Genomic DNA, 72089 nt, shown 5'->3' with positions numbered 1-72089 from the left:
CATATATGAGTGAGCATGGAGCATATACTTTATCTATTGCACGAGCATTTGAATGTGGCCACTAAAATTGTTGCATTGCATGAGCATTATAGCACGCAGTGCGGAGAATCTCCGTTGGGATATCCCCCAAAACCAGTGGGCATAAGTTGGACTGGGGTTTACACTCTTTCTGTGACAACTGGGGAGTGCGTCCATTGGTGACGACCATGGGAAAAGGTTTATGTATATATAAGTATTTGGCTATAGCCAAGGACCAATGGTCCCCAGAGTTATTATAGTTTCTGTGGATGCAGGTTTCAGTCACGGGCCTGGTATGTATTATGATTATTATGTGGGCCGAGAGGCCATGTATTTGTTACAGGCTTTAATGTACATGTAGCATGGTATATGTAATATCCCGAAATGTTAGAGACGTTAATAATTATTAAATTTCAGTATTTGTGGTCCGTAATGAAAATTTGAGGATTTAAGGTACTTAAATAATAGTAAAAAAAATAATACGAATAATAATAATAAATGTGTAAATTAAATTAACTTAACTTAAATTAATAAACTAATATGTATATATATATTCATAATAATAATAGAAGAATAAATTAAATTAAATTAAATTGATTAATTTGTGTATTTGTGTGGCTGTGCGCTCATGCTTGGTGGCCAAGTGTGTAACAGTGGCCACTTGATGTCAAATTAAAACAGAGAAGAAACAGAGGAAGAGAGAATGAGAGCTCGCGAGAGAGCTGGGGGCCGAGAGATCAGGTGAGGAAGAGAGAGAGCTCGGCCGAGAGGAAGGGAGAGATTGAGAGGGAGAGAGAGAGAGAGAGAGAGAGAGAGATAGAAGGAGAGAGAGACGAGTTGCAGGGCGGCCATGGAAGCTGGCCGAGAGCTCGGCCATGGCAGCTGAGCAAGCAGCGGCGGCGGTGGCGAAGCAGGGCAGCGGGCCAGCAGGCGCGCGGTTACGCGCAGAGGCAGCAACAGAGGCCGGCGCTGGGGCGCGCAGGCGTGGGCGCCATGGAGAAGAAGGAGGCAGCGGCCACACGGGAAGAAGAAGAAGAAGAAGAAGAAGAAGAAGAAGAAGAAGAAGAAGAAAGGAAATGAAAGGAAGGGAGAAGAAGAATGGCGCGCAAGAGTAATGGGCGCGGGAAGAAGAAGAAGAAGAAGAAGAAGAAGAAGAAGAAGAAGAAGAAGGAGGAGGAGGAGGAGGAGGAGGAGGAGGAGGAGGAGGAGGAGGAGGAGAAAAGAAAAGAAAGGAAAGAAAATAAAGGAAAAGGAAGAAAATAAGGAAAAATAAAGGAATTTTGGGATTTTTCGGCATGAAAAGTGATCAGGTATGTGGGTAAAAATTAATAGAAGAGTGATATGATTAAATTATAAATTTTACGTGATTAGAATTAATTAATTTAAGTCTCGGTTGTGTTATTTGCTAGGAAATGTTTTAATTCACATCGGGAACTCAAGAGAGGCCGAAAGCAGTTGGTTTCAGGCAAGCTCCTAACCCTCTTATCGCGTTATTTATTTCCCGTGAAAGTTTTCGAGGTTTCTTGAATTTTAATCCCTCCCTCACCTTGACTCGATGCGACGCATTAATAATAATATTCCACGTGGTAACCACCCTATGATTTATATTTTAATAATGAGTTTGTTGTTAATGGAATAATTTGAGTAAGGATGTCATGGTGTCTTTCATTTTAATCGTTACGGAGCTTCGTATCGCTCCACTTCCCTTGGGAATGATGCCGGACCCATTGGGGTTAGGTTCTTAGAAGAGTCAGTATGATTTATGAGGATATGTTAAAGAGTTTAATTGGAAAAGTAAGTAGTTCATTTCCATGTTTATAAGAGATGAGAAAGAGAACGGTATTATGATGTTCATGAGATTATGTACATGAAGAGTTATGGAGAAATGTTGTGTAATGTTTAGAAGATATAAAGCTAATAGTGTCAGTAAGTGTGTCTTAAGGGTATGGGTACAAAGCCACTGACTGTCGACTGTGGGTCGTGGCAGTTGATGGCTGGATGTATAGGCGCCAGTCATCAGTTGTTACGATAAGCGCTAGACGGCCAGAAGAGCTGGTATTCTAGATTCTCGCCTTGGTTTGTGCATATCATGATGTGTGTGCTACAGGGGGCTGGGTTGCATTCACGTGGGGACATGCTTTGTGTGTGATGGGATGTGTGAGCATTTGCATGACCCGGTTGGTCTAAGAGCCAACTTGGGTACTCTAGGCGAGCATATGCATTTAGAGCATGCCGCATATGTGTTTTCCTATGTGGGCGTAGCAAGGCCTGATGCTTGGTTTATGGGGGCCTTGTCATCACGTTTATGCTACAAAGGCCATTGCATTTCTTATGTGTTCAATTGCATAGTTTTATTGTTACTGTTATTCTAGATAGGAGTATCGTGCCAGGTGTCGGGAGTACCGACTCATGTGAGCTTCAGCTCGGCTTAGATATTAGCTCGGGGTTGGCCGAGGGAAGACCAAGATCGCGGAAGTATATGATTATGTGATGTATGACAGGAAGAACATATGAGGGTATGATGGGTATCAGGAAGAGCATGTAACGAGTATCGGGAAAAGGCCAAATGTTGAATGTCATGAAAAGGCTGGTCTAAGAGAATGATGATATGGTAGCCTATGTTAGGATGCAACAGGTTTGTATGCGGGACTTGGGTGTCAATGTGTGGCTTATGTGGGCCCCTGGTCCCTTATGTGCAGTTAACTTTATGTTATGCATGTAGAAGTAAGGTACATATAGCTCATGACATGGCGTGATTGCATTGGGATGAATTGCATGGGGTGTCATGGGAAGAGTCATATCCTAAGCCTTCAGCCTTTCTTTCTAGAGCTTGTTGAGTCTCGCAACTCATGTTGTTTTCCATCATTCCAGGTCAGCATATCCCGAGATCGTTGGTGTGTACAGTAGAGTAAGTGTAGTTCGTCGAATCAGGATAGCAAGTGCAGAGCTCTCCCGAACCTAGGTCCTGGGTGTTATTGTGAGATGTTTTAAAATTTTGAGTTAGATGTATGTTATGTAAGCCCAAGTGGGCCCAAGTGATGAATGGTTTTATAAAAATGATTATGAGATGTTAAATGATAAAAATAATATGATTTTAATAAGGATTGTATGTGAATTGTAGTTATATTATTGTTCGGTATCATTTTAGTAATAACCCTCTCACGGATCCTCTTTGTGCACGGGGAGGCTCCGGGAGGCGGGCCGTTACAGTATAACTTGCATTGGGTGTGTGTGTGATAGTGTATTGGCTTGGCATTTCAAAACCTAAGCAGAATGTTTCGAAATAGCTAAAATAGGGTCATATATTTCGAAACATGTCATGCAGGTTTTGAAATATAAGGTGGTGTTCTCTTTATATTTCAGTTTTGTATTTTGAGTTTTGAATTTATTTAGAGTTTTGTGTTTTGAGTGTTTGTTTTGAAATTTTTGAAAATGCGTTCTTTTTGTCATTCTGAAAAACTATTTTTCAAAACAAAAAACTAGAAAATACGTTTACTTTGAAATTTTAAAAATGGTTTCTTTTTTGTTATTATAATATTTTATTTAATAAATTTAATTTAAAATAAATTATAAACATTTATTAGTAAATTATAAATTTAATTCAAAATATTTTAAATTATAAAATAAAAATTAATAAAATAAAAAAATTAATAATCTTAAAAATATCATTAAAAAAATTAATACAAACAAAACATATCACATATTCAATTTAATATTTAAATAAAATAAAAAAAACAAATAAATAACAGAAAATAAAAAAAAAACCAAATAAGAGAAAACCCATCTTCGTTCTTCTTCCATTTAGGGTTATGCGCAACCCATCTTCCGTCGCCGCTGCCTTTTCCTTTCACCACCGACTGCCTCTGTTTCTCCTCCTCATCATCATCAATCGCCCCATCTCCTTCCTCACCCATTATCGCGGCGGCTGACTTGTAGGTTGTTCATGTGGCAAGAGGAAAAGGGAGTGTTGCAAGCTTGAAGTTGGGAAACTCATGGTGGTTATTTGTTAGTTTTATGGCTTGTTGAAGCCTAGGCATTTCTTGTAATTTATTTGGTTGGCAATGGCTTGTTAAACCTTGAGACCATGGGTGTATTTTATTTTGGATGTATATTTGATGTTTATTTTGGGTGTTGGGAAAATAATTTTTTGTTGGAAATGTGAAGATTTTGGGGATTATTTATTTAAGTTATTTTTTGAAAATTTTGGGTTAGAAAGCCCAAGAGAAAAAGAAAAGAAAAGAAAAAGGGTGGAAGGCTGGTGACAACAGCCAGGGCCATAGTAGGTAGCAGGCGCACGGGCGCCTGGGCACAGGGGCTTGCGGCCCTCGACTAGCGATGCAACCATCGCACAGCAGGGCCCCATGCGCGCCAGCAGGCCTCGCCACCCAATTTTTTTAAAACTTTTTGGATAATTTGGAACTTTTGGGCATTTATGGATTAAGTTTGGGACCCGGAGAAATTCCAAAATAAAAAGGGATTTTTAGATTTTTTGGAGAAAATGCCAAATTTTTGAAAATTTAAATTATATGAATTTTTCCTCAAATTTTGGGAAAACCAATGGGTTGTTTGGAATTTTGAAATATATGGAGCCCGGTGAAATTCTTGGGAAGAAGAAGAAATAAATTAATAAAATGATGATTCGGCAAACTTAATGGAAATTAATTAGCCATGTGTGGTATGGTTAAAGCCCAAATCTGCTAGTCGATCTTGGGATTGAGGGAAGTGAAGGACGAAACCTAGTTCCCACCTAGGGATTTTCATGTCAAAACATAGTTTGCCCTTCACAAATGGCTGGGCAGGTGAGCAGTTCAGATGATTGTTCGCGAGTGGCACCAGTAAATGGGTGCAGGATGTCACACTAGCGGTAAAGGTAAAACTTTTTGGCGAAGGTAAAACCTTATAGCGAGGCCTTGTAACGAAGGCAAAACCTTAGGTGAGACCTAGCGGCGAAAGAAAAAGCTTGTGGCGAGACCTTGTGTAAAAGGCAAAACCTTGCGGCAAAAGAGCTAGTACCAAAACCTTGTGGCAAAAGAGCTAGTGGCGAAGCCACGTGGCAAAGGAGCTTGTGGCGAAATCCTTGCGGCGAGCATCCTAATGGAAAACTCCCTTGAGGCAACTTCTCTTACGGTAACCTAACTTCACCCGACAACGAGCTTGAGTGGACCCCATATCACAAATTTTAATTGTTGTATTTTTTGCAACAACAATTTAGCTATGTCTGTGGGAAACACAATAAAAAAGCCAATCTTAACATAAGATGCCAAGAAGGACACGATCAGCCAATTTGGAAAACCCACCTCACCACACCCAAAGGAGTGCTCGAACCAGGACAGGTGCCACAAGAAGCCCCAGTCAAGTGCACCCTACAGTACCATAATTTTCAGAAGATAACCCTGACAACAAAATGCGTTCAGAAAACTTTCTTGTGCTCGAAGGCGACTAGACAATTGGACTGAGGGGCATGGAGCGTTCAGAATAGGGAGAAGTACACGTAATTGGATTGAGAAGACATGCGATAAGTCGAGGGAAACAAGTCCCCTATGCAGCACCCGCTAGTCAAGAATAACCCTCCTTTGGAAAGTCTTTAATTCCAAACGAAAACCTTATGGTGACTTCAGAGATAGCTCCACCCACAGTCTTACTCTTAGATTATGAACTATTGCAGAAGAATTTTGAGGAGTTGAAACAATAAAATGATGAACTTAGGATGAACAATGAGGAGAATATGAGAAGACTATAGGGAGTCATTGCTTTGTTACGAGAACTAATGCCAGACATTCACATTCCCCACATTGGATGAACCGATATGAGAGGAGAACACCGGAGATCCCAAGAAAACCCTCAAATGACCACTCGACAAGGGATAAGAATTAGAACTCCAGGGATGAATAGCCAAGTCCCAGAAATAACAGACTCGAGAAGGAAACATGACATGAGGGTAAGGAAAGCTCCCATGTATAAAGAGACAGCAGAAAAGCCTACTCAAGAGTTCCTTATGACCCATCTCTTTTCCAAAACGAAGTAGAACAGGAAACACTCAAAGCGTCTAACATCAAACGTCTCATAGAAAAGGCGCTAGAGTAGAAGTAGGTAATGATGGTGTGAAGGGTAACTCCCCCGAAGGGGGTTCCTCTATCTAAGGAACTCCAAAGCTAACCAGTACAACCAAGGTTTGAACTGTCGCAACTTTCGGTATACTCGAGAAAGGAGGACCCCGAGAAGCACTTACAACACTTTGTCACAGTGGCTGTGTTACATGGACGGAATGAGGTCACTAGGTGCAGGGCTTTGCAGCTCTCCCTAGCAGGACAGGCTCAGCAGTGGTTCATTGAATTACTAGCAGGGTATATACGATCGTTTGAACAGTTGAAGAAAGAATTCCTAAATTCATTCTCTGTCTATCTCCCAAAGAAGAAGAGTGTTATATATCTAATGAGCTTGCAACATGAGCTGAGTGAATCCCTAAAGCAGTATATCGAACGATTCAGGGCCAAGATGCAGGAAGTAAGGGATCTCCCAATCGGATTGGTGGCGTCAACCCTACTAAACAGAACTACACACGCCCTGCTTAGAAGATCCTTAGGCTTCTCCAAGCCAAATTCTGTGACTAAATTTTTCGACCGAGTAGAACAATTTATCGTCCAAATGAAAATTTTAGACGCAAGGGAAGGTAATAAAAGAGGAAGGCAAACCTAGCCTGAATTACGAAGGACCCTACGAAATTCAAAAGATGTTAGGCCCCAACATGTGCACACTACAGATGCTACAAGGCGAGAAGATAGGAAAAGCTTGGAACACCGTACACCCCAAGAGGAACTTCCCAGCTTCATCAATCATTAACCCCAAGGAGGGGGATGAAGCGCGAGACATAGAGCCGAGCCTGTCACCAGAAGCATTACTCGACCCGACTAGGGACCATGATTGTCTTTAATTTTCCAGTGTAATAAAATCCCCCAGTAAATAAAAGAATATACCCTCTGTATTCCTGTGGAGTAGGTAAAACTATAAGCTAAACCACGTAAAATCTCCATAGGCCCAGATTATTTATATGTGTCATAGAATGTGATGCAGGTACGGCGGCTCAGACACAGCCCGCTCCCGAAGGTTAAGTTGCCTAGTGGCAATCTAGTGTCGATGACCATGAGCTAGCCTGGGATCACCAGAACATCTGATGCCTATGCTCGTAGACTCACCCAGATCCCTCGTTTGAGTTCGGTGTTATACCCCTTTTAGCTAGACCTAACTCCTTGGTTAATCTAGCGCCAAGGTCTCCCGGCAAACTGGTAGGAATCCTGCGGGGGACCACTAGCCAAATCCAGATTCCCTGAGGTAGATTGGCTCTAGGAAGGCAGAAAAGAGGCGAAGCAGCCACATAACAACTCTATGATGAGCTCGCTCCCAAAAGTCAAGTTGCCTAGTGGCAATCTGGTGCCGATGACCACGAGCTGGCCTGGGATCACCAGAACATCTGATGCCTATGCCCGCAGACTCACCCAGATCCCTCGTTTGAGTTCGGTGCTATGCCTTTTTGGCTAAACCCAACTCCTTGGTTGATCTGGCGCCCAGGTCTCCTAGAAAACTTGGATTTTTGATAGGAATCCTGCGCCGGACCACTAGCTAAACCCAGATCTCCTGAGGTAGATTGGCCCAAGGAAGGCATGAAAAGAGAATAACCCTATGACAGTTCTACCATGATCCCGCTTATGAGAGTTGAGTCACCTAATGGAAATCTGGTGCTGATGACCACGAGTTGGTGACGAGACTCAACTCTTAGAACACTTGGTGACGAGACTCCACTCTCAGGACACTTGGTGACGAGACTCAACCCTTAGAACACTTGGTGATGAGACTCAACTCTCAGGACACTTGGTGATGAGACTCAACTGTTAGTGGATGATGACTTTTTCTTGTTTCCCACAAATGGTGCCAAATTGTTATTGTCAAACTACAATGAAATATTACCCAAGAGGGGGGTGAATTGAGTGTTTTGACTATTTTTACAAATAATGAAAATATCTTGAGAAATAAATGATGCAGTAAAGATATTTGAAGAAAAATATTTTCTTAAACTACAAACCAATGTAACAGCAGATAAATCAAGCATGAATGCATACACAACATATAGAGTTTTTCCTAGAAGATAATTTGATAAAACTTTTAAGCATTTGATAATGTTGTGCCATAGAATTCCCGAGCATCCACCTAAGGGTGTTTCGGTCATTTTGGCGCCTAAGGGTATTTTGATCATTAGTTGCCTAGAGGTATTTTAGTCATTTGGCCTAGGTGAGTGAATCCCAAAAGTGGTCCCAAGCCTGAGTTTCAATCTCTAGAAAAAGCCGTGGTCGAACGGCGAAGAAATTATCTAAATCGAAGTTCAAATGAGTAATATAGAATTTAAAGGGCCAAAGTGTAATTAGGCCAAACTTAGGGGAGGGGTGAATGTGTAATAGAGGAAAAACCCAAGGAGTATAAAAGGAGAAGAAGCCCCATTGTTCATCTCCTCCTCCTCTCCCGTTCTCTTTCTCTCGAACTCTCTGTAAATCTCTCTCCGAGAGAGATTTCCCTCTTTCATAGAGGATTCTTCCTTTCTCGGAAGACTAAGCTCTCTCGGAGAGTTTTGTGTTCTCTTGGCAGTGATGGTCGCCTCTCGGTGAGCCCAAGCTCTCTCAGAAAGCATTGTACTCTCTCTACAACGCTTCCCCCCAGCTGCTCTCTTCGCAAGCCATACCATCTCTCCCGGCAAGGTAATTTTTCCCGGCTACGACCTTCTGAAAAGCTTCGCTCCGCTACAACCTCTTCCCCTCGGCCACTCTCTCTACAAGCCACAGTGTCCCTCTCGACCATGGAAACATCTCCCATCTCCGCGATTCCTCTCGATAATGACTTCTCTCTCTCTCTTGACGAGGCTAGCTCTCGGGAAGCCGCCTCTTAGAGGCGGCCTGTTGCTCTCGGGAAGCTGCCTCTCGGAGGCGACAAGCTGCTCTCAGGAAGGCTCCTCCCCGAGAGGCTCATCTCTCTCTCTTGCTCCCTCTGTTTCTTCCCTATAAATATAGTGTATTTATATATGTAGATATAGTATGTGAGCTCATACGCTCACGTAAGGGCCGAGGGTGTGGAGTGGGAGGGGGTTATGTAATTTGTAAGGTGCATATATGTTTGTATATGTGGACATGTGGCTTTGGCCAGGGGCATGGTCGCAAGACAATGTATATGATGTTAGATGATGTATATAATATTTATATTATCTCACATGTGGCATGCCTATAGAATGTAATATGATATGTTTATGTACATGGAATGCGATGTGTCCCTTAAGAAATAGTGATCAAGTAAGTCTCACCCCGAGACACCTTTCACCAATCCCGGAGCTGTGCCCGGGCAAGTTCTTTAGGGATCGAGACCCTGCTTCGGTAGCCCGCCTAAGGCCCACCTTCTCCCGGAGAGCCCCCTAAGCTATTCAGCTCTCCGGGAGGGATTCCTCTTACTCCCGTCTGAATGCCACTAGCGTGTAGACGCATCCCCGGTTCCTTGTAACCGCACCGAGATTGACCCTCTCTCATCGGAAAAGGTATAACTGTTCCCTATTTAAGAATAACATGCTTTACTTGTCTATCTCTCTTCTCTTCTATCAGTACTGACTTAAGCATCGGAGGGCATACGCAGGTGAGGAATCCCCGTGTGCCATCTAACTTGTGCCTATGAGTGCAGATATGTCCCAAGCACTTAAGAGATCAGTCCTGGGTGATGTCTAAGGTGCCTTCAGAGGTCTGTCTATGACCCTGGTTAATAGATCGAGGACCAAAGCTACCTGATGCCTATCTCTACCAGCAGACTCCATGCCAACTGTCAACCTTGCTCTGCCTCGGCTCTAACTTTTCCTCTCTATAAATTCTATTGTAGTGGTTTTTTCTGGCCACTATAATTGGCACCGTCTGTGGGAAATGGACAAGAAGCTAAAATCTATGGGGAAGACAGCCAAGTCTGCCATCGTCAGGTATCAGTCAGGCAATACAAGGAGAGCCAACACACCCCGCCTGTGAGGCTGGGGGGCTTGCTCGTCAACTGAGTTCCTTAGTATGAAGCTATCAAAGATCAAGCGTGGGCTTCTAGAAACCTTCAGTTGCCCCAGGACGAAGTCTTCCAGTGATCGCGATCATCCCATAGTCATTGATCGGGCGTTAGCAACTATTTTTCTTAGTAAATGCGGGGAATCAAGGAAAGACCAAAATGCATTCAGAGCATAACAAGATTATTAAAAGGAGCTCATCTATATTGCAACCAAGAGAATCATGATCGTTTCTTTCGAGCCGTCATAGCTTATATTGGCACATTGAGGGTCTTTAAGAAGCCCGAACCGGTGTCATTTTAGTATTCCCCTACAAGTATGCAGCTAAGGGCGAGATACTCGAGAAGCTCAAGAGGGCATGAAAAATCGTCAGCTAAAGACCGACATGTCAAAGGTACGACTCCAAGAAAGAATAAGGAATCGGTTTAAGATCTGCGATGTATAATTGTCGGTTGCTAGACCGCCATGGGCAGTTTAGTATAGGATATTTGAAGGGAGAAGCTTGTCTCCTGATTTAGAGGTATGAAGAGATGATTCAACTCTATGAGCAGACCTTGGTCTAGGCCAAAGAGAATCTCTCTATGGAAGTTGGTGATAACAACAAAGTTGATTCTGAGCCCAAATAAGATAAATCTGCCATAAGGCTTGAAAGAAAAATAAGATCGCTACGGGGCAAGTAATGTAGTTCAAAATTTTTTAAACCTTACCTTGATCTCAGCGATTAGATCAATATCGAAATTAAATCATTCACATACAAATAAAATAAATCTAACATTTAGATTTTCCAGTTGTTCACGGATTCGAGTCATCCAAGCGCCCGACCTCTAACTCATGATACACGGCAAGCGTCCGTTGGCAAGGAGAGCGGAATATGAGTGCTAGCTCCTTCTCCTTTTTGTGGCTTGTGTATGGATAGAAAAGAATGCCCACGTTTCAAATCAATGCCAAAAAGAAACGGGGAAGAGTGAATGACATTCGTTTTTCAACTCTTGAAAAACCACACAACCATTAAATCATTTCTTTGGGTAACCCATAAAAGGGTATTTATAGAGAAACCTTATAGGGTTTCTTAAACCCTAATGGATTGGACTAGTCCATTAATCCTAGTTTAACTAGAATCTTAAGTGGATTTATTCTAGTCCAACTAGAAATATAATTAAGTGGCTCAAATCTATTTATAAAATATTTAGCCCAAATCTAATTCAAGCCCAAATATTTATTATTTAATATTTGATCTAAATCTAATTTAGCCCAAATATAATATTTAATATTTAACCCAAATCTAATTTAGCCCAAATATAATATTTAATTTAATATTTGGCCCAAATACTTTATTTAGTCCAAATATTAATTTAATCCTAAATATATTTTATTTCTTATTTGTCACTCCAACAAATAGAAAATTATTAAATTAGAGACTCCTTCCTAATTTAATTAATTGTCATTTTAGGAAACTATTTCCTTTATGACGACCCCTCGTCATATCGAGGTCATTACGTCTTTTTGTTCCGTTTCCGTGAGAACCTACGACAGCATAACTTTTTGCCAAAGTGTCCCACTTAACTACACATCCGCTCTCCTGGTTTAAGCCAGGGACCGTACCTATTGTATATGACTCATTAAGCTTCCGAATATGTTGGCAATTTGTCGGTACGAATACATAAGACAAGATTGACCTCTAGTAAGGCATCATGCCTACCCAATTATTCAGAAGGATTCATAATACACAAATAACCTTTCACGAGCATGGTTACCGTATAATTCGATCTTCTCGTCAATGTATCTTATGTGATCTCAAGTCTAGCAATGTGTTGCTTGATTATGATCACATGAGTTTTTCTTCGGTCATTCGGATATCTTCACTTAATAGAAAGTGAATCAATAACTGCTTATTGATCTCTTTCACCATGACTATGGATTTAAAGTGAATATCCATCGAATGCGCTTTAGATACATCATCCTCTATCAAGGGATAGACGAGTCCCATCTTGGTTATGCACCCATCTCCATAAGCCTTACGATATGCCCAACGATCGCCCACATGTAGCCTTTATCTAGGCCCATCGAAACGATGTCAAAGCATACCGGTCTTCTTATGAGATGATCGTGACAACCTCAGGTCCAAGGATTAGTTACACCCATCTCGTATGAGAATACCATCAACATATAACCAAAATGGATTCTCATGGCGAGTCATGTCCAGTGAAACGTTCTCCAACATTAGTCACCTATGTACTTGTCTAGGCATCCCCATGCCTATGGGTGTGAGACCCCATTACTATCAGATAGTGAAAACATATCACATATAAGTCTTACCACAATTATCAATGTCCATTCTTGACATTGCTACGACTTGGGACGTTTAATGATGTCTAGAAATTGTGATGCATCATCTCATATTTTTATAGATTAATCACAGTATACATCATATGGACTTCTATCTAATTTCATTCAGTTATTACAATAATAACAAGAAACTAATAGAATGACTTCTTGTGAATTTGAACAACTCCTTATTCAAATAATAAACATGATTACAATTGTCAATGTACAACATGCCCAATCTGATTGGGTCTAGAGCACCTACACTAACAATCTCCCACTTACACTAGAGCCAATCATTCATGTATCTTATACCTGATGATCGAACATGACTTTCATGTTTCTCCTGGGACAAACCTTTAGTCAAGAGATTTACGACGTTGTCATCCATCGATACTTTCTCTCTATATGTCACCTCAGCTAATAATCCCCATTATCATATAGTGATGCCGCAATACAAGTTTGATCCATTGATGAGACCGGGGTTCCTTCGTTTACGCGATGGCTCCATTGTTGTCCTAATAACTGTTATTGGATCAACAATGTTGGACACCACTTTAAGTTCATCAATGAACTTACGAATCCATACAACCTCCTAAGCTATTTCAGAGGCTGCTATGTATTCAGCTTCAGTTGTTGAATCTGCCACTATCTCTTGTTGAAACTTTTCCAACTCATGGCCCCGCCATTTAGGCAGAATATGAATCTTGACTGTACGTTATTTAAAATCATCATGGTCGAATTAAAAACTGGCATCCGTGAACCCCTTCACGGTATGCTCTCCTTCTCCATATATAATAACATTTCTTTAATCCTTCTCAAGTACTTAAGGATGTTCTTCACTGCAATCCAGTGTTTCTCACTTGGATCAGCCTGATATCTACTACATATGCTCAAAGCATATGTGATATCAGGCCTCGTACATGACATGGCATACATGATCGAGCCAATAGCTAAGGCATATGGTGCTCGACTCATCCTATCTCTCTCATCTTCTGTCTTCGGACACATAGCCTTGGAGAGATGTATTCCATGTGACTTGGGAAGACTTCTCCTCCTAGAATCTTCCATGCTAAACCTCTTTAGCACGTTGTCAATATACGCCCTTTGGGAGACTGCTAGCAACCTCTTGGATTTATCTCTATAGATCTTTATTCCAAGAATATAGGCTGCTTCTCCCAAATCTTTCATGGAGAGAATATTTTGAAAGCCATCTTTTAACTAATTGCAACATGGAAACACCATTCCCTATGAGCAATATATTATCCACATATAGGACTAAAAGGACCGTCACGCTCCCACTAACCTTCTTGTAAACACATGGATCAACTTTCCTTTTGTGAAAAATCAAACCTTTTGATCTTTTCATCAAAACATTGATTCCAACTCTGGGATTCTTGCTTTAGTCCATAAATGAACCCTTGCAACTTGCAAATCTTATTTGCATGTTTATAGGTAACAAAACCGTCAGGCTGTGTCATATACACATCCTCGACCAGGTTTCCTTTAAGGAAAGTTGTTTTGTCATCCATTTTTCATAACCCATAGTCAATGTCAGACATTGCCTTATCATAGGTAGTAGGCTCATCGTTCACAGCTAGAAGCACATCTCCATGTGCTGAGATGAGAAATCCATATCTCTCTTGCTCGCGATGAACCCTCGTCAACCTACGAGGTTCTTATGTAAAAGGTTGGGGAATTGACACAACATCTTGTGTCTGATCTTCCTTAGGTTCTTGGAGGGGAGTATTTGTTTGTGGTTCATCTCAAATCTCTTCGAGCTTAACATTCCTCCCACTAGCCACAACATCTAAGAATTCATTTTCAAGGAATACCACATGCTTGGCAACAAAACACCTTTTGTTCATATGGGTGGTAAAAGTAATATCCATTTATTTCTTCTGGATATCCCTCAAACAAAACATCTTGTTGATTTGGGTTCTAACTTATTACTGTCAACACGCTTGACATAAGTTTCACAACCCCAAATCTTAAGGAAAGACAAATTCCCCTTATTTCCCTTCCATATCTTATATGGAGTCTGAGTAACTGATTTACTCAGAATCGTATTCAAAACAAAGATCGCGGTGAGGAGTGCGTATCCCCGAAATGAAATAGGGAGTTTAATACGACTCATCATGGACCAGACCATGTCCAACAAGGTCATATCCCTCTTTTCAGACACATCATTCATCTCTGGTGTTCCAAGTGGAGTCCATTGTGAGAGAATCTTATTCTACTTCAAATGATCTAAAAACTCATTGTTCAAGTATTCGCCACCTCAATCTGATCGAAGTACTTTGATGCTTTTTACAGTTTGTTTCTCTACTTCAAATCTGAATTCTTTGAACTTTTCAAAAGCCTCAGATTTGTGTCTCATGAGATACACATAACCAAAACATGATCTATTATCAGTAAAGGTTATGAAGTAGACATATCCACCTCTAGCTTGGGTGGACATGAGCCCACACATATCAGTGTGCACAAGCCCTAGCACTTTTGTGGCCCTATCTCCTTTTCCTTTAAAAGGAGATTTAGTCATCTTTCCAAGCAAACAAGATTCCAAGCACCATATGATTCATAATCAAATGTGCTAAGATATCCATTCTTATATAAGTTGGATATGCGAGTCTCATTTATATGGCCAATGCGACAATGCCATAAATAAGTGCTATTTAAATCACCTTATTTAGGTCGCTTAATATTTATGTTATTGATAGGAGTATCAACATCAAGGACATACAAACCCTTACGTACTCTTGCTTTACCATAAAACAACTCATTTTTATAAAATGAACAACTATTGTTCTTAAATAAAAATGAATATCCATCCTTGTCAAACAAGAATTAGAAATTATATTCCTAGTCAAACTTGGATTGTAGTGACAGTTATGTAACTCCAATACAAGCCCTATGGGCAATGTCAATAAATAAGTCCCTACAACTAATAGAACAACTCTTGATCCATTTCTCACATGTAGGTACACTTCTCCTATTATTAATCTCCTTATACTCCTAAGCCCATACACAAAAGTGAAAATATGAGCACTAGATCCAGTATCTAATACCCATGTGGACTGATCAGAAGTAGATAGATTAATTCCAATAACATAAATACCTGAAGTGCCCTAAGTAGAACTCTTCTTACTCTACACCTCTCGATTTATCACAGTGGAGATAGATCGCATCCTCCTTGCCCTTTCAGATTTTGGTCTTCTGGACTCTTCCAGATGGCGCTATGGAAGAACTTTTCTTCCTTTTGGCTTTCTTACTCTTGGGCTTGCCCTTATGCGCCTTGGGCCTTTCAACTAAGAGAACACTTCCCTTAGCCTATAGTCAATTTTGGGCTTGGCCTCCCTTAGTATGGATAACCACTCTCTAAGAGTCTCTTCGATAACTATTAGGGAGGGATTGTAGCACCAAATCTAGGGTAAGTTTCATCATCCATTCCCTAGTTCAGCTCTAACAACCTGTTGATAAAACCTATCATCTACATGACATGCTTCTCAACAGAGGATCCCCGAGCCTAGCCATGATCTCATATACATCATAACTCTTATGTTGTCGCTTACGCTCCGAGATCATGGCAGCTAAGATGATACACCAAACAGTGATCATATCACTCTCGTGTATCGTCCAAACATCATGTGCTACTATTTCCTTAACTGGTGGCTTCGCAAGAAGAGATCTCTCTATCACATAGAGAATCTTATCATGTGTGAGGACTATCCTCAAGATGATCTCTCAGTCATAGAAATTAGTCCAGTTGAATGTATTATTGCCCTCGAGTATCGATCCTATCGACATGTTTCCAGACATTCTGGATCAACAACCGAATATAGAGATATTATTATAATCATATTGAATTACGAAATCATAAATTGTAAGAAGTAACATTTTATGATTACTCCCACTATTTTCTACGAGTTTGCCACCCTCAAGACATAACTCGAGAAATCCCATTGGAAGATTTCCTAATGGGCTAGGATCTCACCTCCCCTCGCACAACCTTGAGTGACTCAACAAATTGTGTTAGGATCGATTAGGTAGATACTTGCTACCAATTGCATCTCCATGCAACTCCTAGATTCATTGGGTTGACAACTCCTTGTCAAGCACATCTTATGTGACTCCCAATCTTTACCTCTATACTCAGTAAGTCCTTGAGTGACTCAACAAACCTCACCTTTCTAGTTAAGTCGGACCCATTATTCAGGGACATCTCATGGCCCATGAAACATAGGAATCATGGGTGACACATGACCTGGAGTGACTCAACAAATTAAGTGCTAGCTAGAAACCTAATGCTTCATAATGATGGAAGGCAAGTTGGCTTAATATTAATGAGGGATTTATTATTTATTTATTTAGGTCTCATCACATGCAATTAATCAAATTAATAATGCATAATAAACGACTCAAACCGGTGTATGGTATGGATAACTACGACTAGCCCCCTCGAGCCATAGAAGGGAAGCTAGCGGGTCAATCCTAGGTGAAGAATCACAACTTGCTTCTCAAGCACATTTTTCAAGCCTTCATTGGTCTTCAAATCTTGTCTTCAATTTGGCTCCATCTCTTGCTCTTCATACAAACTACAACTATCACTACTTTATTCTATTCTACATACATTACAAAGAATCAGAAACCCTGAGTTACATTCGGGGGGAGTAAGATGAGAAGAGAATGTACATCAGAGTATAAGAGAGGTAGGACACACAGGCCCTATTTCAAAAGCCAAATTTACAAGCATTCATTCCCAATATAAAATAAATGGCCGACTTGATCCATACCATACACCCATGCTATCACTCACATTGATACATTCACAATTATGTTAATTAATTGTCGCATCTAGTTCAATCTTAATGAAACGCTTTCAATAAATTCAAAATTTGTATAATTTTGGAAAAAAAAAATTGTTTTAATTGTGTTGGGCTTAGGCTCCATCCATTAGTTTAACTAACAAGACTCAATAGGCATTGGATAAACCAATGCATGTCAAACATACACTAGCAACCCAATAATTAATAAATAATCCAATTAACAGCCCTGACCCATAGGTATCAAACACTCATGGATCAGATAAAAATAATAAAAATGCCAAACAATTTGTCCAGGCCCCACATGAGAGAACAAAACACACTAGGCCATCGAAGGGTCGGCCCAGGTGCTTCACGTTGACCTCGGGGAAGGGTCAAATCAAAACCCGAGGTAGCAGGAGGGGCCGGGAGGCAATTGGCAGCATTCACACATGCTGCCAGGCCAAATGGGCCTTGGGGTACGCATGGGGCGCGTTGGGGGCGCCTGGCGCGCGAACGTAGGCCACGCGGGCCGCAGGGGCCGCTCAAGGGCCTGCAAGGGCCGCGCGAGCCGCTGGGGCCGCGTGCGGGTTGTGGGTTGTAGGTCGCTTCCTAACCCGACTGCACCTTGCGCGCAAGCACGGGCATGCCTGGCTGCCTTTGCCTCGTGCGACCTTGCCTGTGCGGGCCATGCGCCCGCGGCTACACCTGACAGCGCCTCCTGCGCGCGCAGACATGCCTGGTCGCGCCCTGTGCGTGCACGATCCGTCCCTAGCCATGCCCAGCTCGCACAGGCCCTGCTTGGCCGCATCTTTCAACGCCCTGGTGCATCCGTATGCACCCCAAACCTATTTTTTTGCTTTTTCGTGTCATACATGATTTTTGTCCTTTCACAAAAAAAAATGTTTTGCAATCCAAAAAAATAGAAATGCAACAATTATTTAATTATTTCACAAATAACAACATAATTGAATTCACACGTAAGGAATTGAAATAATTCCACGATATCTCTGATACCACTGAAAGTAAAGCAAGATCACTACGGGTCAAGCCGCGTAGTTCAAAAATTTTTGAACCTTACCCTGATCCCAACAATTGGATCAACGTTGAAATTAAATCATTTACATACAAATAAAATAAATTTAACCTTTAGATTTTTGAGTTGTTCACGGATTCGAGCCTTCCAAGCGTCCAGCCTCTAACTCGTGTACGCGGCACACATCCATTGGCAAGGAGAGCGGAATATGAGTGCTAGATCCTTCTCCCTTTTGCAGCTTGTGTATGGATGGAAAAGAACGCCCACGTTTCAAATCGATGCCAAAAAGAAACGGGGAAGAGTAAATGGCATTCGTTTTTCAACTCTTGAAAAACCACACAACCATTAAATCCTCTCTTTGGGCAACCCATAAAAGGGTATTTATAGAGAAGTCGTCTAGGGTTTCTTAAACCCTAATGGATTGGGCTAGCCCATTAATCCTAATTCAACTAGAATCTTAAGTGGGCTTCTCCTAGTCCAACTAGAAATATAATTAAGTGGCTCAAATCCATTTATGAAATATTTAGCCCAAGTCTAATTCAAGCCCAAATATTTATTATTTAATATTTGGTTCAAATCTAATTTAGCCTAAATATAATATTTAATATTTAACCCAAATCTAATTTAGCCCAAATATAATATTTAATTTAATATTTGGTCCAAATACTTTGTTTAGTCCAAATATTAATTTAAGCCCAAATATATTTTATTTCCTATTTGCCACTCCAACAAATAGAAAATTATTAAATTAGAAACTCCTTCCTAATTTAATTAATTGTCATTTTAGGAAACTATTTCCTTTATGACGACCCCTCGTCATATCGAGGTCATTACGTCTCTTTGTTCCTTTTCCGTGAGAACCTACGACGGCATAACTTCTTGTCGAAGTGTCCCACTTACCCATACGTCCGTTCTCCTAGTTTAAGCTAGGGACCATACCTATTGCATATGACTCATTAAGCTTCCGAATATGTTGGCAATGTGTCGGTACGAACACATAAAACAAGATTAGCCTCTAGCAAGGCATCATGCCTACCCAATTATTCAGAAGGATTCATAATTCGCAAATAACCTTTCACAAGCATGGTTACCGTGTAATTCGATCTTCTCGTCAATGTATCTTATGTGATCTCAAGTCTGGCAATGTGTTGCTTGATTATGATCACATGAGTTTTTCTTCAGTCATCCAAATATCTTCACTTAATAGAAAGTGAATCAATAACTTCTTATTGATCTCTTTCACCATAACCATGGATTTAAAGTGAATATCCACCGAAGGCGCCTTAGATACATCATCCTCTATCAAGTGATAGACGAGTCCCATCTTGGTTATGCACCCATGTCCATAAGCCTCACGATATGCCCAACGATCGCCCACGTGTAGCCTTTATCTAGGCTCATCGAAATGATGTCAAAGCATACCGATCTTCTTATGATATGACCATGACAACCTCAGGTCCAAGGATTAGTTACACCCATCTCGTATAAGAATACCATCAACATATAATCAAAATGGATTCTCATGGCGAGTCATGTCCAGTGACACGTTCTCCAACATTGGTCACCTATGTACTTGTCTAAGCATCCCCATGCCTATGGGTGTGAGACCCCCATTACTATCACATAGCACATACATTTCTTACCGCAATTGTCAATATTCATTCTTGACATTGTTACGACTTGGGACATTTAATGATGTCTAGAAATTGTGATGCATCATCTTACATCTTTATAGATTAATCACAGTATATATCATATAGACTTCTATCAAGTTTCATTCGGTTATTACAATAATAATAAGAAACTAATAGAATGACTTCTTGTGAATTTGAACAACTCCTTATTCAAATAATAAACATGATTACAATTGTTAGTGTACAACATGCCTAATCTGATTGGGTCTAGTGTACCTACACTAACAAGGTTATGGTGGTGGCATTTCATATCCAAGCCCTACCTCCCATTAGGAAGGCCTACGATGGTTCAAGATTTTTGGAAGAAGAAAAGGCTATTGAGATCCCCTAAAGCAAAGTATGGAAGCAGTAATGAGGAGTCATCAATTCTATTTGCTGTAACAAGTTGTGAACTTTTACGCCGCAAAGATAAAGGGAACGAAGCTTTTCAGCATGGAAGACATGAAGAGGGGTTGAAACATTATAGTGTGGCTGCTTCGACCGACATTAAGTTTCATCCTTCACAGCTATCTACCTTTGCAAGCATGCTACTGCATATCAAGCTCCGAACTAAATTGCCGGTACCATCGCAGATTGCAGCCTAGTCCTCTTGATAGAAGTCACGAAGGCAGATTCAAGAAGAGCTTCTTTACCTGAGACAATATTTCAATCACTCCAAGAATGCTACTGTGGAAACTCCAAATATGTGGGTCAGCACGATAAATCCATTCTTGGCTAGCGATCTTCCTAATAAATTTGATCGTTCAAGCCAACAGAAGTTTCGGGCAAATGGAGACTTCGAGTATTCTTAACCCTTGGAGCACCTGGAGTTTGAGCAACGAGGAATGAATAAAGAGATATCAGAGGCATGCCATGAGGGAAGTAAAATCAAATTGAGCAGTTGACTAGCTGGAGGAAATCAAATCAGTTTGAGTTTGGCAAGCTAGAGCCACAGTCCGACCAATATTTTGGGCAAAAGCCGGTGCATGGAGAGCAATCACTTCAGAACGGTCCATTGTGATAAAGGTGATTGAAATAAGGACAGCTAAAGAAATGATAAAGTGTCAGACGATCCCAAGAAAAGAGCAGTGAAACTATTAGAGAATGAGCCGGTGCAATCTTGGAAAGCGAAAGTGTGGCAAGGAAGTCCATGATGGATTCTAAGTGGACAGAATGTTAACGTCACAAGAAGGCATATGGTGATTTCTTTACCATCCCTATCTTGATTCTCAAGCATCTCGTGAGAAGCACCCCTACCTGCTCACCAACTCCCTTCCTCGCAAACATGCTTGCCCAAGATAACAAATGTGCTACATAGATAAAGATATCGAATCCTCTTAGTGAGAAAAGAAAGAGACAAGTCCAAGTTGAAAGGAGAAGTTACTCGGAGTCAGCCGTGGAAGATGCTTGCCCAAGATATGGAATCCTGTCGACAAACTTGGAACAACCGGTGGTAATTCAAAGAAAGATCCTAGGTCTAACCTTGATTCCTTATGTCAGACGAACTCAAAGGAGTGACGTGGAAGAAATGGGGCTTGACCCTACCTTCTTAGGCAAGCCTGCCTAGTGGTGATCTGGCGCAATGGCCTCGAACCTTCTTGGATTCTTGGACGCGTTCTGATGCCATGCCCGTAGGCTAACCTGGATCCCTTGGGTGAGTCTGGTGCTAAGCTTATGAGCTAACCTTGACTTCTTGGTAGATCTAATGCAAAGCCTCCGGGGAAACCTGGGAACATCTGGTGGAAATTCAGCAATAAGTCTCAAGTCGAACACAAATCCCCTATGGCAGACAAGTCTAAGAAAAGAATGAAGAAATGCCAAGCACATGTAAGGGTTTAGTGTCTATCCCGAATCCCTATATGTGTTCCAACACCATGTCCACAGGCTAACCTGGATTCCTTGCCTGAGTCTAGTGCTAAGCGTGCAAGCTAACCTTGACTTCTCGGTGGATTCGGCGCTAAGCCTCTTTGTAAACTTGGAACAACCGGTGGGAATTCAGTAACAGACCATAGGTCCAACCTAGACTCTCCATGGCAGACCAACCCCAAAAAAGATGGAATGAAAATACTTGTCGAAGATATAGAGTAAAGATCATTGGGCGATGATTAATCCAAATGACAAGTAACGCACTTAACGTGCCTGAGCGACTACGATAAGCGTCAAAGATGCAGACCCCTATGTTGCTACATAAGTCAAGTATGGACATCATGCTCAAACTAAAGATGCAGACCCCTATCCATATTTCTTATGGTGAGTAGATCCCAAACTCGAGCGACGAGTGCAGACTGGCAAAGCTAGAAAGCATACCTCAATCCTTGTTAAGAAAGTGACTATCAACACTCAACAACCTACCCTTCAGAGACCATTTTGTGGATAATCTAAGTAGGAAGATAATGAGCCTAATGTGCCTGAGAGATGAAACAAGCATCGAATGTTAGTTGTCTCTTTGAAAAATTGGCATTAGGTCGCTCTTAGGACAAATATGGTTTGCTTGACGCTAGGAGGCTAGGTCCATGCTGTAACTTTCATTAATCTCTATCCAGCCCATGGCTCTAACTCGGGCAGCCCGATGTGAGCAACTTCACCTTAGAACTACTCAGTGGTAAGAATGAGGGCATACCTAGCCTAGAAACCAGTTTGATAAACAGTTTGGCCCTAGGGGTCTCATGTACTTAAAACCCACGGAGACATTCAAGCTAGAGATGGCCACACCACAGTTCCCTGTAATGGTCCGACGAAAGGCTGAAGAATGGTAAGAGTAGCATTGGCATCTTCGCCCTAGTTAGTCATTGATATCCTTCCTCGTCGAACCTCTGAATTTCGGTGGCATGGAATTGTTTAGAGTCCGTCGTCCATCAAGTTTTAAGCTTTCAATTCAGAGGCTAGCATAGCCATCTTCTGCTTCCTCTATCTAGAAGCCTAGTCGTCAATGTGTCGAATGCTGACGCCACAACCATTGTGTCGTATGGTCAGTCATTAGTTTAGCTCGATAAGCAATCTACTTTGCTTGAGGGGAAATCATGTCTCGAGCAGCCTTTGAAAACGTTGTAAGGAGGTAGGATTACAGAAGCAATCGAAGCGGCATTCCATGAGGCAGCAAGCCAATCCAGAACCAACTTCTTAGTGTCCTAGAGTTAACGGACTTTCATGATTACGAGATCATGGTTAGCGATGCCGATTCAGTATTTAGGGCTTTGGATGGCTTGCTTGTTGATTATCAACCCTTCAAATAACGAGTAATGGAATTTGTTAACACTGCAGCCTTGCTCGTAGAGGCTGAGCTGTCTATCTGATAAGGTAACTCCTTCTATCAGCTTGTTAGTGATAGATACAATTGCCACAAGCAACACTGGAAAAATGTTTCTCATCATCGTGTGAGGGTTGTCGCTGCTCTAGAAGCTTCATCCAAGCACCTTAGACCTCTCAGAAAAAAGGCTACTCAGATCAAGGCCACACCCCATTGCATAAAGAAAGAGTTGTTGTCCTACGAGGTTCGTAATATGGAAATCCTAAATCGCTTAGAGCAAGTCAATGAAGAGAAGTTGAAATCTCAATAGAGACTGCAAGTTACAGCCAGGGAGATGGAAAATAATATTTTGAATGATGACCACGGTTAGTAGAGGTAAGAGAGCCTGCGAAGGCATTACCAGATTCGTAAGCTTTTATATTTGTTTAACTCAAGGAGGTTAAAAAATATATGGTCACTAAAGGCAAATTAGTAAACCAGCCAGATAAGCGATTGGGGAAGATGTAAGAGCAACTACTAAAGGTAGGTTTGATCTAAGGCGTGAGCCAAAAACTCATTTTAAGGAATACGATCTTGGTCCAAGAATAAATGCTAAGACCTTCGGGAGCTCGTATAGTGATGATATCAGATGACCAAAGAATAATAATTTTCTAAAGAAAGATGGAATAGAGAATGGATCTAATGTTGAAATATATTCTAAGATGTCTTTAGGTAAGAGAAGAAGAGACAACGATTGCTGGTCGTCAATTCAAGATAAAATGGAATGTCGTTATGGCATAAATGGTCGTTGTAGAGAAGGCATTGGCATCAACTGCCCAAGGAACTGGTTTAAATCAGGGAGAATAGTTGAAGATGGACAACCATACTTCACCAATTGTTATGATAGAATACTAAGGGAATCTCTGGGATAAGGTAAGTAAAGCCACTGATAATGGCAGGAGATAGAAGCACTCTCGGCACAATGATTTTAGGTTGTCAACCTCGTTTCTTGCCTTCGATTTGAGGCTTTAACAAACGAGAACCCAGGTATGGGTAAGAGTCACCGTAGGTAAATGCATCATCTTTGGATAATGCCTGCCGAGACACTTTGATCCTAGAAAAAGTCATCTTGGCTCAAACCCAAGTCTAAATGGAGCGAAACTGTTGGCACAAGCTTTTCTACGCCCAAAAGCTATTATCTATAAAATCTAGTGCCCCTGAGCACTCAAAGTCTGATCTATCTATGTTTATGTCCTCGCCTGTGGCGAAAAATCTCGTTGTGGCCATATCGTTTTTGACTCCCGGGCCATGAGGCAAGTCTCCAGGCACCTCCTCGGCGGTAAGGCCCGTGCTTCCTCAAGCCCCTCCCGTAATGCCTTAGAGGGATGCCAATCTCTTTCTCTCAAGCGGCTAATTTCTTATCTTAGACGCTTCAAGTTGCGCATTCATATCTTTCGCCACCCACCTGGCATGGTGGGTTATGTCTTTTGTATGGCTATCAAGCTTTGCTTCAATAAGTGATCTCGTTTCAGTGCCGGCGTGAAGATGTGAATCTTAAGAGAGTCATTTCATCAATCGAGGGAGGTGGAAACGATAGTGGCATTAGTCTTCCCTTTGACTTAATAGTCAAAGCAAAGACTAGGGGGAAATTATTATGCCATGGAATTCTCGATCGTCCACTTAAGGGTGTTTCAGTCATTTTGGCGCCTAGGGATATTTCGATCATTAGTTATCTAGGGGTATTTTGGTCATTTGGCCTAAGTGAGTGAATCCCAAAAGTGGTCCCAAGCCCGGGTTTCAATCTCTAGAAAAAGCCATGGTCAAACGGCGAAGAAATTATCTAAATTGGAGTTCAAATGAGCAATATAGAATTTAAAGGGCCAAAGTGTAATTAGGCCAAACTTAGGGGAGGGGTGAATGTGTAATAAAGGAAAAACCCAAGGAGTAAAAAAGGAGAAGGAGCCCCACTGTTCATCTCCTCATTCTCCTCTCCCGTTCTCTCTCTCTCTCTAGCACTCTTTGTAAATCTCTCTCCGAGAGAGATTTCCCTTTCTCGGAGAGGATTCTTCCTCTCTCCGCAAGCCATGGCAACTCTCCAGGTAAGTTAATTTTCCTTGGGCATGACCTCTTGGGAAGCTCAACGCCACTATAGCCTCTTCCCCCCGGCCACTCTCTCTGCAAGCCACGGTGCCCCTCTCGGCCACGGCAACATCTCCCCTTTTCGTGATCCCCCTTGGAAACGACTTCTCTTTCTCGGTGAGGCTAGCTCTCGGGGAGCCACCTCTTGGAGGTGGCCTGTTGCTCTAGGGAAGACGCCTCTCGGGGCGGCATACTGCTCTCGGGAAGGCTCCTCTCTCTCTCTCTCACTTCCTCTTTTTCTTCCCTATAAATATAGTGTGTATATATATATATGTATGTAGATATAGTATGTGAGCTCATACGCTCACGTGAGGGCCAAGAGTGTGGAATGGGAGGGGGTTATGTAATGTGCAAGGTGGATATATGTCTGTATATGTGGACATGTGACTTTGGCCAGGGGCATGGTCACGAGACAATGTATATGATGTTGGATGATGTATATAATATTTATATTATCTCACATGTGGCATGCCTATAGAATATAATATAATATGATATGTTTATGTACATGGAATGCAATGTGTCCCTTAAAGAAATAGTGATTAAGTAAGTCTCACCCTAAGACACCTTTCACCAAGCCCGAAGCTATGCCCGAGCAGGTTCCTTAGGGATCGAGACCGTGCTTCAGCAACCCGCCTAAGGCCCACCTTCTCCCGGAGAGCCCCCTAAGCTATGCGGCACTCTGGGAGGGATTCCTCTTACGCCCGTTCGAATACCACTAGCGTGTAGGCGCATCCCCGATTCCTTGTAACCACACCGAGATTGACCCTCTCTCGTCGGAAAAGGTATAACTGTTCCCTATTTAATAATAACATGATTTACTTGTTTATCTCTCTTCTCTTATATCGGTACTAACTTAAGTATCGGAGGGCATACGTAGGTGAGAAATCCTTGCGTGCCTTCTAACTTGTGCCTGTGGGTACAAGTATGTCCTAAGCACTTAGGAGATCAGTCATGGGCGATGCCTAAGGAGCCTTTAGAGGTTCATCTACGACCCCGGTCAATACATCGAGGATCGAAGCTACCCGATGCCTATCTCCACCAGCAGACTCCCTGCCAGCTGTCAACCTCGCTCTGCCTCAGCTCCAGCATTCCCTCTCTATAAATTCTATTGTTGTGGTTTTTTCTGGCCACTACAGATAATCCTGTATATGAAATCATTTATATGAGAATATATACAACATTTTAAGAAAGCATGTATGCACCATAAAAGATTTTACATAATAATCCTTTTGAAAGATTTTGAACTTCTGATAAACATATATGAAAGTGTTAGAATGTATGCATTTAAGAAAGCAATTTAGAAAACCTTTATGCACTAACAAGAAGTAAAATGAAGCATGTAATTTTAAACATATGCATTTAAGAAACCTTTTTATATATAGAAGAGATAGTTTGAAACATATGGAATAATTGTATACAATGATAAACGACTGTGCAGTTGGAAAATATCAAATTAAATGTTTATATGAGAAATAAGACTACATAGATTTGAAAAAAAAAATTATGTATGCAATGAAAACTTATGCTTATAAAACTTTTATGCAAGACTTAAAATTGAAAGTAAGATACTTAAAGATAATTAGACAAAGAATGCTTGTACAAAGAGAAGAAGCGATTGGTTAAATGAGTGAAATAATAAACAGTTATGAAGATGAACAAGAATGCAATTTTTAAGATGATTCCAACCAAGATCGCAATGGAATAAAAATTCAAAAGAAATGCAATGAGATGAGCTGATGCATGAAAAATGTTTTTATGGGATATAAGAACAATGTAGTTAAAACAGAAATTATAAAAGCAAGCACCATGAACACAACAAATTTAGAATAGTTTGGCCAACTGCCTAATCTACTACCTTAGCTCCTCACTAAGGATTTAAAACATCCACTAAGGATAATATTTTTTATAGGTTCAACTATAACCTCCACTTTTGACAAGCTAAGCAGTAGCCTCCACTTTTCATGGGTTAAGTAGGAACCCTTACGTGAGGCTTTTTCATTCTAGAATAAGCCATAACCATTACCTTTTAAAGGATAAGGTGTAACCTATAACATGATGCTTTTTTTATCTAGGCTAAGCCACAACCACTATCTTTTAAAGGATAAGGTGTAACCTTTACAAGCTCACAATACATGTGAAATGATTTCTCAAGAGAAAAATATAAGATGTACAATGATATCACTTTTCTCATGGACAAAAGAGAGTTTGAAAGAATGAATGAATAAAGCACTTAACTCTATTGTACAATCTAGTTGAGAAAGATATACAATTTATTTCACCAGATAAATGCTTAAGAGTGATAGAAGATAAAGTAGAAAGATCACTCACTCAAGCATAGAAAAATGACCTGAAAAGAAATAGGCTTGCTATAATGAATTTGCACTATGTCATTCGACCATAAGCACCCACGGCTATGTCAATAGCATAGGCTTTCTTGGTGGCTCAACAACAACTAGATAGATCGCACGCTTTATCCTTTTATAGAAGCTTGATGGTCAGATTCAACATTGAGACCTGCACAACTCACAACTTCTTTGATTTGACCATTAACGGTCAAATTTGTCAGAATCATATGCATAATATAAAGATTAGCTTTAAGCACCCTTGCACAAACATATTCTAACATTTTTTTTTATAAGATAACGTAGTTAGACACATTGGGATAAGCAAATAAAACTCTAATGGTCAAAACTGGTTCCTTTTTGCTTACTGAGTAATGATTATAAAATTTAAAATCAGATGCCAATTACTCGACTAACTCCTAGAGATACTCGACTAAAGAAACACTCCAATCGATTATGTTGAGTTCACTCGAGTATGATCAAACATTACTTGATGAACTCATAAGCTAGAGAAAGCACATATAAAATACTCGACTACCAGGATAGACTTACTTGACTAATAAAATTGTATACTCAAGTACAAATACTCTATACTTGATTAATTAATTTTGAAGCGTTAACACATAGCCATATTCAGTCAAAAACTTACTCGACTAACTCAAGAAAACACTTAACTGAGTTTAAAAGATACAGAGAGCATGCTTAACTTATTCGACTGATAAATCCTTAATAGTTGATTGAAAGAAAATTTTGCTAAAGCATGTAATCGACTGATTTGAAAAACACAAAGAGAAATAATCTGCTAACAATATGCTCAAATTTTAATAGCTATAAAAATACTCGATTTTACAAATACCATACTCAATTAAGCTTAAAGAAAACATAGCTTTTGCAAAACATGCTCGAGTAGGTTTTTATGAAACTTGATTGAATACTTGAATATATTTGAAAAATATACTGAGTAATATTTGATTAACAAACCTATTTTTGATCGAAGGCTGGAGAAGAAGATTTAAAAGAATGTTTGAATACTTTGTCTTCAAAAGCTTCAAAAATATATATACTTAGTTTAACAAAAGGCTTTTGTACTTAGCTCAACTTTCAAGATATTTTCTCAAAACATTTTACATCAAGCTCGATTGATATAAAACTAGATTTTTCTATTTGAAAATATAATAATATATGAGCCTGAAGTTCTTCAATTTAAAGAAAGATAAATTTATAACCTTCATACTCCTTTATCAACCAAAACCAATATTTAGTTGTTTTGAAAGACATACCTAAATATATGAGTATGAGGTTTCCCAAAATATGCATATTATCAAATGATTTAAAAAATATTTTGAAAATCATCAATAAACCAATTTTGCTGAAAATGTATTTTTCAAGATTATTTTCTCAATAAATCAAAATATAATTTTCTCACTAATACAACAATTAAATTTATTTGTCTTTGAAACAATCAAAGTAGAGTTCCACAACTAGATAGAGGGTCCAAGATATTGTGAGCAAGGTCAACCGAGTCTGAATTAGATTAGTAGTCCTAGAAGGAAAAAGCTTTAGGAAACCAGATGGGACCTTTAGAACCTTCAGGATCGTCACCCTGAGAGAGTCTTCGGGCATCCAAGAGAGGGGGCATCCAAGAGGGTCTCCGAGGAAGGCTTTTGCTTCTGATGTGTCCTTCGGGATCAAAGATGACTGAATTTGGAATCACAAAGGACGTCAAGCAAGAACACAAGGATCTTCTCCACACGAGCCCTCCAATGCCTAAGTCAGACAATATAGTCCAAGAAGTTCATGTATGAGTATGTAGAAATAAGTGGGTATGATATGCATAATAAGGTGTCTTCCAATGCCCTGGAGTGTAACGTAGGGGATATATCTTCTGAGTAAGTCTTAGAGAGAGAAAGGTATAGGATCCAAAAAGTTTCTTTTTCCATGGAAGAGGCAAGTGTTTGTAGACTCTAGGTGTGGTCCACAAATGAGTCCTCAGACTCTTTCGGGAGATGCATCGGGTGAGGCCAAAGGGCCTAGAGATATCTTCGAGGTCAAAACGCCCCGATGATGTCTCTAGGTGGTCCTAAAGAATTTAGGGCCACCAAGTATCTTTCATTCGAGAGACTCTAAAAGAGATTTCGAACTATGCAAAATGAGAAGGTTAGACCAACCTATGGGACTCTAGAGGCCCGGGGTAACTCTTGTTCTGGAGACTCTTTCGAGGACTTTGGTCTCAATGGAAACTGCTTATGACTTCGGTAAAGTTTTTAGGGCACCCCATAATCGAAAAGGTCCATAGAATGCAAGGACAACTTTTTATTGAAATGAGAAGGGATCAAAGTGTGTCTGGAAGGTTGCAACTTCAATAACACCCAATCCCCTATGGCAAATTGTAAATCTCAACAACATTGTTCTATTTGTTTCTTCAGGGCAGCTTAGCTTGTAATAGACGATCCATGAAAGACTTCAAAACAAAATCATGTTGCTGTAAAACATAATCCATAACCTTTAATCGACTCGTACTCTAACCATAAAAGAGTATCTGAGAAGGAGCTCTCCTGTAAACCACCTCAAAAGGCATGGTTTGTAAAGAAAAATGAAACCCCATGTCATAGAAATATTTAGCATAAGGAAACTAATACAACTAGTCTTTAGGTCGATCCCCCACAAAGCATCTCAAATACATCTTAATTGTACTATTAACCAAATTAGTTTGACTATCAAATTGAGGATGGTAGGTTGAGCTAAAGTTGAGATTAGTACCACACAATTTAAATAGTTCCTTCTTGTAATACCTGGAATTTTATATCAAAGTATTTTAGAAATCTTTTGGGTCTAAATAAAGTTTATCATACTTTTGGGCTAATTTATAAATTTCAAAACATGAATGAAAAGGTAAGTGACCTCACTAAAATGAAACTTGGAGGGTAAAAGTGTCCAAAGAGTCAAGGGTTCTCAAAAACCAAGAGACTCGAGGAAATTTAGGATCAAATGCGTGATTAAGGGCATTCAGGCCAAAGTTCAGAATCTAGAATTTGATCAAGGGTGGTCAAAATGAGGTTTTTCCTAAACTTCCAAGGGTGTATCAAGACATCCTAAACTTATGGGGTCTAATGGAATAAGTGGAAAACTAGGGTTTGAGAGGTAAGGGTAGAAACGTGAAATATCAAAAGCTAGGGAGGTGAAAGTGTAAATAACAAAAAACAGGTGAGAAACCTACAAATCACCTGTCAACTTTATGGTGGCCATCGACGAGGCTTCCAAGGAGGCCAGGATTTCTCTCCAGGCCATCATGACTCGATTGGGCAACGGTTCTGGCCCGGATCAACGGTGAGTTGACGGGAAACCAATTTTGGAAAAAATCATAAAACTAGCCAAAATTTCAAAGGATTTTTCATCGTGTTTTAGCTCAATTTGAGGCTTGTAATGATCAGATTCGAAGCTTGGGGACTAGGAAAGCTTATATATGGATGAAATTTCGGTGGAAATATAAATAAGGTTCACATGGATGAGGGTTTCATTCAACCATCGAGGGTCATTCGAGGTGTTTAAGTAAGAATCGAGATTGAGAGCATAGGGCTTTTGTTCCTTGAGTTCTTAGGAGCATTTTTGGAGAATTTAAGAGGGTTTGGTGTAGGATTTAAGGGGTTTTAGAGAGTTGGCCAAAAAATCGGGCTTCGCCAGACTGAGACCTGTAAATGGCCATTAAAGGCTTTTTTTTTTTTGTGTGTGTGTGTTTTCCGATGTTTAGGGGCACCCCTAGGATCGCCTTGAGGAGAGCTACAAGGAGGTATAATTAGTTTGGCCATCGGAGATCGTCGTAGTTGGTCATCATTGGAGAAGACAACTAGAGAAGATGAGGCGTGTGTGTTGCACGTGCGGATCCCACTCGCAGGCAACTCCCTTCGCGCATGAGGGTGCATAAGGTACGAGAAAATTCTAAAATTAATTTTAAAATTTTTAGAAAATTATTTTTGGAATATTAGTGGAAAAATATTTGGTGAAAATAGGTGTTATGTATTTATTACAAATTTTCAAAGAGAATGGAAGTTATGGAAAATAGAGAAAAATAAGGAAAATTGAGGAAATTATGGAAAAAATTAGAAAACAATAAATATTGATTTCCTTGGATAATTATTAGCCAGGAAAGACCACTACAAGTGTTGGGGTTTTACACGTTATTCGAGGTTGACACATTTTTTTAGGAACACGCTGAATTACTGTCCAAGGTGAGTGAGCAATCTCTTCAAAACTTAGTGTGATTTATGTGGGTGGTTCGGTCCAAGGTTCACTCTATGATTTCACTTAGGGGTGGTTGTTTCATGTGGAAGTATTGCCTATTTATTTTTAAGCATAGTGTGTATATTAAGTTATTTTTCATGTGATGCATCAACTGGATATGATTGTGAAAATGCATGGCAAGTGATTTTCGTTGCATTATTATATTGAAATTATGTCATAGTCCGGTGGGACGGGATGGGTTCTCCTTGAGAATGGGGCAAGGTTAATCTTTGTTGTTCGAGTGACGATGTTGTACACCCTGAGGTTAAGTATACCGCGGCAAGGTCAATCCCAATGGAACGAAATTTCCATGGGAGGTAGAGTATGCCAGGGAGATTTCTCAAGGTTGACGTCTAGTATTATTTTATTCCATGCTTATGTTTATTTCATGCATTCTATAAAACTGTTTATGTGCCATCACTTAGATGATTCAACATCTAATCTGGGTTCTGCCCCTAGAACATTCAAACGTTCCAGACGAGGGTTGCAATAGGGATGAGGACGTGATTGGATAGAGTTGAGGGAAATACGAGCGTGTTAAATGATATTTATGTTTTCTTTCAGTTATGTAATCCTTATTTTTTTTGGAAGACGGTTTGTATGAATGGTTGAAATATCCTATGATATCAAGTTTTGTTATTTTCGTTACGTGAGGTTATGCCTTGTTTAGCTTAGATCTGTGGTCTGAAAAATATAAAGGCTGGACTAGGATTCTGGGATTTTGTTAGCATGTGAAGATTGTTCTTTGGAAACTCTACGCGTGTATGGATCTTATGTTTTGGCGAAAATCCCAATAACTCCTTATAGTTGCATGCCCGGTGAGGCGGGGTGTTACACTTCCAAAAGGCACTAGTAAAAGTAACATCGTGATTGCTAACAATAGACTTGGGTAAACCATGCAAGTTAAACACATTGTTAAAAAAATACAAGCCACCAATATTGACAATTATGGATGGGATAAGGGAATAAAGTAAGCATACTTTGAGAAACAATCCACCACCACAAAAAGGACACTCTTACCTTGAGATTTGGGAAATCCCTCTACGAAGTCCATGGAAATATCAACCCATATTTGTTGTGACACTATAAGAGGCTACAAGAAGCTTACTAGCTTCAAGTGCTCGATCTTATTGTGTTGACAAACAACACAAGATCGAACATACTCTTGTGCTTGAGATTTCATCCCTTGTTAAAAAAAGTCTAAATCCACTCGATGGAGGGTTTTCTTTGGTATCCCTCATGTGTTTGATCATGGAAGATGGAAATAACATTTTTCCTGAGAAGTGAGTCGAGATGGAGATACACTTGTTTCTTAAATAGAATCAGTCCATCATAAACTTCCCTTGTTAGGTCAGGCTCCCTATGCTTGATTTTAGTTAACAAATCCTTAAGCACTGTTGATCCTTGAATTTCTTCTTGAACTAAGTCAAAAAGTCAACTGAGGTATAGAAATGGCTTTAAGGACCCCATATCCTGATCCCTGCTAGACAATGCATTAGCAACAACATTTTGTTTTCCTCTTCAAAATTCAATTGTAAAGTCATATCCAATTAGTTTACTCAACCATCTCTAAAGAGGAGAAGGGATTATTTTCTATTCCAATAAGAATTTAAGGCTGTAGTGGTCAGTTCTTACTAGGAAGGACATTTTCATAAGTATAGTGTCTAATGTCGAATTGCCTTTACTAATCCCATCAACTCCTTCCCATAAGTCTGAAGGTAAAGGTGTCATTTTGCTAAAACTCAACTGTAGTAAGCAATGGTTATTCCCCTTGGTGTAAAATTGCTCCAATACTTACTTTAGAGGCGAGACATCACATTCAACGACAAATGGCTAAGACAAATCTACCAAGATAAGTACAGGGGCCAAAGCTAAAGCCTGTTTGAGCTAAATAAAGGCTTTTACAACATCATTACTCCATACAAAGGCATTCTTTCATAACAAGGCTGTCAGGGGTGCAAAAATAGTGCCATAATTTTGTATAAACTTCACTTGCTAGTACAAGGAATTAATGTAGAGCTCTTACTGTTTGTGGTTGAGGCCACTCCATGATGGCTATAATCTTACTTTGGTTGACTTCAACCCCTTTTGCGAATACAACATGTCCCAATAGACCACTTGTAGTAGTGTGAACAAGAATTTGGATTGTTTAATAAACAATTGGCGAGTGTGTAATTTTGTAAAAACTCTCCTCATGTGAACTAAATTCTTAGTGTGAGTTCTATTGTAAATCAAAATATCATTGAAAAATACTAGCACAAATTTATGAAGGTATGGGTGAGAGTGTAATTTTGTAAAAACTCTCCTCATGTGAACTAAATGCTTAGTGTGAGTTCTATTGTAAATCAAAATATCATTGAAAAATACTAGCACAAATTTATGAAGGTATGGATGAAATACCTCATTCATTAGGGCTTGAAAAATTGAAGGAGCATTTGTTTATCTGATGGACATCACCAAGAATTCAAAATGGCCATAATGAGTCCAAAATGTTATTTTTGCTACATCCTCAAGATTCATTATGACCTAATGGTATCCAGATCTCAAGTCCAACTTAGTAAAATAATTCACTCCATGTAGCTCATCCAATAACTCATCAATCACTAGTATTTGAAACTTAACCTTCACTATTTAAGCATTTAGAGGCTTGTGGTCTACATAAAATCGCCAAGTGCTTTTTTGCTTTTTAACTAAGAGCATGGGAGATGAGAACTGCGACTTACTTAGTCTAATCCCTTCTTTCATCATGATTTCACATTGCCACATGGCAAATATGAGTATCAATATGGTCACATAACTACCGACTCTGTTCTAAGCAACAAGTTAATTTTGTGATCATGGTTCCAAGGTGGTGGTAACGTTTGAGGTTCAACAAAAAGGTCAGGGAACTCCATGAGTAACCTCTCAACCTTGTTAGTTTCCATCCCAAGTTGGACCGTAGTCCTACAAGTTGCTCCATCAAATTCTGAATTAACTTGTCCTTGCAACCTCACTGCCTAGTTACCTTAGTTGAAATGCCATTGCCATGTGCATGAAATCCCATTCAATTTTACCCGGCGTACTCAACCAATCCACTCCTAAGACCACATCTGTAGTGGCTCGAAAAAAATCATGACAATAGAATTTGTAGAGGGGGAAAGCTGGAGCCAAGGCAGAGTGAGGTTGACAGCTGGCAAGGAGTCTACCGGTAGAGATAGGCGTCGGGTGGCTCGATCCTCGATGTACTGACTAGGGTCTTAGTCGGACCTCTGAGGGTACCTTCGGTATCGCCCGGGATTGGTCTTCTGTGTGCTCGGGGCATATCTACCCTCACAAGCACAAGTTAGAAGGCATGTGGGGATTCCTCACCCGCGTATGCCCTTTGATGCTAAAGTCAATACCGATAAGAAAATAGTACAATAGACAAGTGAAGCATGTTATTATTGAATGGGGAACAATTATACCTTTCTTGAGGAGAGATGGTCGATCATGATACTGTTACGGAGTACTGGGGATGGACCTATACGTTCATAGCATTCAGACGAGTTTAAGAGGAATCCCTCTCGGAGGGTCAAACTGCCTAGGGGGCCCTCCGGGAGAAAGTAGGCCTCACGGCGGGCTATCAAAACAGGGTCTCAGCCTCTAAGGGACCTACTCGGGTGCAACCTCAGGCTTGGTGAGAGGTGCTGTAACACCCCAAGTTTTGAAATCCTAAACCTAGATGTGTTAACGTTCACCATACTTTAAATGCAGAAATTATTTTATTTTTAGCCTTTTTTAAAAAAATAAATTTCTATAAAAGCTTCGACAGAGTGTCCCCTGTAAATTAGACTTAGCCAACCTATAGAGGGACAAAGCACCCACAACAATAGAAATATTAACCAACTAACCCAAAACCATCTTATTCGAAACTTCAAGATTTAACACTTAAGGAAATGGGTAAATAAATGAATAATGAACAAGACAAGTCCAAAACTAAAACCCTATGCCATTGGTTACTAGGTGAGTCTGCCTCCAAGCGATCTCCTCAACTCATCTAGCTCTCATCACCTAAAACGTGGGGAAAGTAAAGGGATGAGCTAAAGCTCAGCAAGTAAACTCCATGCACATGATGTATGCTTGTGACATGCAAAGTTTGAATAAAGTTTGGAAAATTTATCCCCATTTATTTTAACTTTTCAAAACATTTCATTACTATCGTGAGCTCATAGGATGTGTCATCTAGCCAATCAAAATGCAGTGAGCAATTCTTATTTGGAACCAGATTCATTCCACCGGTAGTACCTCAAAGCGGTTAAAAATTTCTTTCCACTTTCAACTTTCACATTCACATTTCTTCACGGGTCGGGTGAGCCGGTCCCCCACGCCCCATTTCTCACTCACATTATTTATGGCATAGACATTCACCCATTTACTTTAAAACTTGAGTTACATATCTTTGAAAGAAAATTTGCACCTTTACACATCTTTCATGTGAAAAACATTTAACCTTCTCTAATCAATGCCTATGCATGCTCATTGATGCAATGACATGTCATATATATATGCTTAATAATTTTCATTGTATGTAAGGAAATGACACAAAGTAACGAGAAGATTTAGCATTAAACATCTACAAGCCAACCATAAAGCACAATGTTTCCACATTAACCGTTCAACGTGGGATGAAAATTAGAGACAGTTTACTTACCTGAAGTCTTTAAAGTTCACTTCTTGGATTTGCAAGTGGAGGAGTCTTAGTTGCCCACAATGTCAAATTGCCAACAATCCTAATTCATTATCAATCATTTTAAAATTTTCAATAATCCTTACCTTCTAAACATGACTTCAATTCACTACTATTTTTCTTAAGTTAATTCATTATAATACTACATGTATAAATAGCATTCAATGCAAAAACATAAAGAAGGCATTTACAATAAAGACCTACTAGTGAAACACTACCCATTTACTAATTCAAATTGTCGGCCCTTACGAAGACAAGCATAAATTTAAATTCTTAGCACAAAATTACGTGAATCCAATTTGATGGGATAAATACCTCATAGACACATTCTCAATTAAATTCACATTAAGATTCATATTATAAGACCCTCAAAAATATTTTTTTCCAAATCCACAAACAGAATTATTTTTTTTTTCCTGGCAGCATGTAGCAAAATATTTCAAAAATCATTTAAAAATAGGAAACGATGTTTTAAAATTATAAAATTTACACAGGATGTAGTAAACTCTTATAAGTTCATTATATAAAAAATTAACTCATTACAGTAATGTTTGGGGTTCCAAAATATTTTTCTATCCTCCAAAAATACTGTTCTCGTATGAATCTGTCAATGTCTACGAAAAATGTCATAAAAACTTATACAAGCCTCCAAATAAGGTAATTCCAAATCCATATGATAGACAACTCATAGAGGATCATTTTCCAATTTGAATCTCCCCAAAATTCAACATATACAATTTTTGACGAATTTTTAAAGTAAGAGAAGAAAAATTGTTAAATCTAGGCAGCATTGTTATTCCATTAGATCTATCAAAATTACATGCCTATAATATCCAATCAATATAAAATCAAACCAATCATATGTATTCTACCACATCTATGTATATATATTGTATGTAAAATACCCATTTTATTAAAGGCTATTTTGGGATAAACTAAATAAAAGAAAAGTTACATTCTTCTTCTTCTTCTTGAGGGGTGATGTGTATGTTGAGAGAAAAGAGAAGTGAGATGTGTGAGGAAAGAGGGAGACGTGAAGTTTGGGAGGGGAAAAGAGATGCTTTAGGGTTTTTTTTTTTCTCTTTTTTTTATTAGGTCTTGAGTTAGGTGGGCTTTAATTGGGCTTTTGAGTTATTTATTTTATTTTATTTTTTTCTCACCCATTGGGCCAATAATGAGTCTCTTAAAATTAAACCCCAACATTAAATTAATTTGTATTCTAGATCCTATTGAGTGCTATTTAAAAATTTCAAACCCAAATAAATATATTTAGCCACTTGAATTGAATTTGATAAAATTATAATACACTTAGAAATTTTTAAATCAATAATAATACATTGAACTGTATAATAACAAATTATAATTTTTTTTTTCTAATTGGCACATTGAGCGCGACTGCGTCCATTTCCTTCCACTCCACTGCATAACAAGCTCAATAATTGATAGTAATAATTATAATTAAATTATTTATATGGGCATAAGCAATAAAATTACATAAAATTTATAAATGCATGTACATAACATATTATATTCTATAAGCACGCCACATGTGAGATAATATGAACATTATATATAAATATCTAACATCATTTACACTGTCTCGAGACCATGCCGCTGGCCAAGGTCGCATACTCACCTATACATATATACGTATACTTTACACATTAACATATTATATAAGCCTATTATATGAGCTTATCCCTATCCGTAAAGCCACATCTCTGGCCCTCACGTGTGCATATGAGCACACATCCTATATACATATATATATATATTTTTTGATTGGCTGCTAACACCCACAAATGCTCCTACTGCCCATACATATACATTTATAAATATACACATTGGCACGCACAGAGAGAAACAGAGAGCGAGTGGGCGGCTGGGAGAGCTCTCCCCGGGAGATCTCGGGGTGCACCTCTCCGAGAGATCTCGGAAAGATGCTTCCCGAGAGACCTCTCGGGAAGAAACCTTCCCGAGAGTTAGAGGCTTCCACCGAGAGGCTGGCTCACCGAGAGGGACACAGAGAGAGAGCTGCGGAGAGGAGAAGATGCGGCCATGCCCGAGAGAATTGCAGGCTTATCTTGCGGAATGAGCGGCTGAGGGAGAAAGTTGCAGCGGCGTGCGGCGCGCCACCGCTTCCGAGGGACATCACCACCTCTTGGAGAAACGCTGCCACCGCCAAGAGAGAGAGACCAGCTTCCCGAGAGAAAACAGCAGCTCCCCAAGAGTGGGCCGGCTCTTTACCGAGAGAGAAAGACATCTCCGAGAGGGTGTGTGAAACCTCTCGGAGAGAGAGACCCTCTCCGAGAGAGAAAAATCTCTCTCAAATGGAGATTCACAGAGAGCGGGCGAGAGAGAGCGCACTGGAGAGAGAGAGAGGATGAACAGTGCCCCCTCAGTCTTTGTCTTCTTCACCATTATATATAGCCTTGCACTTATCTCTTTTTACACTTTCACCCCTCCCCTAAGTTTGTCCTAATTACACTTTGGCCCTCATATTAATTCTTTGGCTATTTGACCATGATTTCTTCTTGGAAAACGCATCCCAGCTCTGGACCACTTTTGGGGTTCGCCCGTCTTGGTCTAATGACCAAAATACCCCTAGGCGCCTAATGACTAAAATACCCTTAGACGGACGCTCGAGAATTCTATGACATACAACAACAACATCAAACCTTCATAGTGGGAGTACAAACAAGTCAACCATGAATTTATACTTTCCCATAGTAAAATGAACACATCGACATAACCTGGTGCTTCTCACTCACTCTTCTTTAGCCACCATGATTGAAATCTCTTGTTTTCCCTTTAAAAACTGTAACACCCCTCTCCTGAGAAGATGTGCTACAGGGAAATAAAATAAAACTAACTGATAAACTGAAGTCTGATATCATAAATGAATATCTCAATCAACTAAAATAAAACTTTGAGTCAATCATAAACTGAAAACCATAAACTCTGTCTAATTACGGGACAATTCCTCAACTGAAATATAAAATAACCCTAACTGACAAGATACTATAAACTGATAATTTTCCAAACATCTTTTGTCTTGAGTAGCTCCACGTACACACACTATTGACCACTGCTGCTAGGCCCCACATCTGGTACTCCCCCGCAAGGATCTAGAATTGTGAAAAGTACAAGGTGAGCTACAAAGCTCAGCAAGTAATAAGCTGGAAAGAATAACTGAAGTTGAATCGAAGAATATCGATACTAATAAATTACTTACTGAACTTGTACTGAGTATAATCACTATCTGATTGCATTCACCAAAATGTAATGCACATAAACTGTAAATTAAATGCAGGTATGCAACTTTGACTCACAGGCCTACATAACTGTAATACATACCTGACTGATCTGAATCCTGCAAATATAAAAATTGTAAGCACATACTGTGGGCATTATGCCCCTAGCCTCCTGATCGACATCAGGCAAGCAACTCATACACTGAACTATAACTAAACTATTTACTAATGGGATCCCCGCGGACAAACCGCCTGACACTCATAATGCAATGCTCATATAAATGCTGGCACACGATTTGTAGTGCTTCATATAAAGTCATGCTCAATGCTCATACAAATATGTATGCACATAATCTCACAAAATAATGCCGATCATGTCATAATTAACTACTAAACATGGTATATGATTTTTATCAACTATATTGAAATACAAAGATTCTACAATTTCTGAGTATGGGCATAGCATATTGGATTTTATCATATCTTGGCATAAAAATGTAATATTTGAATAATTGAATATTTATATTAAATTTAAGACTTGCGTTAAGAATTTACTAAAAGTCATTCGGATGTCATATGATACTATTCGAATGATTGATGAAGCATAAGAGAGCAATTCAAATGAAGCAACAGCCCATTCGAATGAAAAAAAAAAAATAAACCACACCAAGATCATTCGAATAATAGATGATATATAACAAAGGCTGTTCGGATCTTTCAAGGACTCATTCGAATGATACACAAATTCATTCAAATGAATTTGACAATTTTCCAACATTTGAACGGGCAGAAAACAACTCATTCGAATGCAACAGTACTCCATTCGAATGAATGAATGGAATACATACGGGTCATTTCGAATGACAGAGAGACTAATTCGAATGCTAAAACCATACAAAGTAACAACTTACTCAAATCTTTAAGGACTCATTCAAATGACAAAAAAACTCATTCGAATGATAGACTCAAAACTTCAAAAACACATACGAATGATACGATAATGCTAAGAACTCATTCGGATACTACTGGACTCATTCCAATGATAAAGAGGCTCATTCGAATGACTGAAAACTCATACGAAAAGAAGTTTACAATAACAGAGACCATATCTTGAATCAAAAACTTAACATTACTACCCCATTCCAAAAGAAATCTTAGGAGAATAATCCCAATCGATATAGAATATTAACATCAAGATGGATCAATCAATCGCTTATGAAAGGAAACGCTATAAAAATTATGCATAGCTTATCATAACTTACTGAACAATGATATAACTACGAATATACATATGCATGTAAACTGATAAAGATCTGAGAACAAGAATGAAGTGTCTTGTTTAATCTAAGAACATATGCTATCATGATTCAAAGATCACATTTAAAAGAATCGCTATAAAGAGTCATCCATATCTTCTTCATGCACTCACTATTCTACGCATATATATATATATTTTTACGTATCTATTAAACTATGAGAAAAATAGACCGACTAATCTTGAATAATTGAGAGTAATATTGAATCATAATCCCGTAAGGAAAGTTTACAGGGATAGATACTTGCCTTATAAAACTTTGATCAAATCTCACGATTGCAACTAACTTTTCTTATGCAAGACTCACTATCGAACTTCTCTAATCCTCTGCTTCTTCACAGATCTTCCTTTCTACGGCATGAGAGAAAACTAAGGCTTATGGCTAAATATATAGAAAGCCCTAGAAGCCATCTCAATCTCCTATTAAAACTTGGATACTCTTCCCAATCAAACTCCAGCACGAAAGCATTAGTCTCTTAGTATCATATGATATTCCTAATTATTAATTCTAATTAAATAATTCCTACTAATAGGAATCTATTATTTATAACATCTAAAGTTACCTTCATGCCCTTACACTTATTTCTACATAATTAAATGCCTTTAAATGTTATTTCTCAATTTAAAATCTCTAAATTACCTCTTTGGCAATTCTCAAAAATTACATAAATACTTAAATAATTCTAAATAAATTCTGGGTCCTCTAACGGGTTGTTACAAAAAGTCTATCAGTTGTGTTGCTAACGTGGGACACATAAACCTATGAGTGCTACCCAAATCTATCAGAATTATTACTAGAATCCCTATTACGTTAGCCTTGACCTGCATAGTTTGAGAAGTTGTCATGTTTGTAATTGCCTGTAATGATATAGCAAGCTGGAGTAAAAATACCCTTTCCTTCTTCTAGTTAGTTTCCTCGTCTACAACCATATTAGTGCAAAACAATCACTTATAATGGTGGTTTGGTGCTAATAACTCGTCCTAATTAAAACACAAGTCCCTTTGCGCAATGTTATGCCATGTCCACACGTGTCAACCTCCACTTGGGAGGGTTATTCGATCTTGATGTCACCAACTGGTTACTAGGTTACAGTCTCCCTTGTGGATGCCCCATAACTTGTTTAAACTCAAAAAATTTTATTTATAAATTCTAGACAAAATTCATGGCCATTGCAAGATTTTAAGGCTGTTATACCTCTACATCAATTCGTATTAATCCTTGCAATCCACTGACACACATCTTAACCTCTTTTGATTTGGTTTTCTCCTCTAACCTTGCCAACAATTGCTCAAATCTTCATTGATAGTCCACCACCAATCCCATTTGTTTTAGTTTTGATAGCTCCCCAAATATGTTTCCTTGAATGGGGGAGTGAATCTGTCATGGCAATTTTTCTTGAATTCAACCCAAGTTAATGTCAAAGCGTCCTCTTCAAAATTTAGAAACCAAATATGTTCCTCTCCTTCTAAGTGGAAGGCTGCTAAATCCTTTTCCTCTTCTACAGTCTGTTGGTGCCAGAAGAAATGCTCACACTGATTTAACCAAGGTAATGGATCTGTCTCACCTTTGTAATAAGGGAAATCCAACTTAGTGTAGCGTGGCACAAATAATGCCCCTAGCAAGTTCTTACTATCTTGGTCACTGCACATTGTCCTAGTTTGCACTTGACATTGTTGAATCCACCTTAATAGAGTCCATGTCATGCATAAGGTTTGTACTTGTGTTAGCATTCACTCTTGTTCAACTATCTCAATTCCGCACCTTATCGCTATACTTCTTCATGAATTCATCAAAAGCCTAATGAAAATTGTTGTCACCCATGATTGACTCTGATACCAATTTGTTAACAAATCAAGTCCATGGACGATTAAATAGATCAGAAACTAACCCCTTCAATGATCACCTTGTTGTCATCCATGGTTGACTCTGATACCAATTTGTTAACGAATCAAGTCCATGGGCGATTAGATAGATCAGAAGCTAACCCCTTCAATGATCACCCCATTCCCTGTCTACCTATGTTGAAAGCTAGGGCTCACCCTTCACTCTCTTGCACACGAAGTATGCTGGAAAAAAAATTATTCTCATCCCCTTGTAATCAACTACAATAGAGTATTAATAGTATAACCTTAGAGACTCTTAATATGAAGCAAATTGCAAATCTCCTAATATCAAATTAGGAAAAGACCCAATCATATTGAGAAATAAGAAACTGACTCAAAATAGGAAAAGAAATAGTCCTATTTAGTTTTGGACTTAGTTCTTGTTGAGCTGTGAGATTTTTCTAGACACTCTATAAAAGCAAGTATTACTTTTATTTATTTTTGTTATGAAATCTACTATCTTTTGTCAAGATTTGTCAGAAAGGTATGGAGATCTCAGATTTACGGATCCTTGTTTTGTAAATGTCGTGTAAAAATTGTCTAAGTTTGGTATTGACCAAATAGTCTTGTCCTTGAAATTTTTTATATATATTATGCAGAAATGAAAGGAGAGATAACCCTCTCTTGTTCTCCAAACATTTTTCTATTATTTTCCATTTCTTTTCTATGAAAAACAACAGTTCTAGGGTTATAAATTTGGGTGATTGGAGGTCCGGTTGTATTGCCCAAAAGAGGTGTCCTTCACATTGTTGGGAAGGATCCAATAAGAAGACTGAGTGAGAATATATTTTCACAAATTCTGGTCCATTAGTCCATAGCTTCTTTACCGTAAGAACCTTTCCTTCTTAAACAATAACAGGAAAAATTACAAATACATGGACTCCACCGAGAGCCAAAGTGTGTCGTTTAACTCTAGTATGCTGAGATTTTAACGTATATTTAATTATTTATTTATCTTTAATGCCAAGATTAGCACGCCATTTGAAGTTTGATATAGGCTTACTCATCTCTTGAAGTAAAATCAGGATCCTGTGTGATCATGTATGGCACATGTCATTTGAGGTTTTTATTAGTTTCTTGTTTTTTCTTTTCTCCCTGTCCTTGTGTGTGCCCAAGTGGTGGCTACTTATTAATGATTAAATCCCACTATCTACAGTGGGAAACTGATCCTCAGATGGTGATAATATAGTTTATCTGGGATGGCGGCTCTAGACTACATTTGCGCGATGCAGAAACCACAAAGTAAGTTGGTGGACATTGTTGTCATGCAACCTTTTTACACGAAAAAAGTCCCGAGAGTTCTAAGTAGTAATCTGCTTTCCATTTGATCAACATGTCCTGGTGATATCATCATATTTACCAGTACTAGACCGTGGTATTGTACGGTGTACGGTTCACAGTTCTCATGAAACAAGCCGAAAAGTTTCAAGTGTTTCATGGAAAATAAACTCATCTTCATGATAAACTCAGACCTTTTGAAGGATCTTCATGGTTTCATCGTCTATGTTCTCTATGGCAGACTGGCCTTGTTTGGATTTGTTATCTGCTGCAGGCTTAAATTCAGCTAAATCTGCTAGCTCATCAACTTGATCGACAATTCCTTCAATTCTTGCTGCAATTTCAATCAGCAAAGACATTGCTGTGGCCAGGGGAAGGATCTTTATAAGAGGTACGGCAAATTGTTCTGTGGTTGTTTCTGCTGTTGCATTATTTGCAGATATGGTAGGAAAAAGTAGCTGGATGGGTAGAGACTTCAAAGCATTTTGAAGCTCCTGAACTGCAAAGTTCATTTCTCCAACTGTTAAGTCTGTAGTGGATGACTTTGTCATGGTTTTCATTGTCACTACCAATTCTTTCAGGACTTTGGAACTATGAGAACTCACTCTAATGCAAACCTCCCTGAAGTTGTTTTTCACAGACCCAGGTACCTGTGCCAGTTACCCTATTTTGAGTTCTAACTTCGAATATATCTGAGTTACAATCAAGATTGGCTTCATTTTGAAGTCTAATTCTGGTTTATACCTGAACCTCCGGGTCGATGCAACTGCTTAGAGACTCAATGCAGCAAGCGCAGCCACGCATTGCAGCGCCGATCTTGAGGTACTGTTTCCATGGATGCCCAAAGTTGAAGGCGCCATGTGAAGGCTCCCATCTTGCAAAATTGGCCTGTAGGAAGGAAATGGAGATGAAGTTACTTGTACCATTTAGGAAACAAAACCTTAATTTTTGGTAAGTTTTAATGGCAGTGTACCATGGATTCCTCTGCTGTCTTTGAATTAAGTGTACACTTGTAACCCTGCATCTTTTTATTGGATTGTTCATCAACTGTGTTGTCGTTTCCATTGTTTTCCTTGAAGAACTCGGCTAGACATCCTGAAATTTTCAAGTTGAATACATAAAATCCCTTGGTAATAGGTATATATATATATATCAACGCAAGAGGGTGTCGGTTTGAATACGTGGTCATACCGTCCAAAGAATCTGCAAGTTTTTCCATGTTGCGATGGATGAGGAGGTGGAGTTCAATGCCAGCCCAGACTGGACAGAAAAACATACTTATAAGAAGGCAGATCGAGGTTCCTATGAGAACAGTCGATAGCCTCTGGTGTGCCATATCGAACAGTTTATGATCCACACGGAAGCCTGAAACCGATACCAAGCTGAAGGTGAGGATGAAGATCAAGGCGCCATAATCGAACCTGGCTTTGATCGAGGGAATGAACCGCGAGAAGGTAGTTGCCGAGGCTGCAAGAAAGGTGAGTTGCCAGTTGAGCACTGCAACAAAGTCATCTATAAACAGCACAGAGTTTCGAAATAGTCAAGTTCATGTGCTCACCAAGAAGAAAAACTGAGAGACCGATGATTATTGGCTCAAATCTTTCCCCAGATTGGGTTGCAACCCAATGAACGCCGATGCCCAGTGATCCGGCGAGTAAAGTTCCAGTCGCTCTATTAATGCATTTGCAGAGTGTTGCACCTGCAATAGAAAGAGCAATTGTTGACACAAGCAGTTGAGATTTTCTAGGAAAATGCATAAAACAGAAAGAGAAATTGATAGGGTTTCATTTATACATGCCATGCACCCACCTACTGTGTATTCAAAAACTACCACGACGGTCATAACTGCCCACATAGCATTCCCGCCAACGCCCTCATACAACGGCCTCATGTAATAGAACAGTGACACCAGAGAAAGAGCCAGCCCTACTTTCACGCAATGGATAACCTTCTTCGGATCAGAGACGCCTATACTCCAAGCCTTCTCCAAAAATCTAGAAATTTTTGATACCCGGCCCTGCAAACTCTTGCAGACTCTCTCGAGCAGCCCAGATTCAGGCACTATCTTCGCCGATGTTCCATCAAGTTTTGTCTCCCTCCACTCGACTGCACCTGATAGCTCCTTGCCAGCAGCCATCTCCGACAAGAATGGAAGTGCTGAAGACTAAGAAAGTAGTTGGAAGTGACTGAATGGGAGAGAATTTGTTGCTGCCAAGTTGTGGGCGCGGCCGGCAGTGCTTGTTTTTCTCTCTTTTGGCTAGGCGTCCATGGTGATGGTGCAGGTGGTCAAGTGTTTATATACTGCAGTTTCAGGTTGCTAGATTTTCTTATTTTAAGTTTTGAGGTTTGCAGTGTGTAGGGGAGACTTTGCCTTTTGGTTTTGGTTGGTAAATTTAGGTTATGCTGACAAATTAAGAAAGTAGTAGTGACCAAGATTGCAATAACCCATTTCTCAAATGCCATTAGATGAGCACTCAAGAGATTAAATCGGCTTAAAAAAGAAAGATCAAATCTAAACATCACTACTCATGGCTCTAACTTAATTACACAACTCTCAAATTTTCTGTAAATGCTCCTCTCTCTCTCTCTCTCTCTCTCTCTCTAACACACACACACACACACACACACACAAAAGTAGATCAATATCTTAGAAGACCATTCTCAACTGTCACGATCATAGAGTAAATATCTACGAGTAGAGAAATTAACAACAATCACCATCCCAGTACAACGCGTTTGAGCTTCCCTTTTTCAAAATTATCTTAAAATGGTTGTGGAGAATACGTGTACCTAAATTTCCATTGCTAGTTAACTTAGTTAGAGGGCCAGAGTCTCTTCTCCTCCAACTCAGTTCTAAGATTCCTGCGAATCTCGGTGGTAAATGACTAAAAAGGTCACGAATTTAAATTGTAAAAATCATTTTTTTATATAAAAAAGGAAATATTACATACAAATACAATATTTTTCTACCCTCAGAAGACCTAGAATCTCTGCACCGGGATGCCTTTTATTTCCACCTAGCTATACTGTATTCTGTCATAGTGCTACAGTGTCCCGCTGCCAGCATATTTTTATATGGGGAGTGTATGGATGGTCATATGAATTACGAGTGTTGAAATTTAGACCAAGAGAGGGACTTCTGTCTTGTTACCTAACTTATCATGAGCTAGTGCATTTAGCAAAAAGCCCTTTAATATAGCTGCACTTAAATTTAAAGGCAAGTGGCTTTACTTTTGGCGATCTGAAGGTTGTAAACCATTTCTGTAGGGTTCTCACCACCCCATCATCGTATCAAAACCTGTTATTAGATCTACTCACATAATTGTTAATCACCACAAATTAGGTCATGATGGAAACTTCTCTTTGCTTTATGGTACATTCCATCCTATTGGATCCTTAAATCTTAATTAATGGAAATTGGAGTATGCTGACAGCAAGTGAATTTAAGGCACTTAGTGTGAGAAGCACAATAAACAAATTGAAATGCTGTAGTAGTACTCGAATTATCTTATTATCAAGGTTAGCCACTGTCATGTCATGTCACTTCCCTTTAACTCTCTTGTTCTGGTTTTGGGCATTTGTCTTGGGTATAGGGTCTGCTTGGTTGGATTCTAATTATTAAATCAAATCCAATTAATTAACTAAAGTAGTGATGTAATTATGCCCCAACCTCAACAAGCACGAAGGCCATGCCATTAGATTCCTCCATGTAAGATGTCACCTCTAATAGTTTTTACATGAGACATATCTTAAGAGATATACACAGAATCAAGCTCGACCAACACCACCGGAAATGGAGAAAAATATTTCTACTTGAATATCAGGATCTTCTTGAGAATGGAGGGATAGCATGTAATACCCAAAATTTTTCATATTCAAGGAAATAGACTATTCTCCAAATGATCATAGAGAGTTAGGGGCAAAATCGTAATTTTAAAGTTTAGGTAAAAATACAGCTTTCGAAAAGTTTGGGGTAAGAGTATAATCTATGAAAGGTTAGAGTCAATGTGCGATAACAAAAAAACCAAACTATAATAATGCAAAACTTTAGGCCATGGTATAATTGTTGAAAATCCGTAACAAATCATTGCAAAAAATGAAACGACATAATGGGTCGTTGGAAGCAATGATAGGCACACAAACCAAGGCATGAGGTGGTAGCGACAAGAGGCGATGTAATGATCATGATGCTTGGTGGCAGGACACTTGGCGAAAGACAGTTGACTCGAAAAACTATAAATAAGACCCTTGGGAAGGAAAAACAAGCATTCAAGAGAGCTTTGTACGAGATTTTGGGATAATTTTGGGTCATTTGAGAGGGTTTGAGGTGAGGAATACGATCTTGAGAGTGTAGGAGAGATTCTTCAAAAAGAAGGGACGAAATCGATGGAGAAACGAGCTTTGTTCAAAAGTTTAAGGCTTCACTAGAATCTAGACAGAAAGTGTCAAAAAAAAAAAAGCTAGGTAAGTTTGATTAAAGTTTATTTTCCAGTAGAGGGGAGAGAGAGGAGCATGTAGGAAAAAACGGAGATCAAATCAGAGTTAAAACAAGGGAGATATGACCGAAAAATCATAGGGGACATTCGTTGTCGTCGAAGAAGACGACGGCACATGAAGTACACGCACCAGGGGAACGCTAGCGTGCAGGTGCGTGAGCCCTCTTCTTGAGGGGCATGAGGGCGTGTTCCAGCTTCTTTTCCCCTACAATTTCACACACAAACAAGTTAGATTATTTAGAACAACCCTATGTAAAAATATTTGATGTTTGATTTACAAAAATTGATGTTTTCTGCAAAAAAATCGTCGTATCCATCATTAAACAGGCAAGCTCTCGTTCCTTTATTTCTTTTATGCAAGCGCTCATTCCTTTATTTCTTTGATGCAAGTTCCTAACTCTTTTCTCATATTTTTTATCCATGCGCAAGCTCTTAACCCTCTTATAGATTTTAAGTTATTCCTTCTTTCAATTCTGGTTGTAAGCTCTCGTTATAAGCTCTTATTGCTCTATCCTCTTTGGTATTGAGTAGTCTGATTCGATTTATTATTTGGCCTTTAATGTTAAATCCGGTTGATCCACGCTTGCAATCTCAATGAGGGTCTCAAATCGCCCTCAATTTTCTAAGGAATAATGCTTTATTGTTAGGGTCAGATAACGTAGGGAATTGTGCCTCTTTGCAAAAGGAACGGTATGTGTGGGTTTATGGGTGTGTAAGGGTGTGGGGTGCAAAATTACTGGTTGTCGACCGCTAACACTATAAAAAATTTGTAATTTAGTGATGGGAGAATTTGTCACTAAAACAAAAAAATCCGTTGCTAAAAAATTTAATGACGGAAAAAATCCATCACTAAAACTGGCGTTGCTAAAATTTAGTCACAAATTTTAGCGACGGGAGTATTTAGTGACAAAAATTACAACGAGAGACCCCGTCACTAATCAACGACGAGGTATCCTGTCACTAATTAGCAATGGTACAACCCCATTGCTAATTCAAATCAGCGACGGGATGCTAAATAAAAAATAAAAAATACTTATTTTAATAAAAATAAATAAATTTAAATTTAAATTAAAAAATAAATTATTTTAAAAAACTATAAATAAAATAAATATATTATTTAATAATATTTTTTAATAAAGAAATATATTAATTAGAAAATAAAAAAATTAAATGTAAAAAATTAATATATGTTAAAAATATAAATTATATAAATAAAATTTATGATAATTAACAATTTTTACAAATAAATTGTATATTCATTTTATTTTTTATGTATAATTAATATTTTATTAAAAAAGTTGACATAATAATTTTTTATTTCTAACTTTCCATCTTGTTTAAATAATTAATAATATATACACAATAATATACATGCAATAAATATGAATAACATGAATATTTTTAGAAGCATTTAGAAGTTAAAATAACAAAATAGTAAAAATATAATGCAAAAAAAAAAAATACCTTATAAATTTTGGTGATGCTCGTGTCTTCTAAATGAAGACTTTATAACAAAAAATAAATAAATAAAATTTTCAAAATAAAGTTGGGAGTGCAGAGGGGGAGGAGATGGAGAAGAGAAATGAGAGTGACACGAAGAATAGGGGATTTATAGAGGTGAATTCAAAGGCTTGGAGGGAGAGGGGGAGGGGGGAAAATTCAAATGGGAAAGGGGTGCGACTGGGAAAAGGAGGGCATTTAGTAACGGGCATCTTCCTATCGCTAAAGGCTTTAGTGACCGACAGGTGCCCATCACTAAATTTATATTTAAATTTAAAATTTTAAATTTATTAAATTTAATTTTAATTTTAAAATTATTTTTTTAAATTATTTAGCGACGGGAGTATTCCGTCGCTAAATAAATTTAAATTTAATTTTTATTTTAATTTAATTTAGCTACAGAATATTTCATCGATAAATAATTTTAATTTTAATTTATTTTTTAATTATTTAATGATGAAAATATTTCGTTGCTAAATAATTTTAATTTATTTTTTTTGAATTATTTAGTGACGGGAATATTTCGTCGATAAATAAATTTAATTTAATTTATTTTTTTAATTATTTAGCGACGAAATATTTCGTTGCTAAATAATTTTAATTTTAATTCAATTTTTTTAAATTATTTAGCGACGAGAATATTTCGTCGATAAATAAATTAAAATTATTTAGGATGGAATATTTCGTCGCTAAATTTAAAATAATTAAAAAAAATTGGAGACGAAATATTCTGTCACAAATCCATCGCTAAATTTTAGCGATAGATTATCTGTCGTTGAGCCGTCTCTAATTAGCAACGTAAAAATTTTATTACTAAATATGTCACTAAAATATGTTTTTTTTTTGTAGTGTATGTCACAACAGTCGATCGTTGGATGTATGGGCGCCAACTTTCGATTGTTTTGACAAGCCACAGACGAGGTAGGAAAGCTGGTACTTTCAATCACTCACCTCTGCTATTGTGCATATCATGATATTGTGTGATGCATAGGATTTGGGTTACATTCATTGGGGGAAACATGTTTTGTAACGCTTCGTTTTTCCAAAGCGTGCATTAACTCGAGATTTTGGTAATATTTTTTTTAACATACACTCAACATAAATCATTCCCAACAATCTCGTTCTGCCTTCTCAGCATGTCAAACTTAAAATGAATAAGGTAAGACAAATAATCATCACATATGCGGAAGCAATATTGAAATCTCAAATAATCGTAAATTCCTCATTTATAACTAAGTAACATATCAATGTTCAACATAACATCATCAAAATAATACATAACATCTGAATATCACTGTTGTTGCCAAAAATACAACAATTAAAATTTGTAATATGGGGTCCACTCGAGCTTGGTGTCGGGTGAAATTAGGTTGTCGTAAGAGAATCTGTCTCAAATGAGTTCGCTGCTAGGATGCTCGCTGCAAGGATTTCGCCACTAACTTTTTCGTTACAAGGTTTTGCCACAAGGCTTCACCACTAGCTCTTTCACTACAAGGTCTCGCCGCAAGGTTTTGCCTTCGCCGCTAGGTCTCACTGCAAGGTTTTGCCTTCGCCGCTAAGTTTTGCCATAAGGTTTTTCCTTCACTGCTAGGTCTCGCCACAAGGTTTTTCCTTCGCCCCAAGATCTCACCGCAAGGTTTTTCTTTCGTCACTAGGTCTCGCCGCAAGGATTTGGCCCTATTGATGCTTAGAAAATGAGTTAGAAGGCTCGCAGGAATCTTCTCCCGCGAAGACTCTCCGATGCCAAAGTCAGTCTCGGATCCCAATGACTATTCACAAAAATAGTAAAGATGCATTCGAAGTGTTTAGATTTTACCGAAATTCCAAGTCCCATTCATTATCTTGTAGCTGGGTATTTGTAGGGCATGACTCTCAAGGATGGATGGTGTTGACACGTGTCGATTACTGAATGGGTCAAATTTAACAAAAGAAAAAATGAGGGTCGATTACCATGAAGCCGCCGCGAGGACTCTTACGACAGGCTGCCACAAGGCTGGCCCTCGCGACCAGCCCACCGCAAGGCTAACACTCATGGCCAACCCAGCTCACGACAGGTTGCCACGAGGAAGCTCGCAACCAGCCTTGCTACGAGGCTTGCCCTTGTGGCCAACCTTCTTTCAAAAGGATTTTCTTTTAGGGTGTGTTTGATTGCATTACCTAGAATTTAATTGTAGGTAATGATTGTCTTGAAAATAAAAACCACCCCCACCCCCTTAGAAAATGAATTCTATGGAAAGAAACTTTAAATGCTTGTACTATACACATTTTGTTACATAGAAAAGTTAAGAGTGCTTGATTGCTTCCATAGAAAATATATGTAATAATTACACATTTTCTATGGTAAATGTGTGCAATCAAACACACTCTTATTTTAAAAAATCCCTCATCTTTTCCTACTAGTTTTTTTATGGCACAACAATTGCCCCCCAGTCTTCTGTTTTGTCTTTAGACAAAATTGAAGAGTAAAATATTAACCAAAGAGTCGGGTCTAGCATCTAGACTCAATCAAGGGTTCCAGAATACCCAAAGATCTTACGTCGACCGAGGGTTTGGGTACAAAATTATCTCTGGGCAACCAAGCCCTCAAGAGATAGGTTCCACTGCGGGATTCTTGCCAGGTGTCCGAGCTTGCCGCGAGGCCTAGGTGCCGGATCAGCCAAGGAGTCAGGTCTAGCTTAGGAACATAGCACCAAACTGAGTCAAGGGATCTTGACGAGCCTGTGGGCATAGGCTTCGGAGCATCTGGTGATCCTAGGATGGATCATAGCGCATTGACTATTGTGTTCTCCATGTCTATCTTTTAGGGTTAGTTTACCTCAGGGAATCTAGGTTTGGCCAGTGGCCTAGCGCGGGATTCTTACCAGACATCCGAGTTTATCGGGAGATCTAGGCGTCAGATCAACCAAGGAGTTGGGTCTAGCTAAAAAGATATAGCACCTAACTCAAGCGAGGGATCTGGGTGAGTCTACGGGCATAGGCATCAGATGTTCTGGTGATCCCGGGCCAACTCGTGGTCATAGGCACCATATTGCAACTGGGTGACTCAACTCCAATAGATAGGATCATGGTAGAACTGTCATATGGTTCTCCATGTCTGTCTTTCGGGGTTAGTTTACCTCAGGAGATCTGGGTTTGGCTAGTGGTTCAGCGTGGGATGCCTACCAGACATTTGAGTTTGTTGGGAGACCTAGGCGGTAGATCAACCAAGGAGTTGGGTCTAGCCAAAAAGGCATAACACCGAACTCAAAACTAGGGATCCGAGTGAGTCTGCGGGGATAGGCATCAAATGTTCTGGTGATCCTGGGCCAGCTCGTGGTCATCGGCACCAGATTGCCACTAGACGACTTTACTGTTGGTCCCTTGACACATATAATGGCCACTCAAGAGGGGGGTGAATTGAGTGATTAAAAAACTTATTGAATTGATTATTTCCTTTTTAAAACTCTTGAGATTTTCTTATACACAAAATACACTTGTTATAAATATATATGTTGTTTGGAAATGATAGCAATATAAATACACAAACAACCATAATATAAACACAAGATATATAGTGGTTCGGTGTATCGAACACCTACTCCACTCTTTCAAGGTCAAACCGACATTTGATGTTCCACTAAAATCATCAATAGGTTTCTGCACAAGAACACCTAGCAAACTTGTACACCCCAAGGTTTCCCCTTAGCTCACCCCGGAAACTATTACAACACAATAATACACCTAGATTACTTAGGCTCTAGGATGCCACTCACAATCCACAATCTAATACAAATAAATCAATCTTATGTCCAACACACTTGGATTACAATGGATATCAATACAAGAACAATATACAAGGCAAAATGAAATGATATAAGTTACCAATGAGAAGAAAACTTCTTCTTTGCCTTGAGGCTCCAATGGATAGATCTTTGAAGCTCCTTGGGCCTTGGATTGTTTTGATTGAGTGCTTGAGAGCTTGGGTGTGCTTTAGAAAGATAGGAAATGGTAGAGCATTAGCCTTCTCAAGATTTCTTCTTTTGATATTTATATTGAAGCTCCCAAAACGACCTGCAACGGCTCCAAAAATTCAACCGTTGGAATCTGGCAGTCGACTGCTCTGACTAACAGTCGACTCCGCGACACCCACAGTCGACTCTCGCTCAACCCACAGTCGACTTTCTCATAGACAGTCGACTCTCATTGGCCTACAGTCGACTCGATAGTCGACTGGCCAAAACCCACTCTCAGCTACTGTAATACCCTTGGTGAGTTATGATAAATTAGATAATAAAGAGTATGATAGTATATGGGGGTTTCCATAATTGCCCTTGAATCATGGAGAAGTCATAAAAATATAAGATGCCTTGGGAATGGCAAATTTGGTAATTTGGTGTTTTTTCCCCATAAAGGTAATTATTTGGTGGAGAAATTTATATATATTGTGTAATTAGAATTTTAAGGAATTTAATTCTTATTTTCAAGCATGGGGAAAAATGTATGGAAAAATTAAGAATTAAAAATTGGAAGCCAAGTTGTGTAGAATTATGACACTTGGCAAATTCTTATGAAAGGAATTTAGTTAAAATGTGAAATTAAGAAATTTAGCCAATTTAGATATTAAGGGGACACTTGGCATGATCTTGTGAAGGAAGATAGGAGAATAAAAAGAAATTCAAAAAGAAAAGAATTTGGTCTTTCAAGCATTAAATGAAGCCATGATGATGTCTCTAAAAAGAAATTACAAAATGAAATGAAATTAGTCACCCATTAATGGGTGAAAATAGAGATGATATATAAATTAGAAAAGAAAAAGAATTATGTCTTTCAAGACATGTCTTGAAATTAGTCAAATTAAGTTAAATGGGAATTAAAATAGAAATTCCAAGTGATCTAATGGTGGTGATTAAGTCTTGAAAGAAGAATTAATCAAATGGCTAGAATTGGGTTTTGGAAGAAGGCATGGATTGCCAACACATTTAAAAATTTAATTTAAAAGGAATTATGGATGGTGGAGATCATGGGCTAAGAATTATGAATGGTTAAGATGTAGTCTTGAAGGAAGACCAAGATTGTGCTTTCTTTCAAGGGTGGAGATTAATTCTCCCAAGATGGATGGATGAGATTGCTTCTTGCAAGAGCACATGGATTGTGCTTTATTTGGATGGCTAGGATGGGTTCTTCCAACTAAAATTAAATCCAAAGGCTAGGATTTATTCTTGCCATAGAATTAAATCAAAATGAATTAAGGAATATTTGCTTATATAAGAGAAGAAGAAGAAGACTTGTCTTCTTTTGGGCAAGTAGAAGAAAAGCATAGAAGAGAGAGAGAGCTTGGAAGATTGAAGAGGTAAGCTCTTCAAGAAAGCTTGTTTCCTTAAAACCCTAGTCTTGAATATTTTTTTTTAAGCAAGTTTTATTTTTTCTTAAGGGTTGGAAGTGAGAGCAAGTTGTTGTTAAGCAAAGAGGAAGTCTTGAAGCTAGTTGTTGAAGCTTAAGAGGTAAGGAATGGCCCCATGGGAGGTGGCTTTGCAAATGTTATATATATGTTTTAACTATGTGTGTGCATCTTGCATGTTTGTTGTGGTAAAGACCTATGGCCATGAGGTTATATGGGTTGGGATATATGGAAGACTCAAACCAAGTGGGTTGTGAGGATGTGAAGTCCCAAGCATATTGCATACATTTATTTTGTCACACTTTACTTGTTATTGCGCATATTTTATCATTTGCACCCTTATTGAGCTTAAAGCTCATGAGGTATTTTTACCTCCTTGTAGTTGGGGCATCATCAAAAGGGAAGGAGAAGATGGATGCTTGAAGTTTGGAAAGTATGAGCATGCCTATTATCTATTTTGAGTGATCATTAGTAAGGTTTGAGTATGAAAAGTTGAAACCATTTAGATCTTTGGGTTATGTTGTTGAATGTTGGCATGTAATCTATTTTGCTAGTCTTTGAAGGTATTAATGTCTTTGATGGTGGATGCATCATGTGATTTAGTTGGAGGTTTGGTTGGCATGAAATGGAAGGGTGTTTGATTATTTTAAAATGATTTTGGGTCATGAAAAAAAAATAATAATAATTTTTTTTATTTATTTGAAAGGGGGTGGCCCAAAGGTATTTTTTTTTCATTTATTTCAATTCTGGAAAATGTGGGGTTTTTATTCAAAAAAAAAATTAAAAGGTAGTGTGCTGGTGCTAGGGGCGCGCGGCAGGGCGCGCCTGGGCGCGGCCAGCGCACGCGGCAAGGCCTCCAGCGCGCGCGGCCCATGCGCGCGCGCGCGCGCGCGGCCCGCGCGCTAGGGGCACGACAGGCTGCTGCTGCCCCCCCTTACTGCTGTGATGCTTTTTATGTTATTTTAAATTCTATTTTCTGTTAATTAATTATTTCTGACATTTTGAGTAATTATGAAATAAAATGTATTTTAAATAAATAAAGGAGTATTTTAGCCTCTAAATTAATTATTAAATTAATATGAACTTGAGGCAATTGTGGGAAAAATTTCTATAATTTGGGAATACCAATAATGGAGTATTTTCCTTAAATTTTAGAAAATGGATGAGGATGCCTTGATGTTGTATTTCAAAATTTATTTCCTAAGTGTTTGGAAAATTTGATATTTTGAAATAATTAAAGGAAAAAAAAAAGCAATGGAGATTTGATAAGAAAAATTTTATAAAATTTTTTCAAAGAAATATTAACCCAATAATTTTCTAAAGGAAATGAAGGTGAGATAAATGGGTTAATAGTTGGGGCAAAGAAATTATTATTTTCTTATAATTAAGGCTTATGCCATAATTTGTATGAATTTAGTGAGCGAGTTAATTTCTTTCGATCCTGGATAGCCATCATTAGCTCTTCATTAAAAGCTTGAGAATGTGGCACTTCTCGAGGTTTTGGGTTTATTCTTCGCGAAGTCATTTAGTTATCTTCCCGAAACCTTGAGTGGAGTGAAAAGAGGGCGAAGTCTAGTTTCCCACCTAAGTCGTTTCTCTTCGAAACATAGCCATCTCCATCTTTGCCCTAGCATGTGAATAATAAGTTGATTATTCGTGAGTAACACCCGTAGGTGGGAGCGGGGCGTTACAGCTACCTCAACTCTACATAAACAATGCTCGGTTATGTTGACTGATGCACATCCACAGTCGACTGCCATTTTGACTTACAGTCGACTGGCCCTCACCGGGAGTCGACTCTCAGTCCAGATTTCAAAAAAATAAGATTTGCTTTGATAATATAATACATAGCATAAATTCATTACAATATATTTACATTTTACCTTTAATTTACTTTAATACATAAATGTAAATAACAAAGTACCCCCTATTTGGATTCAATAAAAATACCTAAAAAATCAAAATCCAAATAGATAAGAAAGTAGATTTTGGGTTTTAGAACAAATTCCAATTTTGACGATTTTAGCACTTCCAAATACATAATTTCCATTACTTGAAAAATTCACTAAAAATCATTTTCACAATAATGAATACTAGCTATGAAAATACCGGGAGTTAGTTTTCCAAAAGGAAAACATTTTCTTATATGTTCCCTTATAGTGTGCTAATATTCTAAGAATCAAATAGCATTTTTTGGTTCGTTTTGATACACAAAATACTATAATACTTAACACATATCAAAAATCCATTAGGGGTTTTAAATATACCAAAAATAGTTTTACTAAAATTATGTTTTGTTAAACATCAAAATACACAATAGGTTGATTGGAGTAACTTGGCTCAACAATCTTCCCTTTTTTGATGATGACAAAAACATTTTTGCAAAAAACTCCTTTTATGTTTTGTACTAATAGATACCAATAAAACAAAAACCACAAAGATTGTTTTTGAAAACATAAACCAAGGTTTTACAATGAAAAACCATTTGGAAGGACATTCTTCTCTCCCTTACAACTTATCTCCCCCTTAGACATACCTCCCCCTCACTACATACTTCTCCCCCTTTTTTGAAATCATCAAAAAGAGAAAAGAGTTAGTACAGAGAGAAATATAGGGAAAATAATAAAGCAATAAAGCGCAAGGGATCAGAGCATTGCAGAGTATCGTTCTCACGAGGAAAGATTTCAAATACCAAATTTATAAACTTTCTTTATTATTTAGACAATAAAAATTTCAGATTTAATAAAGAACAGGAAAAAAGAAAAAAAATTAATTAGATTAATAAAATAAAATTAATTTGAAATGCAACTTGAATCAAAGAAATAAGTGGATTTTAATAACTAAGGCACATGTATGAACCTAGCTATGCAATGCAAATTATAGATTTTTATGCAAATGAATTGGTAAATTGAGTATATGACGGCGAAATTTCCTAATGCATTCGTTACTCTATTTCTAGGCCATAACGAGTTTATTCTCATTTAATAACTTCTTATATTTCTATAAAAGTTTTAATTAAATAAAAACACATTACAAATTGTGAAATTCCTAACTTATCGCTAAAAGCCGCACAAAGAAATTGAATTCTATTTCTAGTCGGTTTTACTTTATGGTGTATGGTACCTACCATGTAATTCCCAACGTATCTCCTTTCGGTCTCAAGATTAGACATCAAATCATGTAAATAATGGCTAATTATTCACAAGCATTAAATCCAATACCACACAACTCAACATAACTCAATTTATTTAATCACATAAAATTATAAAAAATGCATCATCGTAGTTTTGGCCAATACATGACTTTAGTTTAATAGATTAGTTCATGACAGAATTAATTAAATTCAAAGTGACATTAAAAACATAAGAAAATTAATTAAACAAAGAAGGACAGAAATTCCCTAGCCCAGATCTATTCAAATCTGGGTTAAACAATCTCTCGCCCGCATCTGCCTGCGTCTGCTGCTTGCTTCCGTCGTACTCTTTAATCTTTAATCTCCAATCTGTCAATTTCCGCCACAGCCTTCTTTAATGCGCCGCTTCCATGCGCATGCCTCTACCAAATCCATAATCCCTTTAATGGCCGCCCATAAGTCCTCTGCCAAGTCCCATCTAAATTCTCATTTAATATTATATATATATATATATATGCATTCAAGGCCTCACGTACAGCCCTAACACATTCACGCCCACATCACTTAAATTAATAAAATAATATATAATCTATATACATAATGTAATATATAATATATAAGTTATATAATATATAATATAAAATATAGTATTTAATATACTATTATTTATATTAACTTTAATAATATTAATTATTTATAATATTTATTTTTTATTTATATTATAATATTAATTTGTAATATTAACTTTATAATATCTTTTATTTTATTTTATTTTTTCAACCCAAACACAAAGTAGCATTCTTGTAAAATAACAAAAAATATTAAAAATTAAATATATATATATATAAAAGAAACTCAAAATACTAGACAATTATATATAAAACACATATAAAATACTTAAAACACTATTCAATTATGACCAATAAATGTGTAAATAAATTTTCACATCACCGGGATCTAGACCGACAAGGTTAGTCCGCCCCACGCGGACCTCGGGCACAGCTTCGTCATTGTTCTAGGTGCCTCGAGTTAGCCTCGGCCCTATCTTTCCACACCTTATATCTGAAAAGTGCACAGCACATCATGCCAGCCTCAGTCCTCCTTTAAACCATGCTCGGGATCCAAACTGAGATGCTAAGTCCGCCTCGCGTATACTTCAAGCATAACCCCATCATTGCTCTAGGTGCCTCAAGCATGCCACGACCCTATCGAAACACGCCTTGTATCAGATAGGCGCACATACCTCGAGCCAACCTGGGTCCTCGTTTCAACCATGCTTGGGATCCAGACCGACATGGTCAAGCCTCTTCGCGCGGACCTCGAGCATAACCCCCTCATTGCTTTAGGCGACTTGAGCCTGCCTTGGTCCTATCAAGCCACACCTATGAAACAACCCTCGAGCGATTTCAAGTTGAAATGAAGGGATTTAGAGTCATAACGATCATTCGGGCCAAAGTGTAATTTTCTAATTTTGCCTGAAGGAGGTCAAAAAGATAGTTTTTCAGAAATTTCGAGGATGAAATGAAGAGTACAAAACTTGTGGGCCTTCGTGGTATTATTGGAAAGATCAGGGGTGTTATGGAAATGGCCGAAATGGCATTTGGAAAAAATAAGAGGCCAAAGTGTAATAAAACAAAATGTAGTGTAAAAACTGCAAAAATTGTCGTCGCACTGCCACCTCACATGGAGCCATTTTTCGGCTATGGGACGGCCGAGGGAGGGTTATATACGGCATTAGGAAGCTTGGAGGCTAAGCCTTGGTCGTTGATTAGCCGAAATATGGCCAATTTTTTGCTATAAAAATGGGCCAAAAGTTTTAAGATTTTTACATAAAATTGGTCAAGTTTGAGGGCTAATCGAAGGAATCCAATAGAGGGTTTTTTCTCCTTGGTGTATGGCATCATTTTTGGAGCATTTGGGAGCGTTTGGTGTGCATTTGGAAGCTATTCGAAGCTTAGCTGGAGACGCAAGGTGGACGCTGAAGCCACGCCTGTAACTGCCAGTTTGGGGCATTTTTCGGTGAGCTTTCGGGCAACCAAGGGTGTCGTTGGGATCGACTTGGAGAGAGGTTCAAGGGGGTGTGCTTAGATCGACCATCGGAGCAATCGCCAGCAGCCGGAAGCAAGGAAGAAGATCGGCGCATGGGCTGCACGTGCCTTCTTTCACGTGCAGACACATGCTGGGCAAGTGGGACCAAGGGTATTTCTGGAATTTATTTTAATATTTTTCTAAAATTATTTTAGGAATTATCATGTTGAAAAATGTTTGAGGAGATAATTATTTTGGAATTATCGAGGTGAAAACAAAGAGAAAAATAGAGGAAATTATGGAAAATGGATTTTGATGCTCCTTTAAATAAATATGGTGTATAGGGAGTATCGTGGCTCAAGGTTGAGTGTAAGTATGGGTGTTTGAGGTATGGCACGCAAATCGAGGCTGTACACGAGGATCAAGGCGATGTGTATACATTCAAGGTGAGTGTTCACACCCAAAACTTGGTTTTATTATGAGTAGTTCTATCCTAAAAACTTGGTATTTGTGCTACCTAAATGTTTTATGTTTTCATGCAAAATGGTTTTTTTACATGTGAATGGTAATCGGAGACAGTTGGTTTTATGTGGGAGGTTTGTCCCAAAACATTTTATACACGTGCATTGTGTTTTATGCAATAAATCATGTTCATAAAATGTTGTTTATATGATGCATTGAGTTGTGATATGTAGCATTGTCATGTGTTTTGTGTTGTTCATATGGGATGTCAGCCTGGAATGTTATCTAGATAGTGTAGCCGCAATTCCCCAAGGGTGTTGCTGGAACAATGTATAGGGTATCTTATGCTAGTGCGCATGATGAGATAGTCACCTAGGTTTCCATGCCTGACCGTATGGCCAGGGAAGTTGCACTAGGACGACTGGTGGTCCATATGGGATATGAGTTGGGATTGGGTAATGGTTCCTGAATGCTTTTGAGTGAAAACCTAATCCCTGACGTAATTGTGGTGAGCCGGGTTTCTGCATTAATGTGACCATCTTAGGCTAGGAGTGATAACGATTATTCCTGAGATGTTGGGGAGATACATTGACCTTGCCCCTCTCAAGCTAGGACCATGTTGTGTCAATGTGTTGGTGTGATGATGTTGCCTTTAGAGAGATTGTTCTTTTCCCATGGTAGGGTTAAGTACTGTGAGGGATTCTCATAAGCTAGGGCTTGTCGGGTTGTGTTGGTTTGTTTCATGTTTTGCATTCATTCATGAAAACATGTTTTGAACTCTCACTTAGATGATTCATCATCTAATATGGACTTTGTCCCTGAAATATTCAAACGTTACAGGTGAAAGCATCGGTGCAAAAGGGAAAGGGATTGCTAAGGGGTGACGACGATCAGTAGATAGTTTATAGTATGTCATTTTCAATTATGTTGTTTATTTTGATAACGTCATGTAAAACGTTAGTTTGATTTTAAACTTATGAATAAGATGGTTTCGGTTGTATACCATTCGAGGTTTCGATCTAGTTTTTGCATTTGAGGTGATTTACCTGTCTTAGTTTATTAATGATTCTAAGTTGATATACTGAGAAGGTGTAACGGGATCTTCGGGGAACGATATGTGTGGAGTTTCTATTGGAAAAAAATATATCCCTGAAATCTTAAGTTATCTAATGCCCTGGGAAACCGGGGTGTTACAATTCCCATGCTAAGTATGATAAATCTAACATGCCCATACCATAATAGATAATTCATATAATCTCTGTATTCCAATATACTAAAGATTAGATGACATGTTCAATATTTATTATGACACGATCAACATTATTTTGTGAGATTATGTGCATACATCTTGGTATGAGCATTGAGCATGACTTTCTATAGAGCACTACATATCATGTGCTAGCATGTATGTGAGCATTGAGCATGACTTTCTATAGAGCATTATGTGCGCCAAGCGGCTTGATCGTGGGGATCCCACCAGTTTCAGTTTCAATTTATGTGTTGCTCGCCTGGTGACAACCAAGGGACTAGGGGCATATTGCCCACAGTATATGCTAACAGTTTTTATGTATGCAAAATTCATATTAGTCCAGTATGCATTACAGATTGTGTGGGCCTATGAGCTGAAGTTGCATACCTACATTTAGTTTACAGTTTATGTGCATTACATTTTTGTGAATGCAAACAGACAGTGATTATACTCAGTACAAGTTCAATAAGTAATTTATCAATATCGATATTTTTCGATTTAGCTTCAGTTATTCTTTCCAGCTTATTACTTGGTGAGCTTTGTAACTCACCTCATACTCTTCACCATTCCAAATTCTAGTGGGGGAGTACCATATGTGGGGCCTAGCAGTAGCGGTCAGTAGTGTGTATGTGGAGCCGCTCAAGATCAAAGATTTCTGGGAGTTTTGTTAGTTTATAGTGTCTTGATAGTTTAAGATTATTTTATATTTCAGTTGAGGGATTGTCCCTTAGACAGAGTTTCTGGTTTCCAATTTATATTGACTCAGAGTTTTTATTTCACTTTGATTGAGGTGTTCAGTTATGGTATCAAATTTCAATTTATCAGAGAGTTTATTTTATTTTATTTTATCTATTATCCCTGTAGTACCTCTTCTCGGGCAATCCTAGGAGAGGGGTGTTACATGCACGATTTCATGCCCATGATGCACATATACCACACATCTCAAGCCATGCCAAAATTTAACACTTTTTTGTAACACCCCCTCTCTTAAAACTGCTCAAGAAAATGTGCTATGAAAAAAAATAGATAAAATAAAATAAAACTCTCTATTAAACTGAAATCTGATACGATAAATGAATATCTCAATCAATTGAAATAAAACTCTGAGTCATCATAAACTAAAAACCATAAACTCTACCTCAGAGACAATCCCTCAACTAAAATATAAAATAAACCTAACTGATAAGACATTATAAACTATCAAACTCCTAGATATCTTTTGTCTTGAGTGGCTCCATGTACACACACTGCTGACCACTGCTACTAGGCCCCACATCTGGTACTCCCCCACTAGGACATGGAATGGTGAAGAGTATAAGGTGAGCTACAGAGCTTAGCAAGTAATAAGTTATAAAGAATAACTGAAGCTGAATCAAAGAATATCGATACTGGAAAGAAATACTAACTGAACTGATATTGAGGAAAATAATATCCACTGAACGATGCACGAATAATATATCAATACACGTAATCTGTAAACTAAATGCAGGCAATGCAACTTTGGCCATAGGCCTATATAATCTGTAAGACATACCTGCCTGACCTGATTCCTGCATACATAAAAACTGTAAGCACATACCATAGGGCAAAGCCCCTAGCCCCCTAGTCGACATCAGGCGAGCAAATCATAACTGAGATATAACTAAAACGGATACTAGTGGGATCCCCGCAGACAAGCTGCCTGGCGCGCATAATGCAATGCTCATATAAATGCTAGCACACGATATGTAATGCTCCATATAAAGTCATGCTTAATGCTCATACAAATATATATGCACATAATCTCACAAAATTATGTTGAACATGTCATAATAATTGCTAAACATGGTATACAATCTTCATCATTTATATTGAAATACAAAGATTTTGTAATTTCTGGGTATAGGCATGCTACATTAATCATAAATGCCCAAAGACTCCAATTTTGGGGATATTTATTGTTTGGTGAAATAATAACTGGAGTTGGAGTTTCACTAATCAACAAATTAAATTTACAGAAGGAATCATTTGAATGTAAAGAGAACCATTCAAATGATGAGCAAGAGATTCGGTTACTGATTAGGACATTCGGATGATAAACAAGGAGAAATGATGGGGTACATTTGAATAAGGGATAAGGGTCATTCGAACGATATCTGATGATAATTGGGCAACCGCTAAAGCATAAGAGAGTTATTCGAATGAAAAGGGAAACATTCGAATGCTTTAAGAAATTCATTCGAATGATACTACTGTAGCATTCGAATGCTACACACAAATCTTTGAAATCGGATGAAATTCATTCGAATGGGAGGGCTTACATTCGAATGCTAGATGATACAAAACACAGGCTATTCGGATATCTCAATGACTCATTCGAATGACAAAGAAGACTCATTCGAATGACACACTCAAAACCTTAGGAACACATTCGGATGAAACGATAACACTAAGAACTCATTCGGATAACACATAACTCATTCAAATGACATAAGACTCATTCAAATGACTGAAACATCATAAGAGAAAAACTTACGATAACACTTAGAATTCATCTTGAATCAAAAACTCAACATTACTACACCATTCTGAAAGAAATCTTGGGAGACCAATCCTAATCAACATAAACTAACATAAGGATAAATCAAAGATCGATTCTGAAGGAAAAACACTACAAGAATTTATGCATCACTTATCAAAAACTCACTGGATACTGATATAACTGAATATATACAAATGCATGTAAACACAAACAGGTAAAGTTTGGGAACAAGAATGAAGAGTCCTGTTTATTTTGAGAACATATGCTATCATGATTCAAAGATCATATTTAAAAGAATCACTATAAAGACTCATGCATATCTTCTTCATGCACTCACTGTTCTACGCGTATATATATATACACATTGTAACTGATATAAATTTGAGAACTCAAAGAAGAACTGGAATAATCTGAATTCAAAACTGATATGAACCTATAATGGAAGGGATTACAGGGAGAATACTTACCTGCTAAAACTCTCTGATCGAACCCTTGAACGATCTCGAAGACTCTTGATCGACTCAACGCTTCAACAAAAGTTCCTATGCGACATTGCTATAACTTGGAGACCTTATTCTTAATTAATTTGGATAATTTTCACTTAATCCTTCTCACTCATGGATTCTCCCTTAAATACATAATATCACTAATGAAATAATTCCTAATAATAGGAAATTATTATTTAAAACATCTAAAATTACCTCCATGCCCTTGCACTTAATTTCCACATAATTAAATGCCATTAAATACTATTTCTCAATTAGAAATCTCTAAATTGCCACATTAAAATTTAATTAGCAAATACTCTTAATTAAATACCTCAATAATTAATTAAATAATTATAAATAAATATTGGGCCCTCTTACGGGTCATTACACTTTGATGTTATAACCTTTTCATTTCTTCATCAAGGTCAATTCCCATCTTTATCTCATTTAAAGGATTTGAAAGGACTTGGAAATGCGATAAAATTCATTAACGGATTGAATCAAGAGATCTTGTTAAATCTTTGGCAATTAAATTGACTTGTGACTTAAGGAGTCCGATTTGGAGCTATGGGACCCAAAACAATTTGAAATAGAACACAAGGCATGTAAGAGATTCAAATCTTGGCATGCTTTAGCTTTAATCAATAAACACCATTCCTTGAAAAACATGGGGTGAATCAAGCCCCATTTGGCTATCAACAAGACTCCACAAGGATTTTGGAAACATAAGCCATAACCCAACCCAACTTAGGCTCAAACCCTCTTTTTTTCCCAACATGAAATTTCTCCAATAAACACCTTAGGCGAAAAAAGCCAACAATTTCCAACTCCCATAAATATGGCAAAACCCTTCTCTCAAAGACCTAAAAACACAAGAACCCATTAAGGCAGAATTTACAAGTGTTATGCCATGAAAAAATAGGAGGAAAAAATGAAAAAGTTTTAATGAAAAAAATGAAGGATCTCTACTAAAAGACCTTGTGGCAAGAAGCTGGCCACAACGGCCAACTCGCGATAAGAAACTGGCCACGAGGGCCAGCTTGTGGCAGCCTTGTTGCGAGCTGCCTCATGGAAGGGGCTGGCCGCGAGGCCCACCTCGCTACAGCCTCACGGCAAACGCCCCCTCTCGATGAAACTTAAGCTCCACTCAACAATCGCCACTTGTCAGCACCAACCATCCTTGAGAATCGTGCCCTATAAATACCCAGCTACAAGACATTGAAAAGGACTTCGAATTTCTGTAAAATCTTGACACATTGACTGTATTTTCACTATTTTCAAGAATAGTTATCTGCATTCGGTACTAACTTAGGCATCGGAGGTTTATCACGGGCGAGGATTCCTGCGAGCCTTCTAACCCATTTTTGAGTATCAACTGGGCCAAAATCTTGCGACGAGACCTAGCGACAAAAGTAAAATCTTGTGGTGAGACCTTGTGGCAAACAAAAAATCTTGTAGCGAGACCTTGTGACGGAGTTAAAGCCTTACGGCGAAAGCTTGTGGTGAAGACAAAACCTTATGGCGAAGCCTTGTTGCGAAGGAGCTTGCAAAGAGACCTAGCAGTAAATGCAAAATCTTGCGGCGAGACTTAGTAGCGAAGGCAAAACATTGTTGCGAAAGAGCTTGTGGTAAAGACCTTGTGGCGAAGGAGCTTGTGGCAATGACCTTGTGGCGAAGGAGCTTGCGGCGAGACCTTGTGGCGAAGACCAAACCTTGTGGCGAAGCCTTATTGCGAAGAAGCTTATGGTGACGACCTTGTGGGGAAGACCTTGTGGAAAAAAAGCTTGTGGTGAAACCTTATGGCGAATGAGCTTATGGCGAAGACCTTGTGAAAGAGCTTGTGGCGAAGACCTTGTAGCGAAGGAAGATCTTTGTGCCAAAGGAACATGTGGCAAAATCCTTGCGGTGGGCATCCTTGTAGCGAACTCCCATGAGGCAGCCATTCTTACAGTAACCTAACTTCACCCAACACCAAGCTCGAGTGGACCCCACATCATAAATTTAATTGTTGTATTTTTGGCAAAAACAATTTGGCATCGTCTGTGGGAAATGCAACAAAAATCCAATCTTAACACAAGATGCCAAGAGGAACAAGATCAGCCGGTTTGGCGAACCCACCTAACCACACTTGAATGAGCGCTTATACTAGGATGGGAGCCACAAGAAGCCCCAGTCAAGTGCACCCTACGGTACTAGAATTTTCAGAAGATCACCCTGACAACGAAGTGTGTTCAAGGAACTTTCTTATGCTCGAAGGAGACCAGACCGCCACACTAGGGGGCAAGGAGCTTTCAAAATAAGGAGAAGTACACATAGTTGGATTGAGGAGACATGCGATAGGGCAAGGGAAACAAGTCCCACATCTAGCGCCCGCTAGAAACATCTGGAATTGGGCAGTCTTCAATTCCAGATAGAAACATCATGGTGACTTCAGGGATAGCTCCATCAACAGTCCTGGTCTCAGATTATAAATAATTGCAGAAGGATTTTGAGGAGCTGAAACACCAGAATGATGAACTCAAGATGAACAATGAGGAGAATATAAGAAGACTACAAGAAATTACTACTTTGCTACATGAACCAATGTCGGACATTCACATTCCCCGCATTGGACAAACCGATACAGGGGGAGAACATCGAAGACCCCAAGGCAACCCTCCAAGGACCACACGGTAGGGGATAAGAATCGGAACTCCAGGGCCAAAAAACCAAGTCCCCGAAATAACAGACTCGAGAAGGAAACATGAGAGGACGGAAAGGAATGCTCCCATGTATAAAGAAACAACAAAAAACACCTACTCAAGAGCTCCTTATGTCCCACCTCTTTGCAAAAGTGAAGCAGAAAAGAAAACATTCAGGGCGTCTGACATCAAACACCTCATAGAAGAGGTGCTGGAGCAGAAAAAGGTAATGATGGTACCAAAGGAAACGTCCTCGAAGCGGTTTCCTCTGTCTGAGGAACTCCAAAGGCAACTAATACAATTAGGGTTCAAGCTGTCATAGCTTTCGATATACTTGGGAAAGGAGGACCCAAAGAAGCACCTACAACACTTCGTCGTAGTGGTGGTGTTACAAGGGTGGAATGAGGTCACTAGGTGCAAAGTTTTCCCACTCTCCCTAGCAGGATAGGCTCAACAGTGGTTCATTGAATTACCAACAGGGTATATACAATCATTTGAACAATTAAAGAAAGAATTCATAAAGGCGTTCTCCGTCTACATCTCGAAAAAGAAAAGTGTTATATATCTTATGAGCTTGCAATAGAGGCCTAATGAATCCTTAAAGCAATATATCGAGCGATTTAGAGTAGTGGCGTAGAAAGTAAGGGATCTTCCAGTCAGATTGGCAACGTCAGCCCTGCTTGACGGAACTACATACGCCTCGCTTAGAAGATCCTTAGCCTTCTACGAGCCAGATTCTATGTCTGAATTATTTGACTAAGTAGAACAGTTTATCATCCAAATGGAAATTTTGGATGCACGAGAAGGTAATAAAAGAGGAAGGGAAACTCAGACTGAATTGCAAAGGACCATATAGAATTCAGAAGATGTTGGGGCCCAACAAGTGCATACTATAGACGCCACAAGACGAGGCGATAGGAAAAACTTAGAACACCATGTACCTCAAGGGGTACTTCCTAGCTTCACCAGCCATTAACTCCAGGGAAGAGGATGAAGCACGAGACGCAGAGTCGAGCCTATCACTAGAAGCATTACTCGATCTGGCTGGGGATCAGGATTGTCTTTAATTTTCTATTGTAATAATATCCCCCAATAAATAAAAGAATATACCCCCTATATTCCCGTGGAGTAGGTAAAACTATAAGTCGAACCACATAAAATTTTCATGGGCCCAGATTATTTGTACCTATGTGATGCAGGTACTGTAGCTCAAGCATAGCCCGCTCCCAAAGGTCAAGTTTCCTAGTGGTAATCTAATGCTGATAACCACAAGCTGGCCTGGGATCACCAAAAGATCCGATGCCTATGCCCATAGGCTCACCATGATCCCTTATTTGAGTTCGATGCTATGTCTTTCTGGCTAGACCCAACTCCTTGGTTGATCTGGCGCCTAGGTTTCCTAACAAACTCGGATGTCTGGTATGAATCCCGCATTGGACCACTGGCCAAACCCAAATCCCCTGAGGTAGACTGGCCCAAGGAAGGAGTGAAAAGAGATAGAGCGACCATGTGATGGTTCTGCCATGATTTCGCTTATCAAAATTAAGTCACCTAGTTGCAATTTGGTGTCGATGACCATGAGCTGGCCTAGGATTGTTAATGTAAGTGCCCTAGACCTAATCAGATTGGACATGTTGTACACTGATAATTATAATCATGTTTATTATTTGAATAAGGAGTTATTCAAATTCACAAGAAGTCATTCTATTAGTTTCTTATTATTATTGTAATGACCGGATGAAACTAGATAGAAGTCCATATGATGTATACTGTGATTAATCTATAAAGATGTGAGATGATGCATCACAGTTTTTAGACATCATTAAACGTCCCAAGTCATAGCAATGTCAAGAATGGACATTGACAATTGCGGTAAGACTTGTATATGCTATGTTTTTGTTATATGATAGCAATGGGATCTCACACCCATAGGCATGGGGATGCCTAGACAAGTACATAGGTGACCAATGTTGGAGAACGTGTCACTAGACATGACTCGCCATGAGAATCCATTTTGGTTATATGTTGATAGAATTCTCATACGAGATGGGTGTAACTAATCCTTGGATTGAAGGTTGTCACGGTCATCTCATAAAAAGACCGGTATGCTTTGACATCGTTTCGATGGACCTAGATAAAGGCTGCATGTGGACGATCGTTGGGCATATTGTGAGGCTTATGGAGATGGGTGTATAAGCAAGATGGGACTCGTCTATCCCTTGATAGAGGATGATGTATCTAAGGCACATTCGGTGGATATTCACTTTAAATCCATGACCATGGTGAAAGAGATCAATAAGGAGTTATTGATTCACTTTCTATTAAGTGAAGATATCTGGAAGACCGAAAAAAACTTATGTGATCGTAATCAAACAACACATTGCCAACTTGAGATCACATAGGATACATTGACGAGAGGATTGAATTACACGGTAACCATGCTCGTGAAAGGTTATTTGCGGATTATGAATCCTTCTGAATAATTGGGTAGGCATGATGCCTTACTAGAGGCCAATCTTGTCTTATATGTTTGTACCAACACATTGCCAACATGTTCAGAAACCTAATGAGTCATGCGCAATAGGCACGATCCCTAGCTTAAACCAAGAGAGTGGACGTATGGTTAAGTGGGACACTTCGGCAATAAGTTGTGCCGTCGTAGGTTCTCACGAAAAAAGAACAAAGGGACGTAACGACGTCGATATGACGAGGGGTCGTCATAATGGAAAGAGTTTCCTAAAATGGCAATTGATTAAATTAGGAAGGAGTTTCTAATTTAATAATTTTCTATTTGTTGGAGTGGCAAATAGGAAATAAAATATATTTGGACTTAAATATTATATTTAGGCTAAATTAGATTTAGACCAAATATTAAATAATAAATATTTGGGCTTGAATTAGATTTGAGCCAAATATTTTATAGATGGATTTGGGCCACTTAATTATATTTCTAGTTGGACTAGGATAAGCCGACTTAAGATTCTAGTTTAACTAGGATTAATGGGCTAGCCCAATCCATTAGAGTTTAAGAAACCCTGGGATGTTTTCTCTATAAATATTCCTTTATGGGTTGCCCAAAATTAATGGTTGGTTGTGTAATTTTTCAATAGTTGAAAAATGATAGCCATTTACTCTTCCCATTTCTTTTTGGCAATGAGAGCGGAATAGGAATGCTAGCTCCTTCTCCTTTTCACGGCTTGTGTATGAACGAAAAAGAATGCCCACATTTCAAATCGATAATTTAGGACACCCACCGTTGGATAAAGAGACTAACGAGCTTCCCCAGATCCAATGGCGGTGCGCAAAAGCGTGGGGACTACAGACATGATGATCGGCAGTTACGGGAAACATGCGCATTAAATGCGCCGCGAATAGGACATGCTGCATAAAGCAGTGTGATTTGAAACGATTGGGTAGGATGTTGAAAAGATGTACTGACAGCTAGAGTGGCGGGTGCATGTCAGCTCCCAATCCAAAGATCGCACTGCGAGCTGGGGGGCTTAATGTTACGGGTATTTCCTGCTTTACTCTGTGTGGGCTGGACTCAATTCAATGGGCCGGCTCAACGCTCAAGATTCAGCAAACATCGAACTAAGCTCGTTAAAGCAAGCTCACACAAAGCTGAAGACCAAGCTCAAACGTAGGGATCAAGCGAGCTCCCAATAATGCCTCTAACTGATCAGCATATTCGGACAAGCTCCCAGCTACGTTTTAAGCGAGCTCCCAACGACCCCGGTAGCTCGTCGGCTCAGCCAATCAGCTCGCATTACTGAAGGGACGTATGCCGCAGCATATCAGTAGGCTAAGGCCGCC

At 38.7% G+C, this 72089-nt stretch overlaps 1 protein-coding gene across 1 annotated transcript; it reads right to left on the bottom strand.

Annotated features, from left to right (window-relative positions):
- Window positions 1-44296: 44296 nt before the first annotated feature.
- On the bottom strand, window positions 44297-46623 carry LOC127801191 (aluminum-activated malate transporter 10). The gene is made up of 6 exons (XM_052336098.1): window positions 46151-46623; window positions 45900-46040; window positions 45533-45808; window positions 45315-45436; window positions 45086-45229; window positions 44297-44991 (listed from the first exon to the last, which is right to left on the bottom strand). Exons 1-6 carry the CDS (start codon window positions 46476-46478, stop codon window positions 44530-44532), a joined length of 1473 nt encoding a protein of 490 aa, XP_052192058.1. The 5' UTR covers window positions 46479-46623; the 3' UTR covers window positions 44297-44529.
- Window positions 46624-72089: the final 25466 nt, after the last annotated feature.

The sequence above is a fragment of the Diospyros lotus genome, chromosome 5, assembly GCF_014633365.1.
Source record: "Diospyros lotus cultivar Yz01 chromosome 5, ASM1463336v1, whole genome shotgun sequence".
NCBI classification, from domain to species: domain Eukaryota; kingdom Viridiplantae; phylum Streptophyta; class Magnoliopsida; order Ericales; family Ebenaceae; genus Diospyros; species Diospyros lotus.
This window is presented reverse-complemented; position numbering and strand designations above follow the sequence as displayed.

What these genes read in the sequence shown, in the direction of transcription:
- LOC127801191 (XM_052336098.1), bottom strand. Translation starts at nt 46,478, where the DNA reads ATGGCTGCTGGCAAGGAGCTATCAGGTGCAGTCGAGTGGAGGGAGACA. An exon ending in ACTTGCAGATTCTTTGGACG is followed by an intron (nt 45,437 to 45,532) that starts GTATGACCACGT and finishes TGAAAATTTCAG; the next exon opens with GATGTCTAGCCGAGTTCTTC. An exon ending in AGACAGCAGAGGAATCCATG is followed by an intron (nt 45,230 to 45,314) that starts GTACACTGCCAT and finishes TCCTTCCTACAG; the next exon opens with GCCAATTTTGCAAGATGGGA.